The 60948-nt window shown below is 36.2% G+C and overlaps 4 protein-coding genes across 4 annotated transcripts; all 4 read right to left on the reverse strand.

Annotated features, from left to right (window-relative positions):
- Positions 1 to 22104: 22104 nt before the first annotated feature.
- LOC111366443 (precursor of CEP16-like) lies at positions 22105 to 22922 on the reverse strand. The gene has a single exon (XM_022987199.1). It carries the CDS (start codon positions 22782 to 22784, stop codon positions 22380 to 22382), a length of 405 nt encoding a protein of 134 aa, XP_022842967.1. The 5' UTR covers positions 22785 to 22922; the 3' UTR covers positions 22105 to 22379.
- Positions 22923 to 27518: 4596 nt separating this feature from the next.
- On the reverse strand, positions 27519 to 30235 carry LOC111367217 (probable receptor-like protein kinase At5g24010). Its single transcript, XM_022987974.1, has one exon. It carries the CDS (start codon positions 30189 to 30191, stop codon positions 27657 to 27659), a length of 2535 nt encoding a protein of 844 aa, XP_022843742.1. The 5' UTR covers positions 30192 to 30235; the 3' UTR covers positions 27519 to 27656.
- On the reverse strand, positions 27519 to 52096 carry LOC111367218 (probable receptor-like protein kinase At5g24010). Its single transcript, XM_022987975.1, has 2 exons — positions 49462 to 52096; positions 27519 to 27631 (listed from the first exon to the last, which is right to left on the reverse strand). Exon 1 carries the CDS (start codon positions 52019 to 52021, stop codon positions 49487 to 49489), a length of 2535 nt encoding a protein of 844 aa, XP_022843743.1. The 5' UTR covers positions 52022 to 52096; the 3' UTR covers positions 27519 to 27631; positions 49462 to 49486.
- Positions 52097 to 57989: 5893 nt separating this feature from the next.
- LOC111366444 lies at positions 57990 to 58621 on the reverse strand. Its single transcript, XM_022987201.1, has one exon. It carries the CDS (start codon positions 58570 to 58572, stop codon positions 58168 to 58170), a length of 405 nt encoding a protein of 134 aa, XP_022842969.1. The 5' UTR covers positions 58573 to 58621; the 3' UTR covers positions 57990 to 58167.
- Between the last annotated feature and the right edge of the window lie 2327 nt (positions 58622 to 60948).

Raw genomic sequence — 60948 nt, forward strand, 5'->3', positions numbered from 1 at the left:
GAAAGGCCATTTACAAATCAGGATTTGATTGCTTTATCCAGACAGAGACATGAGTCTAGTGGGAGTTCACATGTTGGGCCGAGTACACGATTAACTAATTGTTCGCATGTAGTTCCTGATGATGAAGATTTACATGTCGATCAATTGTTTGACACGAAAAGAGATTTGCAAGAAGCTGTGCACCGAATTGCAATGAAACATAATTTTGAGTTTAAGGTAAAAAAATCAAACAAGTCTACATGCACAATTATTTGCGTGGACAACAATTGCAGTTGGCGTTTGAGAGCGACAAAAATGGACACAAATGAGTTCTTTGTAGTTCGCAAGTATGCGCGGGAACATACTTGTGAAGTGGGTATTCGTCAAAATGATCACAAGCAAGCTCGATCATGGTTTATTGGTCGCCAGCTAATGCACAAATTTCAGGACCCACGGACGATTTACAGACCTATAGATATCATCAATAACATCCGTCAGGAGTATGGGGGTAGTTATGAGTTACCAGAAGGTCTGGAAGGCAAAAAAATGTGCATTGGAAGATTTAATGAGTTCGACAGAGGAGAATTATGTCAAATTGGCCAGGTATTGCCACAACATGGTGAGAACTAATTCTGACTCAGCGTTTTTTATTGAAACCGATGGGCAGAATCGCTTCAAGTATTTTTTTATGGCTCTTGGACAATGCATTAGAGGTTTTCGAAATGCGATGCGACCTCTAATTCTAGTTGATGGTACAGCCCTAAAAGCTAGATATGAAGGGAAGTTGATTATTGCTACATGTCAACATACCAACATCCAAATTTACCCTCTTGCATTTGGCATTGTCGATGGAGAGACTGATCTAGCAATGCGTTGGTTCTTCACGAAGCTGAGAGAAGTAATTGGGGACATCGAGAACCTTGCATTTGTGACTGACCGGGGGTAGTCAATAATAAATGGTATAGCCAAAGTTTTTCTGGAAGCACATCATGGTTATTGCATGTACCACATTCAGAGCAACCTGAAGACTATGTACTGAGACAGTGGCATCGTTGCATTATTTAGGAGAGCTGCAGAAGCTTACGTCTTTGAAGAGTTTACGAAGTTCATGGGCGAAATAGCACATAAATCAGAAGGTGCATGGGAATATCTATCAAATATGGAGGTTGAACATTGGGCACGGTCACATTTTCCAGATCATCGATTCAATATGATGACGTCGAATAATACGGAGTCACTTAATGCATTATTCAAGAAGGATCGAGAGTTACCAATTCTCACAATGATTGAACATATTCGTAGCAAGTTGCAACAGTGGTTTTATGACCGGCGTGAGGAATCCCAGAATTGCTCGAGTGTGCTAGCTCCGGCACAGGAATATCGACTATTCAAAACTCTGGAAGTGGCAAAAGCTCTATTTGTGGAACCACTAGATCAATTTCGCTTCTCCGTAAGATGCGGGCGTAATGTTGGATACATTGTAGACTTGAATGACAATACCTAGACGTGTAGACAATTTCAGTTGGAGAGTTTTCCATGTGCGCATGCTATCGCAATGGCTATGTATAGAGGATTTTCACCACACAGCTTATGCAGTCATTATTATATGGCTGATTTTTGGAGAGCAGCGTATGCCGAAACTATATTTCCTCTACCAAATGAAGTCGAGTGGGAAGTTCCTGATTATATTGTAGCACTTAATAATTTGTTGCCACCTGAAGTTCGACTGCGTACTCCTAGTCGTAGATAAATGTTTAGAATACCATCTACAGGTGAGTTTCCACAACCGCGTAAGTGCGGGAGGTGCAGCGCTACAGGGCATACACGTCGATTTTGTACAAGTCAGATCCCACTAAACAATGACTTGACGAATGTGTAGTATCTATATAAATCATATGTATTCTCTATTTGTAATATGTTTTTTATTTTCTCAATTTAAATCGGATGTAATTTTAATCACATTGTTTAATTACTCTTTCTAACAGCATATTTGAATAAAAAAATAGGTTAAGTATAATAAATGTATAATTGGTTAAGTTTTTCTTTAATTAATTATATTAATTGGTTAAGTAAAAACTTAATTATCTCATATTTAATTACTTATTTCGATTATTTATTTGAATAAAAATAATAGCACTTACTTCGAGTTTTCGTTTAAGTATTTCTTTCATTAATTATCTTCATTTGGCACGTATATTTAATTATTTATATTCCTTTAAAAATTATATTTCGTTAATTATCTTAGTGTGTATATTGTTTATTTAATATTTGATTGCTATATTTCGATTACTTATGTAAATGAAAATAATAATATTTTGTTTTTTTTCTTTTATTAAAGCGAGACAACGATATATATTAACTGACAATATGGAGAGATTACAGACACAACAATAATGTAAATTAAAATAATAATATTTTGTTAATTAAATATTTAAAAAATTTATTACATTACAACACGAATTATACTGAAATAAACAACACTTACATTTCAATAAAATAATATACAATGCACTAAGGATCACGGTTATATTCATACAAGTCGCAAGTTAATTTATGCCTCCACACATCAATCCAAGACTAATTTATTGTCTCAACATTGCGGCCAATGCTCAAAAACTCTATGTACTTTATTGCAAATAAACCACAGTCATCCCTGCAACCGAAGAAGAATATATTAATTCGATAACATATAACTGAAAATTAAATGTTAAAATTAAAAAGTTTTAAATCCTTACGATTTTTCTTATTTTGCCGTAGTCATGTTCCGCACAATGACTAATCTGTCATTTATTCGAATCATCGCCTGATTAGCCATCATAGGTACGATCATAGTCATTGGCTCCAGTATTTGCTCCAGTTGACTTTGTGTCAGACAGCTATAATCAGAGTCGTACACATACATAGTGGAATTAACAAATACGATTTTCATTGAAAAACAGTGTGAGTTCGCGATCACTGGAATGTACATATGTGTACAATCCGTCCACGGCTTTCCGCACCTCGGCTGTAGCCCAATCACCCACTCTAGCATGTACTCGGACAGAACATATTCATTCCCCTTACTTAGGAGCTCGTGATGCTCAATATCTACGATACGAACAAACTCAGAGCTCAGGATAACTCGACTAGGACTGTCATAAGATCTTGGGTATCTTTGAGCCCGATCGCGTAACAATTCCATAGCCAAGTCGATATGTTGAAACAAAAAAAAAAATACCAACAAAAAAGATAGAGTCGTTTAAGTAAATGAACCAAGAACTTCTATAAATATAATAAATGAAAACTCAAAAAACTTACATCATCGGCGAGCCAAACTGAGGTCATCAGTACATCTTTGAACCACTTTTTAGTATTGGGCACAGTCATACAGCCGATGGTATAACTATCTCTGAAAAATGAAAAAAAGTTATGAAAAATACAAAAAAATAGTAGCAAAATCATAAAATATTTATTTGGACTTAAGGGATTTGAACCAATCATGGAACGCTTTAGGTCTGACCGAGTCGACGTCGCGAAAAAGATCGGGGAACGTCCCATCGACAAAGTCCCTTCTCTTCGCCTCGCCCATGTATGGGGAAACAATCTACTGTGACGACAATCTCGATCTCTTATCGACCATCAGCTCTGGCGATTCATTAGCACGCTTCTGACCCTTCGGCACCTCCGTTGCCCCCTCCGACACGAATACTACATCGTCATTCGTCATCTCTGGCGTCCTCTCGTCCTCCGCAACCCCCTCTACTACCACCTCTAGTGTCCCCTCCGCTACCTCCTCGGTCACCCCCTCCGGCCTTTCCGTCTCTCCCTCCGGCACCCCTGTCCCTCCCTCACCCCCTCTATCATCCAGCCTCCTCTAGCACCTCCACCCCGACCATCCCGGCCTCCTTCGCTCCGCCCCGGCCTCCTCCGGTACCTCCGACCCGACCTCCACCCCCTCCCTCCCGGGCTCCGGCACCGAATCAAAAAACTCATTGAATCCTACGGCCGTTGCCCACCAATCTCGAGGAATACCAGTCTCCCCGACACTTCCTCTGACAGAACCTTGGAAGCCTGCTACATCGCCCCAAAGTGCCGCAACCTCAGTATGAAGCTCTCCTAAATCCCGTCGCAGCACCCCTATTTCCTCTCGCAGTGCTACTACCTCTGTCGTAAATTCACGTCGCATCGTTCCCAGCTCCTCTCTAATAATATCAGTCATGTGTGCAAAGAAATCATCTGAATGACGGGTCTGACTAGGTAAAGGCAATCCACGTGGAAAGTGGGTGGGTGCGGGAGACGGAAATCTCCTTGGAGAATGTGATAATGGCGGTAGAGGTGATCTCATCGGTGGAGGCGACGGAGATCTCATTGGTGGAGGTGAAGGAGATCTCCTACGTGGAAGTGCTCGTCGTTCTACTGGATGATACTCCTACACAGAGAAGACAATTAATATTAATAATCCACACGTGAATATTATAAATCAGAATAAATAATGATCTTAAATAAACGTACCCTATTTCTATCCGAAACGAACTCAAACACTGGATCGTTTTCAATAGGTCGAACATGCAATTCACGTACATATATTTGATCCTCCTCTTCCATCGAAACAACTAACTCGGCATGAACTTCGAGCTGACATATCATATTTCAACATGTTAATGAGCATGTATCGAGCCGAGTTAATGTACGTACAATATAAATTGCAAATATATAATACTCACCCGAGGATCGTCGAGGATAGCTGTCATATTTTTAGCCGATGGCTTCTCATGTGCTCGCCAATGAAGCATTCGTGGGTAGCTAGTCTCCCTTCTGATCGCCCATTTGCTACCCAAAGTAGGGATAGTTTCATATGCCCACAACTGCAACAATTACCAAAAAAAATAAAATATTATTTATACATTTAATAAAAAAGTTTAACACACATTACATTAAACTGAATATTTACATACAAAGCCATGCAAAAGCCATATACATCATATTTGCGATCGTCCTTCTCCGATTTTGGCATAGTATGTACCCTCCTGAATACTTGGAGAGTATCGGAGTAAAATCTTCGACCTCATGGAAAGCTGTTGAAAGTATCGATATCATCAACAACATCCAATGAAAAAAGGTCAATCGATGTCCTACGATGTCGACACCTCAATATACTCTCCAGTATATACACCAATCCTAACTTTAGCTTGTCTAACATGTGATCGCATCTCCTAAATGCGTCATCTAACTGTGGTGGTGTAACCGGCCCTTTACGTCCAAAATATAAATCCAATAACCTTTTATTTGGTATAATACGGGCTCTCGCTTCTTCTTTTCCAATACATCTCAAGCCAAGGATCGAGAATCTCGATACCTTCCCGTCCCGCATAGCAAAAAAAAACTGATCGCCATCGACTGGTTTAAGTAGCTGGAGTAATAACGAATCAATAATCTGTCCAGAGAACTGCACGTCCTTCAACGGATAGAAGGACCATAAAAACGATCGATGGAGTATGTCGATTTGCTCCTCATCCAATCCCTCAATCACGGTCGCATAATTGGAAAAGTTACAATACGTCGTAACTTTTCCCAAATGAGCCTCAGATCATTGTCTATATGATATTCCATCCTACAAAAATAATACATGTTAAAACCATATACAAAAGATTATAAATAAAATATTGTATCTTCAAAATTAACCAATCAGATTTCATATTAATAAAGCAAGAAATAGATTCATCCAATCACATATTAAAACAGTTAAAAAAAAATTCTCATATATTCGATTATTTAATATTTCATTAAAAATTATATTTCGTTAATTATCTGAATGTATATATTATTCATTTCATATTTAATGATTCTATTTCGATTATTTATTTGAATAAAAATAATAATATTTAATTCGATTTTTCATTTAACCATTTCTTTAATTAATTATCTTAATTGGTTAAGTAAGAAAATTATTACTCAATTTAATTTATTCTTTAAATATTTCGTTAATTACGTATATTATTTATTTCATATTTAATTATTCTATTTCGATTATTTATTTGAATAAAAATAATAATATTTTATTCGATTTTTTATTTTACTATTTCTTTAATTAATTATCTTAATTGGTTAAGTAAGAAAATTATTATTCAATTTCATTTATTCTTTAAATATTTCGTTAATTATGTATATTATTGATTTCATGTTTAATTACTCTATTTCGATTATTTACTTGAATAAAAATAATACTATTTAATTCGATTTTTCATTTCACTTTTTTTAATTAATTATCTTAATTCAATAAGTAAAAAAAATATTATTCTATTTAATTTATTCTTTAAATATTTCGTTAATTATGTATATTACTCATTTTATATTTAATTATTCTATTTCGATTATTTATTTGAATAAAAATAATAATATTTAATTTGATTTTTCATTTAACCATTTCTTTAATTAATTATCTTAATTGATTAAGTAAGAAAATTATTACTCAATTTAATTTATTCTTTAAATATTTCGTTAATTACGTATGTTATTCATTTCATATTTAATTATTCTATTTCGATTATTTATTTGAATAAAAATAATAATATTTAATTCGATTTTTCATTTCACTATTTCTTTAATTAATTATCTTAATTGGTTAAGTAAGAAAATTATTACTCAATTTAATTTATTCTTTAAATATTTCGTTAATTACGTATGTTATTCATTTCATATTTAATTATTCTATTTCGATTATTTATTTGAATAAAAATAATAATATTTAATTCGATTTTTCATTTCACTATTTCTTTAATTAATTATCTTAATTCGATAAGTAAGAAAATTATTATTCAATTTAATTTATTATTTAAATATTTCGTTAATTATGCATATTATTTATCTCATATTTAATGATTCTATTTCGATTATTTATTTCAATAAAATAATAATATTTTAATTTGATTTGTCATTTAACCATTTCTTTAATTAATTATCTTAATTGGTTAAGTAAGAAAATTATTATTCAATTTAATTTATTTTTTAAATACTTCGTTAATTATGTATATTATTCATTTCATATTTAATTATTCTATTTCGATTATTTATTTGAATAAAAATAATAATATTTTATTCAATTTTTCATTTTACTATTTCTTTAATTAATTATCTTAATTGGTTAAGTAAGAAAATTATTATTCAATTTCATTTATTCTTTAAATATATGGTTAATTATGTATATTATTGATTTCATGTTTAATTACTCTATTTCGATTATTTATTTGAATTAAAATATATTAATATTTTCATTTAAGTATTTCTTTAATTAATTATATTATTTTTTTCCATAATTAATTATTTTAATTTTCTTAAAATGTATCTTATTTGTTTCATATATTTAATTACTAAACTTATTTAATTACTAAACATATATTTATTATTTATTTCGTATATTTAATTACTAAACATATATTTAAGTCAAAACAAAAAAATTAAAATTCTATTTAATCTATTTTTAAATATTTCGTTCATTATCTTAACATATTATTTATTTCATATTTAATTACATTTTTTAACATAAAAATTAAAATAAATTCATGAAAAAAAAATATGAACCATTGTCGGGTCTGGACCGACCAAATGGTTCGGACCCGGACCTGGTGGTCCGTTACGGACCATTTCGTGGTCCGTTAACGGACCGGGTGGCCTGGAGCTCGCCGGAAAACTCCATTTTCGGCGAGCTCCGTCTCATTTTTTCAATTTTTCCAACATTTCAACCTCAAATTCGATCTTTTCTTCCATTTTAACCATCAAAAATTGAATTTAACTCATATTCAAATCCTAAACATTCAAACTTTCACATTTTAAAAGAAATTATTTATAGAGAAAATGTCTAACCTTCCAGAAAATGGCGTTTTCCGGCTGATCGTGGTGTGTCCAGAGAGGTCGAAGTGGGTCAGGTCCGGGTCGTCGTAGGTGGCGGATCCGGACTCCTTTTTTTCTTTTTCTTTTTTTTTTTTCTCTTTTTTCTCTCTATTTCTCTTCTCTTGGTTTGCAAATGAGGGGGGTATTTTCGACCATAACAATTTTGCTTACATTTCTTTTTTTTTTTATTGCAAAAATTTTGGTCAAAGGCCTTTGTGGAAAAGTGGGTGGGTGGGGCAGCCATTAGCCACCATTTCCTCGTTAAATTTATATGGGGGCTCCGTACCCGAACCCGACCGTCCGGGTTAATTTGGAACACAAAAAGCAACGTCGAATTAATTAGCCCCGTTTGGCCCACATTCTTTCTAAATTTTAATGGTTGGAATAATATTTTTTTTGAAAAATGTGTTATTGAAGAAGAGTAAATTTTTTTTGATTTACGTGTAATATTTTTTTATGAAAAATTGTATGGTTAAAAATAAAAGAGAGAAAAAATGAAAGGGAGAATGGGGGGCCAAACGGGATTAATCCCACCATTAAGAGGAACTTCAACGTCAACAACTCTTGTAAGAGATATTTTCGCTTTAAGAAAATGGTAAAATGAATTATTGATGAAAGGAAATTCCTCTACACAAATGTGACATCTTTTGAAATTTTGATATTTCTCTCCAACTACGTCACCCCTACTGTTGACACACTAAAAGTGTAGCCCAAATCAAATAGCCCAAAGAATGAAGTCCAATTGGGCAATTCAGGATAAAGGCCCAGACATGATTATTAATGAATGCAGTGGAAGCCCACGAACACAGTAACATCATCGCCCAAGCTTGCAAGACGCTCAAAATCTGAGCGAATGGAATGCCTTACAGTCGTCTAGAGTGATGACCCTGTTCTCGCCCATACCTTTGAATCGCCTAGGATCTTAGCAAACATAAAATGTTACGGTTATCTAGAAATGCAGTTATTGAAGTAGTTATTGAGTAACCTTATCACATTCCACGATTCAAGGAACCCAGTTGAAGGCAGTTGAACGATGAAGAGTAGTGGCAGCAGTTAGAGACGGCAGTTCCACGACAAGTTAGCCACCACAAAGAGAGTGGGTAGTTATAAAGCAAATCCAGTAGTTTCCAAGCGGTTTGTCACGAAAAAATCATCAATGGAATATAAAAGGGAGAGAAGACATAGAGGGAAAGGACCTCGAATTAAACACTCTCAAATAAAGAATATGTAATTTCAATTTCTCAGTTTAAACTTAAACATTTTTTTTCTTTCAGTACTCATGTACTTGCGCCCCTTGGAGGCATTCTGTTTAGTTCCAAGTGTAAATCATCTCCAATAAAGCACCCCTTTTTGGGACTTTGTCTCAAGAGGTTTGTTCCTTACACAATCGTCTGATCCTTTTTTAATTGTTAGCAACTACCCGCGCGAAATAATTTGGCACGCCTGGTGGGACCTTGGTGTTTGGTATTGAAAATACAAAAGGTGAAATAATATGCCTCACAAATCTGATAAAGAAGCAGCAAGTCAGGGAGGAGTCCAGTCTGTGATCGAGCGATATGAGAAACAGCATAGCTCTCCACGAACAGAGGGACAGAGTCAGAGCAGTCATAGTCGTTACGAACCAATGACAGAGTTGAGTCCTCGAACTATGCGTGCATTGCTTGGAGAACTCACACAGGATGTCGTTGAACAGGTAAATCTACGGAATGTTCATAATATGGAAAGATTTACCCAGAATGAGAATGCACATTATGACAACATGGCCAAACAACTGAATACATTAAATGAAATAATGAATAAGTTAGTAAGCCAAATTTGTCAGCCAGTTGTGCCTATTGTAAATCACTTTCAAATTAGGATAGTCGTGGGACATAATTCCCCAGTCCTAAGTCCAAATCAGGGAATAGAACCACCTTTCGGCCCATCTATTTCAAACCAAGGGGATGGTGTAAGGCTAAATCAGAATAGTGGCAATGGTACATCTAACTTGGGGGTAACCTAAATATAAGAGATAATGTCTTAAATAATGGACAGAATACCCCACGTATCAATGATGGAATAAATATTCAGGCTAATGGCAACAATGGCCCAAATTATGGTAACTTTGTTGTCAACCAAGGACCAAACATCAGGCCTCAGGCAAATCAACTGACCAACCAACCTGTGGGAATTACATATGACCTCAACGTCATGTTGAGAAATCAAATTATGGAAATAGTACAAGATCAAATGGCCTTTAAGGTACGTCCTATCATTAGGCCGATTTACACAAAGCCATATCCTGATTGGGTAGATCAAGCATATCCATGACCTAGAGGGTATAAAGTGCCAGAATTCTCATTATTTACCGGTTTAGGAGAGGTGTCTACTCTAGAACACATAGGGCGATTCACACTGCAAAATGGTGAAGTAACGGACTACCATAAAATGAGATTGTTCCCTAGTTCATTAACAGGAGTAGCTTTCTCTTGGTTCATCAATTTGCCAGCAAGCTCTGTTCAAACATGGCACCAATTGGAGCAATTGTTCCATGCTCAATTTTATAAGACTGAGTCTGAAATTACTTTGATCGATTTGGCCAGTCTGCATCAAATGCCAAACGAATGGGCAGAAGGTTTCCTTCAAAGGTTCAAGATAGCAAGAAGTAAATGTTTTATACCTTTGTCCGAAAAGGAGTTTGTCAAAATCGCTCAGAATTGTCTAAACTTTGATTTGAAAAAAAAATTTCAAGACAAGGAATTTCCTGATCTTTTTCAATTGAGCGCAAACGTGATTAGGTATGAACGATTAATAAGAGAAGAAGAGCAAATAAAAAATTCTAGCAAGGGGGCTTATTATATAAAGACCCAAATTTTGATGTTCATACCATTAATGACGAATATTACGATCAAGTCGAAATGTGTTTGGCCGAATTAATTAAAGGAAATACGTATAATTGTCCTATAATGACTAAGCCTAGACCGTCGAGCAAGGATGAGACTATAAAAGATAAAAACAAAAAGGCTAGAACGTTCTCGTTCGATGTAACCAAAGTTGACCTTATATTTGATAAACTATATAATGATAAACAGATAAAGTTGAGTGATAAACATAAATTGCCAAACCCTGAACAAGTTAAGGGTAAAAAATATTGTAAGTGGCATAATGCATGGTTACATTTGACTAACAACTGTTTGGTTTTTCGCCATGTGTTACATGATGTCATTAAATCAGGACGAATTACGTTCGAGGACAAAAAGAAAATGGCAATGGATGAAAACCCTTTTCCACAGCCACTTGGGGTGAACATGGTGACGAGTAATTTCAAAAATAAATTGTCAAAATTCAAGTTGGTTATAGATGACGGGAAAGAGGACCCTGGGCCACATCCCAGTGTCTTTGAACGTATCAAAGGGAAGGAGTCTAAAAAGGATGAAGACGTCCTGTGTGCAAGATGCAAAAGAGAAATGAGTGCAAATACAGAGAAACCAGGGATATAGCAGCATCACCATCGCCTTAGTTTTTTCCCAAACACTCAGCCTAGTAGAGGGCGAGGTACATCATTCTATAGGGGATCGCCTTTTGAGAGGCAGTTCAGGCCAGTAAATAATGGGAGAACATTCAGGCCACAACCTCGTCAACCAAATGTATGGCATTCATTCCAGTATCACGCAGGAAGGGCGATACCCTTCAATGAGATTACTAGAACCCAACAAAGGCGTTTTCAACGAAACTATGGACGAATGATGAAGCAACAACAGGGAATGTCATGTCCTAAAGCACGTAAACTACTCGAGGTAGCAAATCAAAATGTTCTCAAAAACAGTGAAAAGACTGGTACAGGTGAATCAATGGAAGAATTGCCAGAAACTTTTTCTAGGAGATCGAAGTTTGAGCGAGACAAAAGAGATGGAGAAGATCCAGATCAGCTCCTTACTATTCAGTTCGGTACGTTACCTCCTGTCATGGCTAATAATTACTTACTAGCCAATGAGTTCAAGAACAAAGAGAAAAAAGAAGAAGAAAGGGAGGATAACGAAGAAGAAGCATGTGTGCTGGAATGTGAAGAAGGTCAAACTTCTAGAGGGGCCTACGATGATGAAGGGGATGATGGTATGAGGGACATCGAAGAGGAAATTAATCTAGAAGCTGAAAGAAGAAAGAGAGGGGTATCGCACAATACTCTATTGAAACAACTACATCGAGAAGGGGTTCATGAAGTGGACTTGTTGGGGGAATCGTCTGGGCGTTCTTTCGATTATTACGTGCTATACGGGATGCCCAAAAGGAAAAAGAGAGTTCCTCACTCTGAAAAGTATGGATCACCTCCAAGAATAATGCCTCCTCCCACAGGTTGGGTAACCGAAGAAGAAGCATTAGACAACAGTAAAAAGGAAATTCAAGAAACAGAAGCTCAGTGCGACATACTGCACGTTGACTTATCACAAAAAGGATAACTCGACAGAGGATAAACAGGAAGTGGAAATAGATGCTGCCGAAAAGGTTATCTTTAAGAGACCAGCCATGAAGTTAACTAAACACTTGAGGACATTGTACGTTAAAACTTTAGTTAATGACATACCTGTGACAAAAGTACTTGTTGATAATGGAGCAGCCATAAATACAATTCCATCTAGGATGATGAGGAAATTTGCAAAGACAGAAAGCGATATGATTCCAACGGAAGTCATCCTTACAAGTTTTAATGGAGGAGCAACCTCAGCTAAAGGGGTTATGCCATTGGACATAACTATAGGGACAACTATTAGGACCACAATCTTCTTTGTAATAGATGGTCCTACTAGTTACAATGTGTTATTAGGAAGAGATTGGATACATGGAAGTCGCTATATACTATCATCGCTCCATCAATGCCTGATTTTTTGGAATGATAAGGGTGAAGCAGAAGTGGTGCAGGCCGATCATAGGCCTTTTGTCGCATAAGCAAACTCAGTGGAAATGTTCATGTACGAAGGAAATTATGGACCTGTCAGAGTAGTCCAAGATGGAGAAGAAACTCAAATTGTTGCACACAGTGAAGAGCCGTTTTCGGTAGATGCACTCACTGAAATGTTCAGTTAAATGAGGCCAAACATAGTGGCCCTAGAAGAGCCAGTAATTGGCAAAAGAGTAATCAAGTAGTTTTAAATGAGTTGTAAGCAACAAAGGCAAATGGCCAATGTTCAGACCTTCAAAGCCAAATTAATGGCTTTCAATAAAAAATATAAGGACAAGACGAAAAAGAAGCAGCCTTGGAAGCATTGAGAGAAAAATTGGCAGTGTTCAAGTTGGAACAAAATATTGGCCGAGAAATCAACAAGGTGGATTGTTTAGAAGAAGAAGTGCCTATAAGGGAATTGGACGATGAAGTAATGAGGATCACCAACCCTGGATATGCTAAAGCACAAAACCCTCTGATTAAAGTGAATATTGGCAATGAAGGGGAAGATCGCCCAACCTTCGTCAGCTAGATGCTCGATCAAGAGGTTAGTGATAAATTAATCGCTTTATTAAAGGAATATAATGATTGTTTTGCTTGGGAATATGAACATATACCTGGTTTAGATAGGGATTTAGTAGAACATAGATTGCCAGCCAAGCTAAATTTTAAGCCTCATAAGCAACTTCCTAGGCGTTTTGCTCCTAACGTACTTCCTGAGATTAAGAAATAAATAGATCGGTTATTAAAAGCAGGCTTTATTAGAACAGCCAAATATGTGAATTGGTTGTCCAATATCGTGCCAGTGCTAAAAAAGAATGGTAAATTAAGGATGTGCATAGACTTTAGGAATTTAAACATAGCCACACCCAAAGATGAATATCCAATACCTACGGTAGATTCTTTAATAGACTCGACTGCCGGACACGTAATATATTCTTTCATGGATGGGTATTCAGGATACAATCAAATTTATATAGTTGAGGAAGATATACACAAAACTGCCTTTAGGTACCCTGGATCTCTAGGATGTTTTGAATGGGTAGTTATGCCCTTCAACCTAAAAAATGCAGGAGCAACTTATCAAAGGGCAATGAACTTGATTTTTCATGATATGATAGACAAATTTGTTGAGGTGTATGTAGATGATATAGTGGTCAAAAGGGGGATTGAACTTGATAAAAACAAAGCGAAGGCTATTTTAGAAGCCAAATCACCTAGCAATAAAAAGGAATTGCAAAGGTTTCTAGGCCAAGTAATTTTTTTAAGACGCTTTATTTCTAACTGTGCAGGGCGAACTAAAGCTTTTTCGCCACTTTTAAAGTTGAAAAATCAGGACGAATTCATCTGGAAAGAAGAGCATCAAAAGGCTTTTGAAAGTTTAAAGACATATTTATCAAGTCCACTAGTATTGGTGTCATCAATCTAAGGACGGCCAATGAAAGTATATATATCGGTTGAACAAGAATCAATAGCTGGAATGATCGCGCAAGAAGACCAATTTGGTGAAGAAAGGGCAATTTACTACTTGAGTAGACGGTTGACAAAATGTGAATGTAATTACTCTGCCATTGAAAAATTATGTCTTGCATTGTATTTCACGTGTACGAAATTAAGGGCTTATTTACGGCCCGTAATCGTTTATTTGATTTCTAGAGTAAATTTGGTTAAGTATATGTTCTCTCGCCCTATTTTACACCAAAGGGTAGGCCTTTGGACGTTAGCATTATCAGAATTTGAAATACAATACATATCCCAAAAGGCAATCAAAAATCAGGCTTTGACTAACTTTCTGGCCGATCATCCATGCCTTGACATGCCTGAAGAAATTGAATTAGAAATCAATTCATTCGAATTAAACCCTTGGGTTTTGTATTTCGATGGGTCAAAAACCTTTAAAGGTGCAAGAGTAGGAGTAGCATTGATAAATCCTTTAGGGATTTGTTACAAGTTCGCATTCACTTTGGATCGGATGTGCACCAACAATCAAACCGAATATGAAGCCTTAATCGTGGGTCTAGAATTAATGATAGATATGGAAGTAAAGAATGTGATCATTAGAGGCGATTCTCAATTGGTAATTCACCAATTGATTGATGATTTTAAGTGCCAAAGTGATTCCATTATAAGTCAATATGAAATCGCCCAAAAGTCGTTGGAAGAATTCGAGCAAGTAGAGTTTCAATGTGTTAATAGAATATATAATGACGTAGCAAATGAGTTGGCCTAGATGGCCTCAGGGTATTCAAAGGTTTTAAATTGGAAAACTACTTATGAATATGGGGTAATATTGCCCGTAGTCCAAAGAAGGGCGAGAAGGATTGAAATTCATTGCATACAAGATGGAGATGCAATAGATTAGAGGATATAGATTAAAAGGTTCCTTAAAAAACCAAATAAAGGAAATAATAGAAAAATGAAGTTGCGTTTGCTAAACTATACACTGATAGATGAGGAGTTGTTTAAGAAACGCTCTAATGGTATATTGCTAAAATGTGTAAGTTTGCAAGAAGCCAGAACTATCATGGCTGAGGTGCACGAAGGGATATGTGGAGCTCATCAAGTTGGTCAAAGGATGAGATGGTTAATTATTAGGAATGGATATTTTTGGCCCAAGATGGAAGAATCATGTGTTCAATATGCAAAGAATTGTTTAGCATGTCAAAAGTATGGTCCAATACAAAAGGCGCCAGCACGAGAAATGACACCTATTATCAAATCTTGTCCGTTTAAGAGTTGAGCGATAGACCTAATAGGGAAGATTTATCCCCCATCGTCCAAGCAACATACCTTTGTTATAGTTGCAACTGATTTTTTCACTAAATGGGTAGAAGCGATACCTTTAAAAGAAATCACCCAAAAGAGTGTCATAGAATTTATCCGTGATCATATTATTTATAGATTTGGGATTCCACAGACTTTGATGGTAGATCACAGAACTTCTTTAAATGGAGATCAAGTGAACAAATTCTTGAGCGAGTTTGGAGTTAAAGTAGTGAACTCCACACCGTATTACGCTCAATCCAACGGACAAGCAGAATCTTCTAATAAGATTCTAAAAAATATCATAAGAAAAATGATAGATGAAAATACCAGAAATTGGCATGAATGTCTAAACAAGGCTTTATGGGCTTATAGGACGTCGCCTCGGTCAAGTACCAAAATTACTCCTTTCCAACTTACTTATGGACATGAGGCCATTTTGCTTATGAAAATTAACGTGCAATCGATTAGAGTGTGTTTGCAACATAAGTTAAGTGATGATGAATATACCGAATCACTAGTTCAAAACTTATTGGAGTTGGACGAATTAAAGTTGGACATCCTAGATGGATTGCAAGTTCAAAAACAAATGATGACTAAGTTTTATAATAAAAAAGTTATAGCCAAGTCATTTAGCCTGGGCGAATTGGTTTGGAAAACAATACTCCCATTGGATAGCAAGGATCCAGAATATGGCAAGTGGTCGCCCAATTGCGAAGGGCCATATAAAGTAAATAGTGTGTTGCCTAATGGAGCCTATCATTTGAAAGATTTAGATGGCACCAAGCACATGAGGTTCATTAATGGCAAATATTTAAAAAAAAAATATGTTCCTTTCTTATGGAAAAGTGAACAGATAAAAACATAATCAAATCGTATTGAACGATCATATATAAAAAGGGTCAGAACGAAATACGTTCAAATAAATTCCTTTATTATCAATCATCCATTACAAATTGCGAGATACAAAATACTAAATGCTCTATAAGTTACAATTGAGAGCAAACTAATCTCTCGATCGATCGCCAAGTAAGAGGATGAACTGGCCTTGATTGCCATCTTGATCGCACTACTGCAAAGGCTGGCAGAGAGGCCAAGAAGCATTCTCAGCAAGCAAAATGGAAGAAAAGCACCCTCACATCGCCTGCCTAATTGCATTGCTGCAATAACGGGCAAGGAGACTAAGAAGCACTCTTAGCAAGCAAGGTGGCTTGACAGGAATCCTCAAAAGTTGCCTTCCATCATTGAACTCCTTGTATAGAATGTGGAGATGATGGGAAGAACTTTGCTAGCAAAAAAATATTTCCTATATCTCCCATACCAAAGGTGACATCAAAACAGGTAGCAAAATGGGCGGATCAAATGATCTATTTCTATGGAAGACGAAAATTTTGGATTGATCGTTGAAATGCCAAACGATGGCATCAAATTAGTTTTTGAAAAAAAGAATGGAAATGAAAATGAAAAGTGCGAAATATACGTGCATTTATAGGGGCGTGAAGGTGAAGAGACAAAATATGAACGACCACATTCATGCCTATTAATTGGAGTAAATGGCCCAAAGTCTTGGAAAAAGAGACAGAAATACCAAGAAAGAATGTACATGAATCTTAGCATAAAGCAGTTAAATTCTTGGGGGTTGACGATTAAGGACAACGTCAATTAGCACGCAAGTAGTCAAAATGGTCATTCATTAATGACAATGGCTGCTGTTACATTCAAATTTAGCAATGGCAGTTAGTATGAAGTTACAAAAGGAAAATTTAAGGCATTAGATGTCTTAATTACAATTCACCCCAAGCCGATCGAATTCTTTCCCTAAGTCTCCCCCAATCCTTGCTCTGCTGAGAAGAAGCGACATTTAATTCAGCTACAAAATCGTCATCAACCTCCAGCTTTTTGTACTGCTCGACCAAAGACTTGGTTCACTCAATTCCTTGGGAAGCATTACGCTTTTTAGCAGCCATTCTCGCTCTACAATCGTCCATTTTTGCTTGAAGCTCCTTCATCTCTGCAGCCAAACTTGTCATCAGAAAGTCTTCGATCATAACTTCGGAAGATATTTCTTTCAATTTGTCTTCGGCTTTGTTAATCTCTAGAAGTAAAGGCTCTCTTTCAGATGCAGCGCGAAGATATTGAGTACTCCTGGCCTTCAGTTCAGCATTTTTGGCCAACAAAGAGAGGATGTCAGAGTGGGCAACCTTCAACGTCGCTTTAAAATCAGTAGAAATATTGAGCGACGGAAGTGTCAGTGCTTGCACCAACTTCGTACTCAATAGCTCGAGCTTATCCTTATATTTAGCAGCACTAGCCTGACCGATGTCCATGTCCGTAAAAGACACATACTCAAATATCGACTGCTTAAGGAACTTCATATCTTCCTTTGAAAAAGCAGGATGACAGGTTGAAATAGGGCGAGACGTCTTGACTTTGCCCCAGGAAGTGAACAAGTTCTAGATGGAACGCACAATATCATCAGCACCCTGCAAAGAAAAATGCCAACATTGAGGGCTTTCACTACAATAAACGAAGCGAAAATGAAAGTGAAGCGAAAGATTACCTCATCAGCAATCTTGGAAAGTGGCATATCACCAGTTGGCTCCACCACCTGTGGAGACTTTCCCTTATCTGGGCGAGAGGATTCTGCCACAATGGGCAGACCCATGGAAGCCTCTGCAGAATTCAAGAAGCAACAAATCAGAAACCAATAGCATAAGCAACGGTAAAACATCAAAAAATGTATTACCTTCTGGTTCGATGTTTGGGGGGTCGGCGCCCTGGGAAGAAGGTGACTCTTCCATTGATTGTGATGAGAGCTCCGGGACTGAGGATTTCTCTTTATGCATAGTCCCTTCATCAGCTGATTTGGACGAAGCAGTTTCAGCAGAGGATGATGGAGCAGGAGCTACCAACACCAAAGCCTTCAAAGGAGAGGCTGAAATTTTCTGAGAAATTCAAGTAAACCATTAGCGCATAAAAAGGTTTCAAGTAAACCATTAGCACATAGAAAGGTATGTTTATGAATAAACAGAATTCAATTACCTTTCTCCTAGCGATGAGGGGAGCATCATCATCATCATCATCATCATCATCCAAAGTGGGAGATGCTGAAACTAGCCGTTTGCGACTCAAGGCACTCTTAGCTGCAGTAGCTTTGGCAGGTAGAGAAGTAGATGGACGAATAGATTGTTTAGCACGAGCGGGGGAAGAAGGATTCCTAATGGACACAGGGGTGACCAAAATATGAGAAGTGGAATCCAGTGAATGGAAAGCATGATTGGCATCAATTGCAAACAATCTGCGCGTCATTGATGGCTAGAGTTGTTCAAAAAGGGGGTGGATGGCACGGCTAGAATTGAAGGGGGCTAATGAAAATTTACTCGTCAAAAGAATGTTACGAGCATCTATAGCTTGTGCGTCTGTCTTATTAATGGTGTGAAAGTGGTCTGTCAAATTTTTTGAATAGCAAGGAGGAACAGACCAAGTTTGACCAAAACCAAGTTGGCGAGGGAGCATATGTTTCAACCCCAGCTTTGGCATTGGTTCCGGTTAAAATATCATGGAACAACTCCCTCCCAGTCAAAAACTGAACCCAAACGAGCAGAGAGGCACTCGCGCTGTCCAGGGTGGATGGATGTTGCACATAATCTGGAGTCAAATGAGCAGGAAAAGGGAAGAAGGAAGGAATTGAATTTTAGGTATAAAAAAATGAAAAAATGTCCCTACTGGACATATTTACAGGGCTCGATGGGTCAATGGCTAGCCCATAACAGTTAGCAGAATGAAGAGAAACGGATGGAACACCAAGTGATGGGAAATATGCTCTCAACCACAGTTGAGTGAACTAAAGAGTCCCATTGCAAGTGGAAGATGCTCCATTCTTCAATTGAAATTGAAGAGAAACCATGCCTCTATAAAGGGCAACCAAAAAGAAGGAACACAAATTCAAAGGTCTACCACGCGCCAATTCATGCGCTATGGGTAAGTAACTCATGGAAAACTTCATACTTGGCACGTAGAGAATATATTTACATAGCCAAATCTGAAGAAAGGCCACACGCTTAGCATGAGAAAGTTTGGTGCCTGAGTGATTATAAAAGCCTTGTAGGCTTAAGTAGGACTTAGTGAGTTTCTTGTCAAATTTCGGGGCGACACCGGAAATCAAAATACCAGGGAAAATGGTATCGTTCAAAGGTGGAAGATTTACTAGGGCCCCAACATCCCTTAAAGTAATAGACATGGGACCAAGAGGGAAAACAAAAGTATTATATTCAAAAGACCAAAAACTCAAAGTAATAGGAAAAAGCACTGGGTCAAAAATTGGGGGTTGAAGAGCGATTTCTAATAAATCAGATATTCTAGCACGATCAAAAATTGTCTTGGTAGGACCATGGCCCACAAGGCGAGCATGTCATCTACGGAAAACAACGTCAGATTTAGGCCAAGTGCGAATACCTTTTTCGCGAATCGGCCTCAACGGTAAAGAATTTAGGAACGGAGGGCCTTGAGTGTAAGGGAAAAGCTGGCCCACCGCCACTTGTTCGACGACTTTGGCGTTATTAAATGATGGGCCCAGATAGAACTCATTGAGTTTGGCACTGGCTGATGCAAGAAAGTTCGGATTTACATATGGCCGAGTAAGGATTTTCTGGAAATCTTCGAAGCTAAAAGAGTCATCAGATTGGGTTTGTGGAGCTGCCATTGGAAACAAAGTACAGTCTTGACAAGGTTTACCTGGGAAACGTAGCAGAGAAGCAAGAAGATGAACAGTAAAATAGCGAGGAAGAAGCACGAAATGTAGACGTGGTCGAGTGGTGCAATGAAATGGCGTGTCTTTTTGGTTTATAAGGGTTTGTAACGTTGCACTTTTTTCAGATTGTAGAAGGAAATAATAATTGAAATTCTTGTGCATTTCAAATGTTGCCGGAAAACACAAAATGAATATGGCAAAAATTAATAATTAGTATTAATTTTGTCATATTGGGAGATAATTGTTGACACACTAAAAGTGCAGCCCAAAGAATGAAGTCCAATTGAGTAGTTCAGGATAAAGGCCCAAACAGGATTATTAATGAATGCAGTGGAAGCCCACAAACACAGTAACATCATCGCCCAAACTTGCAAGACGCCCAAGATCTGAGCGAATGGAGTGCCTTACAGTCGCCCAAAGCGATGACCCTGTTCTCGCCCATACCTTCGAATCGCCCATGATCTTAGCAAACATAAAATGTTACGGTTATCCAGAAATGCAGTTATTGAGTAATTTTATCACATTCCACGATTCAAGGAACCCAGTTGAAGGCAGTTGAACGACGAAGAGTAGTGGCAGCAGTTAGAGACGGCAGTTCCACTACAAGTTAGCCACCATAAAGAGAGTGGGTAGTTATAAAGCAAATCCAGTAGTTTCCAAACGGTTTGTCACGAAAAAATCATCAAGGGAATATAAAAGGGAGAGAAGACATAGAGGGAAAGGACCTCGAATCAAACACTCTCAAACAGAGAATATGTAATTTCAATTTTTTAGTTTAAACTTAAACATTTTTTTCTTTCAGTACTCGTGTGTTTGCGCCCCTTGGAGGCATTCTGTTTAGTTCCAAGTGTAAATCATCACCAATAAAGCACCCCTTTTTGAGATTTTGTTTCAAAAGGTTTGTTCCTTATACAATCGTCTGATCATTTTTTAATTGTTAGCAACTACCCACGCGAAACACCTACCATCTCCTAACAAAATATGTATTCATCATTTCCTTTTTTTTCTTTTTTATTTTTTGAACGGTTGACATTCTAGTAAATAAGATTGGCATAAGGTTGTAAATTTGTCTATTCCTCATGCACTTGCATATTTATTTTGTCCGATTCTATTTTTTACAGATACAATTGAAATTAATTTTCAAGACACTTGATTATTCAAGATCATGCTCTCGCCATGTAGGAACTATCTACATAGATAGATGGTAGGGCATATATTTGCTCAACAAGAAGTTTCATGACAATTATCTTCCTTTGAGATAGTTGTATAATTATTTCGATATGCACTTAATTGTCACACAAATCAATACTAAAGACTTTTCTAATACTATAATAAAAAATGACCATTTTTGTAATATTTGTAAAAAGTGACAATTCTATTATAAGGACATAGCTCTATGGCAGTTTCCCACTCCTTAGCTACTACTTTTTAAATTTTTTTGGGTAATTGAAATTTCAATGTACATGGCCTCTCCAGCATCAAGGTCTTAGTAGTCTAGTTGGAAAAATATGATTCTCAATTTCAGCGTCATTTTTTTCGAATATAACAAGATTCAAATTAGTAGATAAATGATAAATTTACACCCGCAATAATTTCCAATTTCTAAAAAACATTGAATAAAAGTAAAGTCTTGAGTTTTAAGCGAAAAACTTCTTCTTTTCGAACAAGAAAAACTATTTTATTTTGATTAAAAAACAATTTCTACTTTAGGGTGTGAATCCACACATTGCTGCCAGAAAGCAGCCAGCGCCACAGCAGCATCTGGCTGCTTTGTCCTATTTTTTTTTTTTTTTTTTTTTTTTTGGACAAATTTCTGGCTAGGGTCCTATTTTTTTTTTTTTTTTGTCATTATTGGACAGATTTCTGGCTAGGATGGTCTGTATGAATTCTGGCAACCAATTTCAGTATATGCAACAGTACATGCAACAGACTTGAATTAAAAACTATCATTACATGGAAAAGTGTAACAAATAATAGAGTGCGAATATCTCACTGGCCACTGCATACAACCTAAAAAAGAATTAAAACACTTCGTGTCTCTCTACTACAAATAAAGAATTAAAACAATGTTAAGAATATATATATATAGGATTGCTAGGCAAGCTAGTGTCCAGCTCCAGGGCTTGGGCCAAGTTCCTCAACTCCTCCAAGTGTGTGAGAATTAGTAAATTTGTTTCCTTCACCAGAATACTTGGTTCCTCCAACTGTTTGAGAATTAGTGAATTTGTGTCCCACACCAGGGCTCGGACCAGATTTCTTATTTCCTCCAAGCGTTTGAACCTTGGACAACTTACGGCTGTCACCAAGGCTTGGACCAGATATTTTAATCCCTCCAAGTGTTTTCGCATTGGTAAACTTGTGTCCTTCACCAGGACTCGGACCGGCCTTCACAGCATTCAAGGACAAAGTATAAATCGAGGCACCATTAAGAGGACGGGCCTCGATTGCAAACATGACCGAAGAAAACAGCATGAGGACAACGATGGAGAAATTAATAAATGATTTCATTTCTCTAATAAGAAATATACCCACACAAGAACAGTAGAGAGGAAAAGTGAAAGTTGGGGACGTATGGAGGATTTGGAAACTGATTTATACTGTAAATTTCTTGACTAACAAGGGAGGAAAAGACTGCTATTTTGCAATACCATTCAAAGAGAACGTGAGAATTGAAATATTTAGAATGGGAATGGAATGCATTTCTTAAGGAACTTGCATGTCAGGTTCATAAGCAAAGAAATTAAGAGATTACCAGTCTAAATTGGATTGCATTTCTTTCTAATTCAGATCTCATAAGGTCTGCATGCGTAATGGAAATTCTTATTTTTCGTCTAGTTCAAGTCTATTATTAGGACCACGAGAATGCACATATATGTTTGAATTCAAATTAGGTATTGAAATTGAAAAATCTATATATATTTCCTGCGCTGGTCAATTGTCACGAGTGTAATAATTCCGGGCATCCAAGAAATTAATTTTTTTTTATTTCACCATTCCAACTGTCATTTTTGAATTCCTCACTCACAGGTGTAATTCACTTTTCTCTCAAACGGTAAAAAAATCAATCATCATAATCACTACCGAATAAACCCTTTTAGTACAAGAATTAGCGAGCGAATTTTTTAGAAGAATTTATAAACAGTTTCATCTATAAAAATTTCTTCTAAGTAATTGAGTGTAATAGTATTCTGTCTTTTAAATTAGTTTGCTTCATTTTCTAGTTGACTGCCAACAGGTCCAAGTCCCCGAGGTGAATGCCATGAGTTGTAAAGCAGCCTAAACTCTCCAAAAAATTCAAGAGGAAAATTACACGGTCAAGAATAAATTTTAACATAAAGAAAAAAACATATCTTTAACTAATAATTTATTATGGTCAAATTATTTGAAAATCTATTTGTATATTATGGTAGACTAGACCCCTCCAGAAGTCATACTCAATAGCAACTAGGTTGAATTATTTACAAATGTTTGTGACATGTGCTCTATTTGCATTATTGGATGTTGTATAGTATTTGATCTTAAATTAGTAGTAAGCATGTGTATTGCACGTCTTATATATCGGACCAATGATATGCATAATGTTGTTTAAGTACTAATAATATTTTTGAAAGTAAATGTAATTGATATTGCTAAAGAAAAATTTAAATTGTTAAAAAATATATATATATGAATAATAACTTTTACGAAATTATGTATATAATGTGAGAGGTTGAATAAATTGAAATGTAATATTTTCATTATAATAATATTTCGAAACTCCTCTTGAATTCCACACAAAAGATAAAAAATGAAAATCAATTATCAAATGAAATTAACAAGAAAAAAGAAAAAAAAAAAAGAAAAAAAAAGAACATACTTGAGGATGAAGGACTAAAATTATCAAATGTCGAATTGAATTAACAATAACCAAGCATGTTTACAAATTACTAAACTCTACCAATTCTATAAATAACTAGCATATTTATATTCATAAAAATTAAATTTTTATCATTTGTGCTTTATTTTGAATGACAACTTTAAATACACTATAAAATTCTTACTTTAAAATAACAAAGTTCTTATCTGATCCGTTTGAACATAAATATGTCAAATTAAAAAGTAAAATATGTATACATGCAAATATTAAAATGCAAAAATCCATGTATAATTTATATTCATTAAATATATCCGAAATCACAAAATATAAAAATTTATTCCTCATTTAATTTGTCGAAAGTAATGATACATTTAATCTCTTGCTTTGGTTTATCTAAATTGAAGTAACATATTTGATTCGTTTCAATTCAATCGGATTTTATTCTGTATCATTGACGACATGCATCTTTTTTCTGATAATTTTGTGAAAGTCGAAATGAGATGATAATAAAAGGCTATAAAAAGATTAATTTGTATGAACTTAAAATCAAAAGCTAGTTTTCTAAACATACTTTGCATATTTGTAATTTAAACAAAGTTATTGAGTCCAATTTAAGATCTTTTAGTATTTAATAATGTTAATATTTTTAGTAATATCTATATATAATATAACTCTAATAAGTATGTGTAAAGAAGATGTCGATTCTTGATTCGGTGGTTAAACTCATAGTTAAGTGAGTTGTAATTGGTTGGAGCCTCAGAATTGTAACAGAATTACTGTTATTAGTTGTAACAGAATCATCTATTCATTGCTTGTAAATCTCTTTGGTCCTGTGTCTATAAATAGGACTAGGAGTTGATAGTAGGTGTGAGGGGGTTCATATTCTGTTCAAGACAAAGTAAGATAGTGAGAGAGAGTTCTCTGTACAAAATTTTGGAAAAGTTCCCGTGAGTTTTTCTGAAGAAGCTCGGTTGAGTGGTGAGTGCTGATGATTTGTATAAAGCCACCACTGTGTAATATCTTCTTATTTGGTAGATGGATTGGGGATTAATTCCCTGCCTTGGTTGAAGAATTTTGATCCACAACAAGAAACTCGTGTGTTCATAATCTTGTTTCTTTCCTTGGTTTATATTTTATCGTTTTCTTTTCGAGTATGCAAGTCTATTTGTCATTGTTGAAGAGAGGAAAAATCTTAACAGTATGAATGATACTCATAGTTTTTAGTATATCGTATAACACTATTTTAACATAACACCATTAAAATTTAAAATATACACTTTTTAGTATGATAATATCACTGATGTTCTATTATTATAATTGATAGGACATAAAACTTTGACTATTTGAATATGCAATTAAATGATTTACACAATCAAATTTTAACTGTAATTTTGTGTCAAAACCAAATATTCAAAGAAAAAAAGAAGTTGGAAGGCTGTGCATTCAAGAGCATACTTAATGATTAATAATCATACTTAGTGAATTAATTAGATGTTTCCATGAATTAAATGTAACAATACTTAGTGAATGTAAATTACAGGAATGACTATAATCAATAAAATTAATTATTCAAAAAATTATAAAATATTATATGGAAATGTGTATTGAATCAAACTTGTAAGAGGTTAAAAATTTTGAGAATATGATCACTCGAAATTTGGGAGAATCTAATTTTAGATTTTGATGATTTTTTCTCCTATCCAATATTTAAGTGAAAAAAAAAAAAGGCAAATTCCAATAAACACCAAACTGCTTTCCACCAAACAGCTCATACATAAATTTCTTGCAAGCGAAAATAGGGCATTAGAATTTTCAATACTTCAAAACTAACATTTGCACACTGTACAGTTGTTACAATAGGGAGAAAAACATGTCCATTAATCAATGAATATTATAAAGACAAAATATATAAAATTCAAGTTGAGTAAACGAAGATTTTTATTTTATTTTATTTTTTATTGAATTGGGTAACTGGTTGCAAGTAAAATTCGGTTAAAAAATAGAGTATTTTTTAAAAATAAAATCAAAACTAACTATCCAATATAATAAGCCTTCACATAATTCACATTACTGAAAAGTTCATCAAAAAAATAATAATAATGAATAATAAAAAATAAATCTATGATTGATTGTTGTGCCCCATAAAAACAAGATTGACCATCATTTAATTTCGATCGAAAGAGACAACATTTGGATTTTCCATCATCATAAAAATAATATAATTTTGATTAATAAATTGATAATTAGTTACTAACAAATTACTCATCTACAATTAATAAATGAAAGTAAGATAGAAAAAAAAAATTACAGACACATACTCAATATGAGTGATGGATTACGGATGGTAAATTCATAATTGAGACTTGAAAAATATGAGAGTTTTCAAATAGTTTTTCTCATTTATTTCCTTCATTTGGTATAAAACTCTTATTGTAAAATATCAATTCAAAGCAAATTATTTATATTATAGACAATGAAATGTTCTATAATTATGTATTTGATTAATAAAAGATTTAGAAATAGTAATTATGGATTGAATTTATTATTTTCAATAGAATTTTTTTTAGAAATGCAGTTCCACTAATATGTATTAGTGTATTATTAGTTTGAAAAAAAATTTAATTGTGCAAGTAGCTTTAATTTTTTTTTATAAATTCTATATATTAATATTAATAAAATATGCCATATATATATTAATGTTTTTATTAATTATGTACTCATAATTAGTAATAATTGTGTTTAGTGAAAATTAATTGAATTAATTTTTGAAAGCAATAATAATTATTAATTATCTTATTTAGAAGAAATAAATTGATTATTAAGTGCATTGTTCATCATAAATATAAAAAATAATAAATGATATCAGTTTTACTAATAATTGAATTTAGTTAAAATAAGGTATTATTGACCATAAACAACAACAAAATTTAAGGATAAACTGAAAAATTAAAGATATAAGGATAAATGAGGATATATTAGACTTATAGCTAAATGTGTAAAGATAAAATTGGTAACCAAAAGTTTCTATTCAATTTTCACTTTAAATATATTTTAGAGTGTAATAAAGGTAGAAATACTACTCACCCGTGAACTCTCTCTCTTCTTCATTTTTTTTTTTTTTAAAGTTGATTATTATTATTATTTTTGTCTTCATGCTTCAATTTGATTATTGACTTCAAATTCACTGTAATTGGATCATTTAGCTCGTATTTATTTGTTTTACTTCGCCCCGCCTACTCGCTGGTTGGTGGGATTATGCTGAACTAGTTCACGTCCCACTCGTCGCCTACCATTTTTCTCTTTTCTGAGAAAAAAATTATAATGACAATTAACTGTTTTTCCGATGGTCAAAATAAAAATTAAACAGCTTAGTCAGAACATTTCAATTAAACACGCTCAAATAAACATCCCTTTATTTTATTGTTGAAGATGCAAAAAGAGACGACAGTACCAGAATGTAAGAAAGCAGCACTTACCCTTCTAAGCTAAAGAAGCAAAGATGAAAACAAGTTTCTAATCAGCTATCATCTGGCTTCATCGACTTTCAATTGGGAGAACACTTCATTAGGATTTGCTTGGCTAGCATCTGAGAAACTATACGACAGGAGGGAAAGTTCATCTTCTCTGCAAGGAATGCTTTGAGAAGGTAGTCGTTCAACAACAGGCATAGGCAACTCCCAAGTAACTTCTGTGGTGCTGTCTTCATATGGTTCTCGAGGCACTGCAGTGTGTTGAAGCCGTAAAGCGTATTCTAAGTCCCACAAGACGTCGACCATATTAGGCCTATCGACTCCACATTCTTGCAAACACCTTTCTACTGTATCCCCAAATTTCCTTAGCGAGTTGGGATTAATTTTTCCCACAAGCAAAGGATCCACAATTTTCTCTAGCTGTCCCTGCTTTTGCCAGGATATTCCCCAATCAGCCAAGTTGATTTGCTCCCGTGGAAGCAAGTTGTTTATGACAGGTCTTGCACAAAGTACTTCAAGAAGTACCACACCAAAAGAGTACACGTCGGATTTTTGTGTGATTTCTAAGCATCTGCAGTACTCGGGATCAAGATATCCAAAGCTGCCTTTGACATCAGTAATTACATGAGTTTGATCCAGAGGACCTGATCGCGAAAGGCCAAAATCAGCAACTTTAGCCACATAGTTTTCATCAAGCAAGATGTTTGTCGATTTGATATCCCTATGGATGATTGCCCCATTAGAACCAGTGTGAAGGTAGTGAATACCTTTTGCTGCACCAATGCAAATTTCAAGCCTTTGACTCCAAGATAATTGAGAAGGCGAAGTGGATTTCTCCGAGTCGCCCCTCAAAATGTACAGATGATCTCTTAAAGTACCTTTTTCCATAAACTCATAAACAAGTATCATTTCAGACCTTTCTTCACAATATCCAATCAACGAAACGAGATGCCGGTGGCGAATTTTGGATAAAATCATTATTTCAGTATGAAACTCGGGAAGGCCCTGTCCACTTCCTGGCTCACTTCTTTTTATAGCCACTTTTTTACCATCCCGAAGTATTCCCTTGTAAACTTTCCCAAAACCCCCCTCACCAATCATCAATTTGGAGTCGAAATTTTTTGTGGCGTAGACAATGTCAGACAAAGACACCTTCAAACCGAGGTTTAAATCAGCAAGAGGGACTCCATTAACAGTTCTATCAGTTGTCTTACTATGCGAATTCCCCCCATGGAGATATCCCAATGGCAAATCAAAACTCTCAGCAGGCTTCGTTTTTCTCCGTTTCAAAACAATATATAACATCCCTATAAAGATGAAAATTAACACTGTACCTCCCATACATGAACCAATGATTATAAACGAACTTTTTTTTGTATCTTCCTCTGGAGCCGAACCCAAGTCCTTGACAAACTCCATGATTTCAACTCCATTTAGAAAGGATTTTTCATTACTTGGATCACTTGGAGGCCCAATACTTATTTTCATTAAACCAGAATCATCCGAATCAACTACAATATCAACGAGGAAAGGAGTGGCAATATTGTTACCAGTACGATTAAATGGACTTATTTCGATACTGAAATTACCATAGATATAGAGATTGAATTTGAGGCCTTCGTTTGAGGTTTGGCTAAAAATGTCACAGAAATGCACCCGAACAAAGTGTGTAGCTCTTTTCTTCACACCGAAATTCCACGAAATGTTGAAATTATTGTTTGGCCTACTTTCATTTGTGTTCATTATTTTGGCAGTCTTGTAAACAGGATCAGGGGCATCAAACCGGGTGGCCTCTCCACGCAGGTAGTTTATAGGGCTATCTGTAGAAAAATTGTTAATTGCCGAATCCTTGTTGAACAAATAAGCATCATCAGGTATCCACCTCCTCAACAAGGTGTCATTATCCGGCGTAATATTTGATCCACCAAAGTTAATTCTATGGATTAGACGTAAGGGGCTAGACAACAGACTCTTGTAGTCTGTCGTGTTTCCTTCTGGAGTTATATATGATTCAGAATCACGAAAGAACTCAAATGGGCTAAGAAAAAATTCAATTGCATTGACAAAAGCAAAAGAATTCTGGGGTAAGAAATGAATTCTGAACTTTCCAGAGGTATTAATTTTGAGGAAGAACTCTTTGATGATCGGTAAACTACTGCCGTTTTTGACACTGAAATTCGATAAAAGAGAAAACCCAGAAGCCGACACATTGAAATGAGCATCGAAGAGATTTTCCTGCGAAGAAAAGGGAAAGAAATGGAAACGTACCATATAGGTGCCATTTTGGACTTCGTCTAGCTCGTACCAAGATGGTTTCTTGAAAATCCTGGCACTTTCATAGAGATCGCCAAGTGAAGTAGGGTCTCTAATTGTGCTGATTTTGTGGGAAGACACGGTGAAAGTGCTGGGATTTTCATCGCCGATGAATAAAGTCTTATCGGCGAACTTGAAGCTAGAAGCTGAACCACAGTTGATGAAGTACTTTTCAGGTAAAACATAATCCGAGGCCAGAGAGAAAATAAAAGAAAAGAGAAAGAGGAACAGCAGAAAAAGAGCAATAGAAATCTTGTTGAACAGAAAAATTTCCATAGATAAAATATTTTTGGTGGAGAATGTGTTTACTGATAGGATATGATATGCAGGGATGAATAAACGACAATAAAGACAGTACATGTAAGAAAACGGGTGTGGGACCAAGTTGACTTGACGTTGACTTCTTGTTGTTTGTTTCAGGCCTAGTCATTTTCTTCAAAATGTATTTTCCTTTCTTTTCTTTTTAACAACACATTCTTTATTAAAATAATATTACACGTAAATAAAATTTTTTTCCAAAATGAGAATAAATGAGGAATTTTTTATTTTTTATTTTTTAACATCCAGTAGTACTTTTTGCTCGTTCACGTTGGAATGTTTTAGCTCAGAGAATCAGAATAATACTTTAATTTACTTCCACCTTTGTCTTTGGTGCATTGGTTTAATGACAATATCCACTTATTTTCATCAAGAATACAAATGCATCCATATTTTATGACTATATCTAAATCTGTGAGTGTAAGTCGACTCTACCGAAGTTATGCTTCTTAAACATAATGAGTAATTTGAGATAGACTATGTTATTTGAAATTATTTGACTCTTATGTAAATCAAGTTAATATGTTCCGTTTTACTTTAGAATGTGATTAAGTTAGCGATTCACGGCGTTATGTGAAAAATAGGAATCCTTCTCAAAATTTAGCTTCCCGTATTCAAATGTTATTCAAGATACGGTTTAATCTTTACTCCTAAGCATTGTTTAAAATACTTTTTGCGGCTTTCATAGCAAATTCTACCTCATGCGAGGCTTTTATAAAATGCCTCAAAGCTAAAACCTTGAGGCACATTCGTGAGGCTTACACCTCGAGGGGAATAGAATATGTGCTTGTTTGTCTTGTATTTTCTTGATATTTTGTTATTGATCTTAGCATTTTTGGACATTTCTTTATAATCTAAAATATTTTATGATTTTATTTTTTTTAAATTTTCTTTTCTGTCTCTTAGGGGATGGAGAATACACCATGATGGGTTGTGAAGGATATGACAAAGAACGAGAAGCAGCTAAGAGTGATGAAGTGGAAGACTTTGCTAATTTCCTAAAAATCCTATTTTACCTTTGTTTCATGATTACTAACTCGAGAACTTATTATTTGAGATGATATATAATTTATTATAATCATATTTTTGCATTTTTACAGCACTTTGAATATTTTATTAATTTTTCTAGAGACCTGCGTATCGCCTCACAAAGAAAAAAGATGCCTCGATCAGCACATGACGGAGCATTTTCAAATTATGCCTTTTCTATTCACTTCAAGGGATGGGATCCCACTGTGCACATTGGAGAGAATTTAATGTTGAAAATGCATTTATCATCATCCTCCATTTTAGTTTTTGGGTTCTAAAAAAGATTAAGAAGTTTTATTTTAGATGATTAAATCACAAATTTCAACTAGAGTTCAATACATACTAGAAAGGTTCCATTTAACATTATAATACTTGTGATGAGGCTTACCTTTTTTAACTAGATGTACTGTTGTTCCCAACATATTAAATTAAATGTTAAATGACAATGACTATATTAAAAATATTTATGCTCAACAAATATCTGAAATATGCAACAACGAAAAGAGCGTCGTGAAATCATAAATGTGTATAAAACGCTTATCGTGCCATTAAACTTGATAATTATTGTTAATTTGATGGATTTCTACATAACTGTATTGTAAATATGATATTTACTGAAGACAAAACTCAGACTTGGATGTATTTGTAGCGAAAATGGAAGGTTTTTGAGTTTTAATTGGAGTTGATTCTAATCAATATAAGGCTAATTAAAATGTATGTGATTGATTAGAAGTATTGAGAGAGCAGTCAAATGAAATGCACAACTATTGAGTGAAATTTAATATTTTAAAAAATTGGAGACTAAGTTTTACAATTTCAAAACCTTCAGAAGACTAATTTCGAATTATTAGAGAAGTTTTGGAGACCAACAAGTTAGTGATCAATGAAATATTTATGGCATCATGATAAGGGTAAGGCAGCATAGTCGGTCATGTGGCGAGGCAATGAGGCTTGTGCTTCAGGCCCAAAATCGGAGGGGACCTCATTTTTTGTCCAAGATTTTTTTTAATATTAAATGAAGTAAAAGGAAATATGTTTTTCATTCCTTTTTCTATCCTGCGACTGCTCCCTATCTATTTTATCTATCTAAACAATCCTCACTAACCATTTTTCCATCCAAAGCCCACCAAAAGTACAATCCTGTTGGTTATATTTATCTCTCATTCTTGAAATTTCAGCATGTCAAAATGCAGATATTGATGGCGTCAATATTGGTGAGAGGCCATGGCTTTGAATTTTCTTTCCCCAACTGAAATCATGTTTCCCTTTTTTCTTGGACACTTCTAAATCTTCTTACAACCTTAATCTCCTCAAAAACCAAGGTAAATCCCACCCCCACAAATCTCTTTCTTTATGACAATTTCGGTCTCGATTAGTTCACAAGATTAAATGGCCAATTCTCCTCCGGACACTTGGGTTGGGCAAAGCAGGATGTTTAAGCTGCTTCGGGCGCTAGCTTAAGGAGAGGGCTTTCTTTAAGTTAAGGCATTCGGGAAGTAGGAGAGTGAGCAAAGTTCTCTAGGAAGTCAGCCATTGGTGTCTTTATTTGAATTGTTAATTATACTCATGTTAGAGTTTATTATTTTGTGTTGTGGATGTGATTTTAAAGAAGTGTAGTCGCGTGAACTGCGTTGATATATAATGGGGGATTGATATAAAGGTAGTGGGTAATTTCACTTTTTATTTTGGTTAATGACAATATAAATATAGGGATTAGTATAATTATAAGCTTATTCCCCGTGAAAGCAGAAATAGTAGGAACACTTTTTTACTTTGGCTAAAATAAGCGAAAAGCTACTTTTTACTTCAAGTTTTGAGGTGTTTTATACCAAAGTGAAGTAACAAAAGTAATTGAAGTATTACAATATTTGAAGATATTGAATGTTTGTTTCCCAAATACTTATTGTTTCGCGCGGGTTAGTCGCTAACAATTAAAAGGGATCAGACGATTGTGTAAGGGACAAACCTCTTGAGACAAAGTCCCAAAAAGGGGTGTTCTTTTATTGGCGATGACTTTACAATTGGAAATGAAAAACAACGTGCCTCCAAGGGGCGCAAGCACACGAGTTATTGAAAGAAAAGTGTTTATGTCTAAAAACTAAGGAAATGAAAATTACATATTCTCTGTTTGAGAGTTTTGGATTCGGTCTTTTGCTTCTATGTCCTTTCTCCCTTTTATACTTCATAGACGATCTCTTTGTGATTAACTACTCTAAAAACTGCTTGATCGTCCTATAACTACCCACTTTCTTCGTAGTGGCCATTTTGTCATGAAAACTACCTTTTAACTGCTGCCATTACCTTTCATCGTTCAACAGCTTTCGATTGAATTCCTTGAATCGTGGAACGTGAAAGGGCTGCTTCAACAACTGCTTTGATAACTGCATTTCTTGATAACCACGACGCGTTATGTTTGTTGATACCTTGGGCGACTTGAAGGTTTGGGCAAGAATAAAATAACAGCTTTGGGCGACCTTATGACACTCTATTCGTTCAGATTCTGGGCGACTTGCAAACTTGGGCGATGGCGTTACCGCATTCTTGGGCCCCCTTATTTGGGCTTCACCTTGATTTGTTCAATTGTACTTCGTTCTTTGGGCTATCTGATTTGGGGATCCTCCAATTGGGCTTTACTCCTTGGGCTGTTCGATTTGGGCTGAATTTTTATGTGTCAACAATTACCCCCCAATATGGTAGAATTAATAATAATTATTGAATTTTGCCATATTTGCTTTGTGTTTCCAGCAACGTTTGAAATTCCCAAGAATTTCAATCATTGTTTCCTTCTATAACTTGAAAAGGTGCGTCGTTTTGCAAACCCTTATAAACCCCAAACACGCCATTTCACTGCTACCAAACCACGCCTCATATTTTTTGCATCTCTTTCACGATTCACTGTTCATCTTTTGCTTCCTTGCTACGTAACCCTGAAAAGCTTCGTTCCTTCTCCAATGGCTGCTTCACAATCTCAAGCTAGCGATTCCTTTAGTTTTGATGATTTTCAGAGACTTCTGAGTCGCCCATACATAACCCCAAGTTTTCTCGCACCCGCCGATGTTGGACGTAATGAGTTCTACTTGGGTCCTTTTTTCAACAATGCAGAGGCAGTTGAACAGGCGGCGGTAGGTTAGTTGTTTCCTTGCACTCAGGGTCCTCCATTCCTGAACTCTCTACCGTTGGGGCCACTTCGCGAAAGAGGTATTCGCACTTGGCCTAAATCTGATGTAGCTTTTCGTAGGTGGCATGCTCCTCTTGTGGGTCATGGTCCTACTAAGGCACTTTTTGATAGCGCTAGGATTTCTGATTTATTAGAAGTCTCTATTCGCTCCCCTACTTTTGATTCAGCACTCTTTTCGATTGCTTTGAGTTTTTGGTCCCCTGAGTATAACACCTTTATTTTCCCTCTTGGCCCCATGTCTATTACGTTAAGGGATGTTGGGGCCCTGGTGAATCTACCACCTTTGGGCGATACCATTTTCCCAGTTATCTTAGTTTCTGGTGACGCCCCAAAGTTTGGTAAAAACTATACCGACTCTTATTCAAGCCTGCAGACCCTCCACAATCATTCGAGTGCTGAGCCTACCCATACTGAGCGAGTGACCTTCCTTTTAGTTTGGCTTTGTAAATATATTTTGTGCGTGCCAAGTATAAAGCCCTCTCTGAGTTATTTACCTATAGCGCACGAATTAGCGCGTGGCAGGCCTTTGAATTTATGTTCTTTGTTTCTAGCTGCCCTTTATAGAGGCATGGCCTCTATCCAAGCTCAATTGAAGAATGGCGCATCTCCTACTGGCAGTGGACCTCTTTGGTTTACTCAACTGTGGTTGAGATCCTATTTTCCATCGCTTGGTGCTCCATCCATTTCTCGTCCTTCTGCTAGCTGTTACGGGCTAGCTATGGAGCCCCTTACTCCTGTAAATATGTCCAGAAGGGACATTTTTTCATTCTTTTATTCTTTAGATTCAATCTCTTCCTTTTTTTCTTTTCCTCATTTTTTGACTCCAAACTATGTACATCCCCCTTCCACCATAGATAGCGCGAGCACCTCCCTGCTCATTTGGATTCAATTTTTAACCGGAAGGGAGCTATTTCATGATATTCTAACTGGGACTAATGCTAAGGCAGGGGTAGAGATTTATGCTCCCCAATTTTTTGCTCGCCAGCTTGGTTTTGGCCAAACTTGCCCTGTTCCTCTTTGCTATTCAAAGAATTTAGTTGACCGTTTTCATACCATTACTAAAGCGGAGGCAGAGGCTATAGATGCTCGTAATCTCCTTTTAACCAGTCATTTTTCATTGGCCCCTTTCAATTCTAGCCACGCCATTCACCCTCTTTGTCTATTCGGAGCCCCTCTCTTTCTCGTCGCACTAAACAATCTGCTCGTCCATCTTCTTCCCTCCCCGCCAAGCCTACTACAGCCAAGAGTGCTCCAAGCCGTAAACAGCCAGCCTCAGCATCTCCCATTCTGGAGGATGATGTCGATGATGATGACCCTCTTATTGTCAGGAGGAAGGTAATTAAATTGGTTTACTTACAAGTATACTTTTCCACACTTGAAACTTTTCTGTGTGCTGATGATCTTTTGGATTTCTCAGAAAAGTTCAGCCTCTCCTTTAAAGGCTTCGACATCGACAACTCCTGCTCCATCATCTCCTACTGAGGCTACTTCATCCAAACCGGTTGATGAGGGGGCTACGCTTAAAGAGACATCTTCAGTCCCAGAATCCTCATCACAACCCATGGATGAGCTACCTTCTTCCCAGGGCATCAACCCCCCAAACATCGAAGCAGAAGGTAATTCAGTTTTTTGATGTCTTACCTTTGCTCGTGCTATTGGTTTCTGATTTGTTGCTCTTGAACTTTGCAGATACTCCTATGAGTCCGCCCGTTGTGGCAACATCTTCTCCCTCGGACAAGGGGAAGTCCTCACGAATGGATGAGTCGTTGGTGGCAAGCTTAGTTGAGGGCCCGCCATCTTCTACGATTGTCGACGAGGTAGTCTTTGCTTCATTTCTATTTCCACCTTGTTTGTTGTAGTGAGGATTTTTAATATTGGCAATCTTCTTTGCAGGATGCTGACAGGATTGTGCGTTCTATCCAGGACTTGTTCGCTTCTTGGGGGCAAGTCCAGATGCCTCGCCCTGCTCCATCTGATTGTCCTGCTGCTTCTTCAGAAGAAGATTTGAAGTTCCTGAAGGAGTCGATATTTGAGTACGTATCCTTCATGGATATGGATATTGGAAGGGCTAGTGCTGCCAGACACAAGGATGAACTTGAGCACTTGAGTGCGAAGTTGGAGCAAGCACTGACGCTTCCGTCGCTCAATCTTTCTGCCAACTTTAAAGCGACGTTGAAGGTCATCCACTCCTAGGTCCTTTCTATGCTGGCCAAGAATGCTGAACTAAAGGCCAAGCGTACTCAATATCTTCGAGCCGTAGCTGAGAAAGAGTCTTTGCGTATGGAGATTAACAAGGTTAAGGACAAGTTGAAAGAAATCTCTTCCGAAGTCATGATTGAAGACTCTTTGATGGTTAACTTTGCTGCTCAAATGAGGGAACTTCAAGCCAAAATGGACGACTGCAGGGCGAGGATGGCTGCTAAAAAGCGCAACGCCTCTCAGGGAATTGAGCGAACTAAGTCCTTGGTCGAGCAGTACAAGAAGTTGGAAGTTGATGATGATGACGTCGCGGCTGAATTGAACATCACTTCTTCTCGACAGCACGAGGATTGGGAAAAACTTAGGGAACGAATTCGTTCCATATGTGGTAGACTGTAATTAAGACACGTGATGTCTTTTTTTTCTTTTGTAATTCGATTTTTCCCTTTGTAACTTTGTTCATCATTAATGAACATTAACTTCTTGTGCATTTATTTGACGTTTATTTTTTAGTCATCAATTCTTTAAGCACTTAACTGCTTTGCACTAAGAATCTTATCCATTTTCTTTTGATATTTCCACCACTTTTCCCAAGACTTTGGGCTATTTAATTCCGTTTATTAGACAGAAATGTGGCTGTTCATAGTCTGTCTCTTCATCTTCACCCCCCTATAAATGCTTCCTATTTTTCATCTTCTATCTTCATCTCTTCATTTTCTTCTTCGAAACCAATTTGCTGCCATTTCTTGGCATTCTGACGATCAATCTGATCCAAAAATGGACTGTTTAGTCCGCCCACCTTACTATTTACCTTGATGTCACCTTTGGTATGGGAGGTATAGGAAATATTTTCTGGCCAGCAGCGAAGTTCTTTCCTGCAAAATTAATCCCATCGTCTCTTTGTTCTTCACAAGGAATCAATGATGGAAGGCAATTTTTGGGCTGCTTGTGGGCCACTTTGCTTGCTGAGAGTGCTTCTCAGCTTACCTGCTGAGAGTGCTTCTCAGCCTCTTTGCTCGCCATTACAGCGTTGCATTTAGGAAGGTGGTGAGGCCAGTACACCCTCTTACTCGGCAATCCCACCATTGCAGCGATGCATTTAGGAAGACGATGTGAAGCTTACTCAGCGATCAACCGGGAGATCATCTTACTTTAGTTGTATTTTGTAGCACGTCCATTATTTGTATCTTTTGTATTCTTGTAATGAACGTTTGATAATAAAGAACTTTATTCGAACGTATTTCGCTCTGTCCTTATTATGTTTTGATCGTCCAAAATGTTTGGTTATGTTTTTATCTGTTCACATTCCCATAAAGAAGGAACATATTTTTTCAAATATTTGCCGTTAATGAATCTTACGTGCTTGGTGCCGTCTAAATCTTCCAAGTGGTACGCCCCATTGGGTAACACACTGTTTATTTTGTATGGTCCTTCCCAATTGGGCGACCACTTCCCATACTTTGGATCTTTGCTATCCAAAGGGAGTATCGTTTTCCAAACTAGTTCACCCAGGCTGAACGACTTGGCTATAACTTTTTTATTATAAAACTTAGCCATTCTTTGCTTTTGAAATTGCAACCTATCTAAGACGTCCAACTTCAATTCGTCTAAACTCAACAAATTTTGAACTAGTGATTCGGCATACTCATCGTCATTCAACTTATGTTGCAAGCACACTCGAATAGATTGCACGTTGATTTCCATAGGCAAGACGGCTTCCTGTCCATAAATAAGTTGGAAAGGAGTAACTTTGGTACTTGACCGAGGTGATGTTCTATAAGCCCATAAGGCATTGCTCAAACATTCGTGCCAATTTCTGGCATTTTCATCTATCATCTTTCTGATGATATTTTTTAGAATCTTATTAGAAGATTCCGCTTGTCCGTTGGATTGAGTGTAGTATGGTGTGGAGTTTACTAATTTAATTCCAAACTCGCTCAAAAAGTTGTTTACTTGATCCCCATTCAAAGATGTTCCGTGATCTACCATTAAAGTTTGTAGAATCCCAAACCTATAAATAATGTGATCACGGATAAACTCTATAACATTCTTCTGGGTGATTTCTTTCAAAGGTACTGCCTCTACCCATTTGGTGAAATAGTCAGTTGCAACTATAATAAAAGTATGTTGCTTGGACGATGGGGGGTAGACCTTCCCTATCAGATCTATCGCCCAACTTTCGAACGGCCAAGGTTTAATAATAGGTGCCATCTCTCGTGCTGGCGCCCTTTGTATTAGACCATGCTTTTGGCATGCTAAACAACTTTTTGCATACTGAACGAATAGTTCTCCCATCTTTGGCCAAAAGTATCCACTCCTAATAATTAACCATCTCATCCTTTGGCCAGCTTGATGAGCTCCACATATCCCTTCGTACACTTCAGCCATGATCGTCTTGGCTTCTTGCAAACTTACACACTTTAGTAATACACCATCAGGGCGTTTTTTAAACAACTCTTCATCTATTAGTGTGTAATTCAGCAAACATAGCTTTTTTTTCCTACTAATCCCTCCATTAGGTTCTTTAAGGAACCCTTTAATCTCTGTTCTCCAATCTACTGCATCTCCATCTTGTATACAGTGAAGTTCAATTTTCCTCGCCCTTCTTTGAGTTACGGGCAATATGGTTCCATACTCATAAGTAGATTTCCAATTCAAGACCTTTGAGAACCCTGAAGCCATTTAGGCTAACTCATTTGCCACGTCGTTATATATCCTATTAACACATTGAAGTTCTACTTGATCAAATTCCTCTAATAATTCTTGGGCGATCTCATATTGACTTATAATGGAATCACTTTGGCATTTGAAATCACCGATCAATTGATGTACCACCCATATCTATCATTAGTTCTAGGCCTACAATTAAGGCTTCATATTCGACTTGATTGTTGGTGCACATTCTGTCTAAGGTGAATGCAAACTTGTAGCAAATCCCTAAATGATTAATCAATGCTACTCCTACTCCTGCACCTTTAGAGGTTTTTGACCCATCGAAATACAACACTCAAGGTTTTAATTCGAACGAATTGATTTCTAATTCGATTTCTTCAGGCATGTCAAGGCATGGATGATCGGCTAGAAAGTTAGCTAAAGCCTGATTTTTGACTGCCTTTTGAGGTATATATTGTATTTCGAACTCTGATAAAGCTAGTGTCCAAAGGCCTACCTTTTGGTGTAAAATAGAGCACGAGAACATATACTTAACTAAATTTACTTTAGAAATTAAATAAACGGTTACGGGCCGTAAATAAGTCCTTAATTTTGTGCATGTGAAATACAGTGCAAGACACAATTTTTCAACGGTAGAGTAATTACATTCACATTTCGTTAACCGTCTACTTAAGTAGTAAATTGCGCTTTCTTCACCAAATTGGTCTTCCTGTGCGACCATTCCAGCTATTGATTCTTTTTCAGCCGATACATACACTTTCATTGGCCGTCCTTGGATTGGTGACACCAACACTAGTGGACTTGATAGATATATCTTCAGGCTTTCAAAAGCCTTTTGATGTTCTTCTTTCTAGATAAATTCGTCCTGATTTTTCAGCTTTAATAGCGGGGAAAAGACTTTAATTCGTCCTGCACAGTTAGAAATAAAGCGTCTTAAAAAATTTAATTGGCCTATAAACCTTTGCAACTCCTTTTTGTTGCTAGGTGGTTTGGCTTCTAAGAGAGCCCTTGCTTTATTTTTATCAAGTTCGGTCCCTCTCTTGTGTACTAAGAAACCAAGAAAGTTCCCTACATTAACACCAAATGCACATTTCAAGGGATTCAACTTTAGCTTATATTGCCTCATTCGTTCAAACAAACATCTTAACTGTTCGAAATGATCCTCTTCTTTAATAGACTTGACTACTATGTCGTCTACATACACCTCAACAAATTTGCCTATCATATCATGAAAGATTAAATTCATTGCCCTTTGATAAGTTGCCCCTGCATTTTTTAGGCCGAAAGACATAACTACCCATTCAAAACATCATAGAGACACAGGGCATCTAAAGACAGTTTTGTGTATGTCTTCTTCAGCTATATAAATTTGATTGTATCCTGAATACCCATCCATGAAAGAATACATGACATGTCCGGCAGTTGAATCTACTAAAGAATCCACCGTGGGCATTGGATATTCATCTTTGGGTGTAGCTATATTTAATTTCCTAAAGTCTATACACACCCTTAGTTTACCATTCTTTTTTAGTACTGGCACAATATTCGACAACCATTCAACATATTTGGCTGTTCTTATAAAACCTGCTTTCAATAATCGCACTATCTCTTTCTTAATCTCAGAGAGTACATTAGGAGCAAAACGCCTAGGGGGTTGCCTATGAGGTTTAAAATTAGGCTTAGTTGGTAACCTATGTTCCACCAAGTCTCTATCTAAACCAGGCATTTGTTCATATTTCCAAGCAAAACAATCTTTGTACTCTTTTAACAAAGCGATTAATTTGTTACTAACCTCTTGGTCGAGCATCTGGTTGATGAACGTTGGGTGATCTTCTCCTTCATCGCCAATATTTACTTGGATCAGAGGGTCTTGTGCTTGAGCGTATCCAGGTTTGGCAATCCGCATCACTTCGTCGCCAGTTCTTTTGTAAGTACTTCCTCTTCCAAAAAGTCCACCTTGTTGACTTCTCGGCCATTGCTTTGTTCTAACTCGAATACTGCCAACTTGTCCTTCAGCGCTTTTAGGGCAGTCTCTTCCTTCGCTTTGTCATTGCATTCCTTATTGAAAGCCATCAGTCTGGCTTTGAAGGCCTGAATGTCGGCCATTTACTTTTGTAACTTAAAGTCCATTCAAGACTCCTTAATTATTCTTTTGCCAATTACTGACTCTTCCAGGGCCACTATATTTGGCCTCATCTGTTTGAACATCTCAGTGAGTGCGTCCACTGAGAATGGTTCTTCGCTTTGCGCGACAACCTGAGTTTCTTCCCCGTCTTGTACTACTCTGACATGTCCATAGTTTCCTTCGTACATGAACTTTTCCACCGAGTTTGCTTCCGTGACAAAGGCCTATGATCGGCCTGTACCACCTCTGCTTCGCCTTTGTCATTCCAAAAAATCAGGCATTGATGGAGCGACGAGGGTATACAGCGACTTCCTTGTATCCAATCTCTTCCTAGGAGCACGTTGTAACTAGTAGGACCATCTATTACAAAGAAGACAGTGGTCCTAGTCGTCGTACCTATAGTTATGTCTAATGGCATAACTCCCTTAGCTGAAGTTGCTCCTCCATTGAAGCTAGTGAGAATGACTTCTGTAGGAATCATGTCACCCTCTATTTTTGCGAACTTTCTCATCATCCTAAATGGAATAGTGTTTATAGCTGCTCCATTATCGACAAACACTTTTGCCACTGGGACGCCGTTAACTAGAGCTTTAACGTATAACGGCCTCAAGTGTTTAGTCAATTTCATGGCTGGCCGTTTAAAAATAACCTTTTCGGCAACCTCTATTTCTACCTCTTGCTTGTTTTCTGTCGAATTATCCCTGTGTGATAAGTCGACGTGCAGTATGTCACGCTGATCCTCTGTCCCCTGAACTTCCTTCTTACTTTTTTCTAATGCTTCCTCATCAGTTATCCAACCTGTGGGAGGGGGCATTATTCTTGGAGGTGACCCATACTTTTCAGAACGAGGCACTCTCTTCTTCCTTTTGGGTGTCCCGTACAATACGTAGAAATCGAAAGGACGCCCAGATGGCTCCCCCAACAAGTCTACTTCGCAAACTCCCTCTTGATGTAGTTGCTTAAACAGAGTATTACGCGATACTCCTCTCTTTTTCCTTTCTGCTTCTAGATCGATTTCTTCTTCAATGTCCGTCATCCCATCGTCTTCCTCGTTGTTGTAGGCCTCTCCAGAAGTCTGGCCTTCTTCACATACCAACACGCAGGCTTCTCCTTCGTTGTCCTCCCTCTCTTCTTCCTTTTCCTTATTCTTGAATTCATTGGCCAGTAGGTAATTATTGGCCACGACAGGAGGCAACGTACCGAATTGGATAGCAAGGGGCTGATCTGGATCTTCTTCATCCCTCTTGTCCCTCTCAAACCTTGATCTCCCAGAAGAGGTTTCTGGCAGTTCCTTCATTGATTCATCTGTACCGGTTTCTTTATTACCTTTGAGGACGTTTTGATTGGCTACCTTAAGTAGTATAGGCGCTTTAGGATGTGGCATTCCTTGTTGCTGCCTCATCATCCGTCCGTAGTTTCGTTGGAAACGCCTTTGTTGGGTTCTAGTCATCTCATCGAAGGGTATTGCCCTTCCTGCATTGTACTGGAATGAATGCCATACATTTGGCCGGCGAGGTTGCGGCCTAAATGTTCTTCCAGTATCTGCTGGTTTGAACTGCCTTTCAAAAGGCGGTCCTCTATAGAATGATGTACCTCGCCCTCTACCAGGCTGAATGTTTGGGAAGAAGGTAGGGCGATGAGGATGCTGCCATATCCCTGGTTTCTCCGTGTTTTCATTTACTTCCCTTTTACACCTTGCACACAGGACGTTTTCGTCCTTTTTTGGTTCTTTTCCTTTGATTCGTTCAAAGACGCTGGGATGTGGTTTAGGATCTTCTTTTCCGTCATCTACGACCAATTTGAATTTTGGTAACTTGTTCTTGAATCCAGATGTTACCATGTTTACTCCAAGTGGTTGTGGGAAAGGATTCTCGTCCACTGCCATCTTTTTCTTATCATCGAACGTAATTCGTCCTGATTCAATAGCATCCTGCAATACATGACGGAAAACCAAGCAATTGTTAGTCAGATGTGACCATGTATTATGCCATTTACAATATTTTTTACCCTTAATTTGTTCAGGGTTTGGCAATTTGTGCTTATCGCTCAATCTTATTTGCTTATCCCTATATAATTTATCGAATATGAGGTCAGCTTTGGTCACATCGAACGAGAACGTTCTAGCCTTTATGTTTCCATCCTTCATGGGCTCATCTTTGCCCGATGGTCTAGGCTTGGCCATTATGGGACAAGTATATATATCCACTTTGACCAATTCGGCCAAACACATTTCGGCCTGATCGTATGACTCGTCGTCGATGGTATGAACGTCAAAATTTGGGTCTTTGTAATAAGTCCCTTTACTAGAATTTTTCATTTGTTCTTCTTCTCTTATCAGTCGCTCATACCTAATCACATTTGCACTCAACTGGAAAAGGTCAGGGAATTCCTTGTCCTGGAACTTCTTTTTTAAATCAAAGCTCAAGCAGCCTTGAGCGATCTTGACAAATTCTTTTTCAGGCAGAGGTACAAAACACTTGCTTCTTGCTGTCTTGAACCTTTGGAAAAAACTTTCTGCACATTCATTTGGCATTAGACGTAAATTCGCCAAATCGGTCAAAGTGACTTCAGACTCAGTTTTATAAAACTGAGCGTGAAACAAATGTTTCAATTGTTGCCATGTTTGAACAGAGGTCGCTGGCAGGTTGATGAACCAGGAGAAAGCTACTCCTGTTAATGAACTAGGGAAAAGTCTCATTTTATGGTAATCGGTTACATCACCACTTTGCAATGTGAATCGCCCTATGTGTTCTAGAGTAGACACCTCTCCTAAACCGATAAATAGTGAGAATTCTGGCACTTTGTACCCTCTAGGCCATGGATATGCTTGATCTACCCAATCAGGATATGGCTTTGTGTACGTCGGCCTAATGACGGGACGCACCCCAAAAGCCATCTGATCCTGTACGATTTCCATAATCTGGTTCCTCAACATGACGTTGGGATCATATGGAATTCCTACAGGTTGGTTAACCGGTTGGTTTGCATGAGGCCTGATGTTTGGTCCTTGATTGGCAACAAAATTACCATGATTAGGACCATTACCATTAGCCTGAACATCTACTCCCTCGTTACCACGTGGACCATTCTGTCCATTGTTTAGGACATTATCCCTCGCGTTTGGATTAGCCCCCAAGTTAGGCATACCACTACCATTGCTTTGATTTGGTACTGTAGTACCCCCTTGGTTTGAAGTAGAGGGACCAGAAAGTGGTTCTACCCCTTGACTCGGATTTAGGACCGATGGATTATGTCCTACAATTGTCCTAATTTGAAAGTGATTTGTAAGAGGTATAGCCGGTTGACATATTTGGCCTACTAACTTGTTCATTGTTTCATTCAACGTCTTTAGTTGTTTGGCCATGTTGTCATAGTGTACATTCCCATTTTGTGTAAGTCTTTCCATATTATGAATACTTCGAAGATTTACCTGTTCAACGACGTCTTGCGTGAGTTCTCCAAGTAATGCACGCATGGTTCGAGGACTCAACTCCGTCATTGGTTCGTAACGACTGTTACTGCTCTGATTTTGTCCTTCTGTTCGTGGAGAGGCATGCTGCTCCTCATATCGCTCGATTACAGATTGGATTCCTCCCTGACTTGCTGCTTCCTTATCGGATCTCTGAGGCATATCGTTTACCCTTTTGTACTTTCAACACCTAACACCACTGTCCCACTGGGCGTGCCAAATTGTTTCGCGCGGGTTAGTCGCTAACAATTAAAAGGGATCAGACGATTGTGTAAGGGACAAACCTCTTGAGACAAAGTCCCAAAAAGGGGTGTTCTTTTATTGGCGATGACTTTACAATTGGAAATCAAAAACAACATGCCTCCAAGGGGCGCAAGCACACGAGTTATTGAAAGAAAAGTGTTTAAATCTAAAAACTAAGGAAATGAAAATTACATATTCTCTGTTTGAGAGTTTTGGATTCGGTCTTTTGCTTTTATGTCCTTTCTCCATTTTATACTTCATAGACGATCTCTTTGTGATTAACTACTCTAAAAACTGCTTGATCGTCCTATAACTACCCACTTTCTTCGTAGTGGCCATTTTGTCATGAAAACTACCTTTTAACTGCTGCCATTACCTTTCATCGTTCAACCGCTTTCGATTGAATTCTTTGAATCGTGGAACGTGAAAGGGCTGCTTCAACAACTGCTTTGATAACTACATTTCTTGATAACCACGACACGTTATGTTTGTTGATACCTTGGGCGACTTGAAGGTTTGGGCGAGAATAGAATAACAGCTCTGGGCGACCGTATGACACTCTATTCGTTCAGATTCTGGGCGACTTGCAAACTTGGGCGATGGCGTTACCGCATTCTTGGGCCCCCTTATTTGGGCCTTCACTTTGATTTGTTCGATTGTACTTCGTTCTTTGGGCTATCTGATTTGGGGATCCTCCAATTGGGCTTTACTCCTTGAGCTGTTCGATTTGGGCTGAATTTTTATGTGTCAACACTTATATTGCTTACAAAATTTTGTAACCATACCATTTGCAGGAAAAAGTTTCTCGAAATTGAAGTTGAACAAGACTTACCTCCAATCAACAATATCACAAGAAAGATTGAATGACGTGAATATGTTATCAATAGAGAAAGAAATGGTTGAACGGCTAAATTATTCAGATTTAATTAATGTTTTTGCCTCTAAAAGAGCAAGATGAATAATATTTAATTAATTGTTTGAAACATTGTTGATTTTATTATATGATAATATAAATCTTTTGTATAAACATATTTATTTGTTGTTTTAATGTTAGGTTTTAGGTTAGTAATAGGTTGCATAAAATACTGTTGAATTTTGCATTTACATTGACTTTGGAGGGCATAATTTATGGATTTCGCCTCGAGTCTCGACAATCATAGAATCGGCCCTAAAGGCAGCCATCGTATCATATCCATTTTCTCGTAAAGGATGCTCACAGATAGATTGTAGGGCATATATTTTCTCAACAAAAGGTTTCATGACAGTTGTCTTCCAGTTAGATAGTTGTGTAATTACTAATTATTTCTATATGTACTTAAACTTCACATGAATCAAAGTTAAGAGCATTTTCAATACTTCATCAAAAGTGACCATTTATGTAATGTCTGTAAAAAGTGACAATTTCTTTATACCTTTTCTTTCAAAAAAAATAAAATTGAGTTTGTGAAATTCTAATGTACTTGGCACCAGCATCAAGGTCTTGGTGGTCTAATTGGAAGAAAAACGATTCTCATTTCACATCCTTAAGCATCATTCTTTCGATTACAACAACATTTGAATTAATGAACTAACGATATATTCACAGGATTAATGTTGATTTCCAACTGCTTCAATACATCAAACAAAAATCAAGTTTTAATTTCCAAACGAAAAACTTCTTTTTGATCGAGCAAAACTTTATTTTGATTGAAAAAAACAATTTCAACCTTTAAGGTGTGAATCCACACAAAATTGAAAATTATCATTACATGAAAAAGAATAATATAAATAATAGTGAGAATATCTCTCTGACCGCTGCACAACTAAAAATAAAAAAATAAAAAAAAATCATTTCGTGTCTCACTACTACTAATAAAGAATTTAAAACATGGAAATAAAGAATAAACATATTAGAGTTCCATCGAATTGCTAAGCAAACTAGTGTCCAGCTCCAGGGCTTGTGCCAGATTCCTTAACTCCTCCAAGCGTGTAAGCATTAGTAAATTTGTTTCCTTCACCAGATTTCTTATTTCCTCCAAGCGTTTGAGCATTGGACAATTTGCGTTCGTCACCAAGGCTTGGACCAGACATTTTAATCCCTCCAAGTGTTTTCGCATTGGTAAACTTCTGACCTTCACCAGGACTTGGACCAGACATTTTAATCCCTCCAAGTGTTTTCGCATTGGTAAACTTGTGTCCTTCACCAGGACTTGGACCGGCCTTCACAGCATTCAAGGACAAATTATAAATCGATGCACAATTGAGAGGACGGGCCTCGACAGCAAACATGACTGAATAAAACAACATAAGGAAGACGACGAAGAAACTGATGTATAATTTCATATCTCTAGTTAGAAACAGACCCACAGAGTAGAGAGGAAAAGAGAAATTGAATATGTGTTGGCTGTGGATGAATAGAGGATTTGGAGACTAATTTATACTGTAAGATTTCTTGACTAACAAGGAAGGAAAAGACTGCTGATTTGCAATACCATTCAAAGAGAACGTGAGAATTGAAATATTTAGAATTGGAATGGAACGTATTTCTAAACGAACCTGCAAGTGAGGTTCATAAGCAAAGAAAATAAAAGATTGCGAGTCTAAATTGGATAGCATTTGTTTCTAATTCAGTTCTCCTACGGTCTGCATGCGTAATGGAAAAATGGAGTTCAATTCTATTTTTAGGACGGCGAATATGCACATATGTTTGAATTCAAATTAGTTACTGAGATTAAAAAATATATTTTTTCCTCATACTATTCAATTGTCAACAAGTGTGATAAAACCGGGCATCCAAGACAACATCGGCCGTCCAATCTAGTCTATCAATTTGCAATTTACACGTGTAAGGTTCCCAACCTCGTACAGGACTTAGCCACCAGTTGTTGGACCATGCTGTGTATGCATGAAAACGTTGACACCCCTCACATGTTGTTACACGTGGGTCTCTCTTCATGTAAAGGGTATAAAGCATTGTGTACACTGGAGGTGTACATATAGCATAACCCCCAATTGTTTTTTAGGGGAATTTATAAACAATTAATTTATAAATAAGTATAAAAAAGTTATGAATAAGTGATTAATATTTGTGGGTGTATTGAAATATGTGATTGATCAATTTTTAAATGATATATAAATTTGTTTCAAGGAGGCTGAGGTTTAAAAGTCATAGTCGTCTTTTATTTTCTATATTTTTAATTTGTTGAGGAATAGATTGTATTTAATTATAACTCTCACTCTTTTCATTCGCTTTGATTTATGCATATAACATACCGGTCAAGTATCTCTGAAGATCACTATTATATGTAATTTCCACTGTCTTGTATGCAAATTTTGATTGATTATTAAGCAAATTAAAAATTTCTACTAAAGAAATTGAGTCAAATAGTCAACTTGTGGATTAGTAGAATTAGTGGATTACCCATTTATCATGGTATGAGCTATGCAGTGGAAGACAATGGATAGGACTCCTCTAGAAATCATACACAATATCAATTATTGCAGTCAGTATAAAATAACGATTTGATCTCAGGGGCTTGGATCATTACATTAAAATGTATCGGTCAAGTATGTCACAAGATTACTAATATATGTAATTTCGACTTCACCTATGAAAATTTCGATTGACTTTAAAGAAAATTAAAAATTTCTATTAAAGTAATTGAGTCTAATAGTCAACTTACGGATTAGTAGAATCTATATAAGTACCCATTTACCACGGTTCGTCATAGAAGTCAATAGATAGGATTCCTCTAGAAATCATACACAATAACAATTATCGTAGTCATTGTGATATAAAGATTTGAGAACAGAGATTCAGATCGCTACATATAACATATCGATTGGGTATCTCTGAAGATTTATTAAGATATGTAATTTTGATTATCACGTATAAAAATTTTGATTGATTTTAAAGTAAAATATAAATTTCTACTGGTAATTCAGTCTAATAGTATTGCCTGTCTTTTAAATTAGATTGCTCCATTTTCTAGTTGACTGCCAAACGGTCCAAGTCCCCAAGGTTGATTGTAAAGCCGTCTAAACTCATCAAAATATCCATGACGAAAAATACACGGTCAAGAATAATTTGTAATCTATAATCCATAATATATATTAAAGTATCACATCAAGGGAGAATCATTTTTTTTGACGATTTTAACCCTCATACAATTCAATTAATTCAATAATACATTACTTTTCATTTTTAGATATGTAATAAATGCTACATAATTATTGTCCTTTATGAAATTTGTGCTCTTTTATTGTTGAAGATGCAAAAAGAGACGCCAGTACCAGAAAGTAAGAGAGCAGCACTTACCCTTCTAAGCTAAAGATGAAAACAAGTTTCTAATCAGCTATCATCTGGCTTCATCGACTTTCAATTGGGAGAACACTTCATTAGGATTTGCTTGGCTAGCATCTGAGAAACTATACGACAGGAGGGAAAGTTCATCTTCTATACAAGGAATGCTTTGAGAAGGTAGTCGTTCAACAACAGGCATAGGCAACTCCCAAGTAACTTCTGTGGTGCTGTCTTCATATGGTTCTCGAGGCACTGCAGTGTGTTGAAGCCGTAAAGCGTATTCTAAGTCCCACAAGACGTCGACCATATTAGGCCTATCGACTCCACATTCTTGCAAACACCTTTCTACTGTATCCCCAAATTTCCTTAGCGAGTTGGGATTTATTTTTCCCACAAGCAAAGGATCCACAATTTTCTCTAGCTGTCCCTGCTTTTGCCAGGATATTCCCCAATCAGCCAAGTTGATTTGCTCCCGTGGAAGCAAGTTGTTTATGACAGGTCTTGCACAAAGTACTTCAAGAAGTACCACACCAAAAGAGTACACGTCGGATTTTTGTGTGATTTCTAAGCATCTGCAGTACTCGGGATCAAGATATCCAAAGCTGCCTTTGACATCAGTAATTACATGAGTTTGATCCAGAGGACCTGATCGCGAAAGGCCAAAATCAGCAACTTTAGCCACATAGTTTTCATCAAGCAAGATGTTTGTCGATTTGATATCCCTATGGATGATTGCCCCATTAGAACCAGTGTGAAGGTAGTGAATACCTTTTGCTGCACCAATGCAAATTTCAAGCCTTTGACTCCAAGATAATTGAGAAGGCGAAGTGGATTTCTCCGAGTCGCCCCTCAAAATGTACAGATGATCTCTTAAAGTACCTTTTTCCATAAACTCATAAACAAGTATCATTTCAGACCTTTCTTCACAATATCCAATCAACGAAACGAGATGCCGGTGGCGAATTTTGGATAAAATCATTATTTCAGTATGAAACTCGGGAAGGCCCTGTCCACTTCCTGGCTCACTTCTTTTTATAGCCACTTTTTTACCATCCCGAAGTATTCCCTTGTAAACTTTCCCAAAACCCCCCTCACCAATCATCAATTTGGAGTCGAAATTTTTTGTGGCGTAGACAATGTCAGACAAAGACACCTTCAAACCGAGGTTTAAATCAGCAAGAGGGACTCCATTAACAGTTCTATCAGTTGTCTTACTATGCGAATTCCCCCCATGGAGATATCCCAATGGCAAATCAAAACTCTCAGCAGGCTTCGTTTTTCTCCGTTTCAAAACAATATATAACATCCCTATAAAGATGAAAATTAACACTGTACCTCCTATACATGAACCAATGATTATAAACGAACTTTTTTTTGTATCTTCCTCTGGAGCCGAACCCAAGTCCTTGACAAACTCCATGATTTCAACTCCATTTAGAAAGGATCCTTCATTACTTGGATCACTTGGAGGCCCAATACTTATTTTCATTAAACCAGAATCATCCGAATCAACTACAATATCAACGAGAAAAGGAGTGGCAGTGGCAGTGTCCGTAGTATTAAAAAATGGACTTATTCCGATACTGAAATTACCATAGATAGAGAGATTGAATTGGAGGCCTTCGTTTGAGGTTTGGCTAAAAATGTCACAGAAATGCACCCGAACAAAGTGTGTAGCTCTTTTCTTCACACCGAAATTCCACGAAATGTTGAAATTATTGTTTGGCCTACTTTCATTTGTGTTCATTATTTTGGCAGTCTTGTAAACAGGATCAGGGGCATCAAACCGGGTGGCCTCTCCACGCAGGTAGTTTAGAGGGCTATCTGTAGAAAAATTGTTAATTGCCGAATCCTTGTTGAACAAATAAGCATCATCAGGTATCCACCTCCTCAACAAGGTGTCATTATCCGGCGTAATATTTGATCCCCCAAAGTTAATTCTATGGATTAAACGTAAGGGGCTAGACAACAGACTCTTGTAGTCAGTCGTGTTTCCTTCTGGAGTTTTATATGATTCAGAATCGCGAAAGAAGTCAAATGGGGTAAGAAAAAATTCAATTGCATTGACATAAGCAAAAGAATTCTGGGGTAAGAAATGAATTCTGAACTTTCCAGAGGTATTAATCTTGAGGAAGAACTCTTCGATGACCGGTAAACTACTGCCGTTTTTGACACTGAAATTCGATAAAAGAGAAAACCCAGAAGCCGAAACATTGAAATGAGCGTCGAAGAGATTTTCCTGCGAAGAAAAGGGAAAGAAATGGAAACGTACCATATAGGTGCCATCTTGGACTTCGTCTAGCTCGTACCAAGATGGTTTCTTGAAAATCCTGGCACTTTCATAGAGATCGCCAGGTGAAGTAGGGTCTCTAATTGTGCTGATTTTGTGGGAAGACAAGGTGAAAGTGCTAGGATATTCATCGCCGATGAAAGTCTTATCGGCGATCTTGAAGCTAGAAGCTGAACCACAGTTGATGAAGTACCTTTCAGGTAAAGCATAATCCGAGGCCAGAGAGAAAATAAAAGAAAAGAGAAAGAGGAACAGCAGAAAAAGAGCAATAGAAATCTTGTTGAACAGAAAATTTTCCATAGATAATATTTTTGGTGGTGAATGTGTTTACTGATAGGACATGATATAGTGCAGGGATGAATAAACGATAATAAAGACAGTACATGTAAGAACAGGGGCGTGGGCCGAAGTTGACTGACTTGTGGTTGTTTGTTTCTTTAATTTTGATTCCAAAATGAGAATAATTGAGGGATTTATTATTTATTTATTATTTATTTTTTTTAAACCACCAGTGGTACTTTTTGCTCGTTCACGTTGGAATGTCTTAATTTGCCCCACCTTTGTCTTTGGTGCATTGGTTTAATGACAATATCCACTTATTTTCATCAAGAATACGAATGCATCCATATTTTATGACTATATCTTAATCTGTCAGTGTAAGTCGACTCTACGAAGTTACGTCTTCTTAAACAAAATGAGTAATTTGAGATAGACTATTTAATTTGAAAGTATTTGACTGCTATGAAAATCAAGTTAATATGTTCTGTTTTACTTTAGAATGTGAGTATGTGATTAAATTTGTGATTCACGGAATTATGAGAAAAATAGGAATCATTCTCAAAATTTAGTTTCCCACATTCAAATGGTTAATCAAGATACAGTTAAATCTTTACTTCTATTGCATTGTTTAAAATACTTTTTGTGGCTTTCATGGCAAATTCTACCTCATGCAAGGCTTTTATAAAATGCCTCAAAACTAAAACCTTGAGGCACATTTGTGAGACTTCCACCTTGAGAGGAATAGAACATGTGCTTGTTTGTCTTGCATTTTCTTGATATTTTTGTTATTGATCTTAGGTCATTTCTAGTGCTACGCATTTTGCACCATTTTGCATCAAATTTTGGATCAAACTAAAATTCATTTCCAATCATTACACCAATTGAACAGTGTTTAACTATTTTCTTTCCTTTTTTATTCTTTATAATTTATTTATTTGAAATATTATTTATTTAATTATTTTATAAATACATAAATTACTAAATAAATAATTACGTTAAATTATGAAAAAGATTAAATTCATTAATAAATATAAAAAAAATAGTACAATTAATAAAATACTACAATAACGAAAATATTAAATCAGGCCATCAGAAAATAGTACAATGCATTTCGAATTTGGATGTTCCGATATTACGAAGTTGTAAAATTTTTGCAATTCATAGATGTATCGTTTTGTTTTTCTTATATAAAATTAGATTATCGAATGTATGTCGTTGTTTAATATTTTTGTGTTAACTTTAATAAATAATCGTGTTTGTTAATTTTTTAAATTAATTTATTAATTATTATTTCTTACATTTAAATTTTATTTTAAATAAAAATAATAAAAATAATAATTTATTGTATTAAAAATTATATGGCACAAATGACACAACCACCTTCATCAATTATTTGGAAAAAAATAAGAAAATGTCAAAATAGACTTTCACCACTGTGCACCAAAATGGTGCAAAATATAGTGTTGCATTGGAGCAATTTTTCACCAAAAAATTGTGCAATTTGGTGATTTGGGGTTCACATTGGAGATGCCCTCTGGATTTTTGGCCATTTCTTTATAATCTAAAATATTTTATGATTTTATTTATTAATTTTCTTTCTGTCTCTTGGAAGAGAAGGGATGGAGAATACACGATGATAGGTTGTGAAGGATATGACAAAGAATGAGAAGCAGCTAAGAGTGACGAAAAGGAAGACTTTGCTAATTTCCTTAAAGATCCTATTTTACTTTTGTTTCATGATTACTAACTCGAGAACTTATTATTTTAGATGATATATAATTTATTATAATCATATTTTTGTATTTTTACAGCACTTTAAATATTTTATTAATTTGTCTAGAGGCTTGCGCATCGCCTCACAAAGAAAAAAAAATGCCTAAGTACCTAACTAGGCATTTTCAAATTATGCTTTTTCTATTCACTTCAAGGGATGGGATCCCAATTTGCACATCGGAGAGAATTTAATGTTGAAAATGCCTTTCATGCATTTATCATCATCCTCCGTTTTAGTTTTTGGGTTCTAAAAAAGATTAAGAAGTTTTATTTTAGATGATTAAATCACAAATTTCAACTAGAGTTAAATACATGCTAGAAAGGTTCCATTTAACATTATAATACTTGTGATGAGGCTTACCTTTTTAATTAGATGTACTGTTTTTACCAATATATGAAATAAAATGGTTAAATGACACTGACTATATTAAAAATATTTATGCTCAACAAATATCCGAAATATGCAACAGTGAAAGGAACGTTGTGAAATGATAAATGTGTATAAAACGCTTATTGTGCCATTAAACTTGATAATTATTGTTAATTTGATAAGGGTAAGGCAGCATAGTCGGTCTTGTGACAAGATCAATGAGGCTTGTGCCTCAGGCCAAAAATTAGAGGGGGCCTCACTTTTTGCCCAAGATTTTTTTAAATATTTAATGAAGTAAAAGAAAATATGTTTTTCATTCCTTTTTCTCTCCTGCGACTGCTCCCTCTCTATTTTATCAATCTAAACGGTCCTCACTAACCAATTTTCCATCCAAAGCCCACCAAAAGTACAATCCTGTTGGTTATATTCATCTCTCATTCTTGAAATTTCAGCATGTCAAAATGCAGATATCGACGTCGTCAATATTAGTGAGAGGCCATGGCTTTGAATTTTCTTTCCCCAACTGAAATCATGTTTCTTTTTTTCTTGGACACTTCTAAATCTTCTTACAACCTTAATCTCCTCAAAAACCAAGGTAAATCCCACCCCCACTAATCTCTTTCTTTATGAATATTGTTGTCTTTATTTGAATTGTTAATTATACTCATGTTAGAGTTTATTACTTTGTGCTGTGGACGTGATTTTAAAGAAGTGTAGTTGTGTGAACTGTGTTGATGTATAACGGGGGATTGATATGAAGGTAGTGGGTAATTTTTATTTTTATTTTGGTTAATGACAATATAAATATAGGGATTAGTATAATTATAAGCTCATTCCTGTGAAAGCAAAAATAGTAGGAACACTTTTTGACTTTGGCTAAAACAAGCGAAAAGCTACTTTTTATTTCAAGGTTTGAGGTGTTATTTATCAAAGTGAAGTAATAAAAACAATTGAAGTACGACAATATTTGAAGCTATTGAATGTTTGTTTTCCAAGTACTTATATTGCTTACAAAATTTTGTAACCATACCATTTGCAGGAAAAAAGTTTCTCGAAATTGAAGTTGAACAAGACTTACCTCGGATCAACAATTTCACAAGAAAGATTAAATGGAGTGACTATGTTATCAATAGAGAAAGAAATGGTTGAACAGCAAAATTATTCAGATTTGATTATTGTTTTTGCCTCTAAAAAAGCAAGACGAATAATATTTAACTAATTGTTTGAAACATTGTTGATTTTATTATTTGATAATATAAATCTTTTGTATAATATATTTATTTGTTGTTCTAATATTAAGTTTTAATTTAGTAATAGGTTGTATAAAATACTGTTGAATTTTACATTTACGTTGACTTTGGGAGACCTAATTCATGGACTTCGCCTCGAGCCTCGACAATCACATAATCGACCCTAAAGGCAGCCACCGTATCATAACCATTTTCTCGTAAAGGATGCTCACAGATAGATCATAGGGCATATATTTTCTCAACAAAAAGTTTTATGACAGTTGTCTTCTAGTGAGATAGTTGTGTAATTACTAATTATTTCTATATGTGCTTAAACGTCGCATGAATCAAAGTTAAGAGCATTTTCAATACTTCATCAAAAGTGACCATTTATGTAATGTCTGTAAAAAGTGACAATTTCTTTATACCTTTTCTTTCAAAAAAAAAAAAAATTGAGTTTGTGAAATTCTAATGTACTTGGCACCAGCATCAAGGTCTTGGTGGTCTAATTGGAAGAAAAATGATTCTCATTTCACATCCTTTAGCATCATTCTTTCGATTACAACAAATTTGAATTAATGAACTAACGATATTGATGCTACCAAAAATCGTACCTGTAGATTTCCCGAGCTTGATGACTGATGATGAGCACGAACTTGATCTTCCGATACCTGAAACAAAGGCAACGAGGTGTGTTCTCGTCGCCCTCCGATGCTTAAGTCAGAAAGGGAAATATATGCGTGAGGCTATGTGCTGAAAAACAATGTAAAACGTACCTGAATAATGGTTCAAGGTCCTGTATTTATAGGGGTAGGTAGTGTGTTCATATCAGGATTCCGCATTGCACCTGTAGTAGGATAGCTTGATTTTGCAATTTTATATCAATGAGTCCTACGCGAGATAGGAGTTTGAATTGTGGTATAATTGTGATACCAATAGAGTTCTTCTAGGCATAGGAGACATAAATTAAGGATATTTAGTCAGAATAAATCTCTCGTCGGACAAGGCGCTGTCGTAGGTCATAATCCCAAGGACATAGTCCCGAGGACATGTCAAATGATTGTGTAATAAATCTTCGGGCTATTAATAGCCCGGGCATACATGATACCCGAGCACATATGTCCCGAGCATTTTGATACTCATACCGACGAAATTGAGTCCTCGGTCTATATTCGTCGGGAACAAAACTCGGTTATATCAGGAAGTATTAATAAACCATGTAATTATAATTAGATAAACGAGAGGTAAATAAGTAGGTAGCACTTATGAGTTCTACAAAATATATGGATAAAAAGTAATTTGACTATTTATAAAACAATAGCCAAACATGGATAACATTAAAAATAACTTGTCATTTACATTTTAAAGTCAAATATTAATTTTTATATATTTCATAAGACACATTTATTACCCATTTATCCACAATTCATTCCTCATTACAAGAAATCTATCATTTTCCTACAAAATTTCCATTGACAAATTGAGACTTGTAGGCGGAGTTCATTTTTCCCCACAAATATGATTTTTTCGTAGGGTTATGATTTACTTCAAAATTTTTAATAATTGGAAGATTTGTGCCATCACCCGATCTGGTGCGACCTGTAAATTCATGACGTCCGTGTATATGTTCAGATGATTGATTGGATCGGTGGTCCCATCATACTCTTTGATCCTAGGATACTTAAATCTGTCCGGCAAGGGGAATGTTAATATCTCGGGAGTAAATGGAGTATTGGGACTGAATCTTGTCGTCCCTTTATTGCCCTGAAGTAGGCCCGTCGTAATTCCTTCTTGAATAATCCTAGCGAGTTCTCCGAACTCCATGGTCACTGATCTCGAGGCCGAGGTCACATGTGGTATACCCGAGGCTCCTGCTCCGCCATTGTCAGGGATGTGTCTTTGAGCTTGAGCTCGAGCATCAGCCATAAAACCCCCCTGGAATGCTGGTGTGGGTGACGGATGCAAATTTCTTTGACTTAGCAGCTGAGTCAGTGTAGCGACCTATTGTCTGAGTTCCTCAAAGGCTCCAGCAGTGACGACTGCCGGCTGGGGCTCTGGCACTTCTGATGATTCTTCTTGAGGAACAGAGATATCCTCAGGAGGGGGTTGGTTTGGAGCGGATGAGCTCGCGGGTGGAAGACCTGAACGTGTGTTTACCATGGCTTTTGGTAGCGTTTCCCAACCAATAGAGTTCTTCTGGGCATAGGAGACATAAATTAAGGATATTTAGTCAGAATAAATCTCTCGTCGGACAAGGCGCTGTCGTAGGTCATAATCCCGAGGACATAGTCCCGAGGACATGTCGAATGATTGTGTAATAAATCTTCGGGCTATTAGCCCGGGCATACATGATACCCGAGCACATATGTCCCGAGCATTTTGATACTCATACCGACGAAATTGAGTCCTCGGTCTATATTCGTCGGGAACAAAACTCGGTTATATCAGATATGTTCATAGGATTAATGTTGATTTCCGACTGCTTCAATACATCAAACAAAAGTCAAGTTTTAATTTCCAAACGAAAAACTTCTTTTTGATCGAGCAAAACTTTATTTTGATTGAAAAAAACAATTCCAACCTTTAAGGTGTGAATCCACACAAAATTGAAAATTATCATTACATGGAAAAGAATAATAAATAATAGTGAGAATATCTCTCTGCCCGCTGCAAAACTAAAAAATAATAATAATAAAAAAATAAAATCATTTCGTGTCTCACCACTACTAATAAAGAATTTAAACCATGGAAATAAAGAATAAATATATTAGAGTTCCATCCAATTGCTACGCAAACTAGTGTCCAGCTCCAGGGCTTGGGCCAGATTCCTTAACTCCTCCAAGCGTGTAAGCGTTAGTAAATTTGTTTCCTTCACCAGATTTCTTATTTCCTCCAAGCGTTTGAGCATTGGACAATTTGCGTTCGTCACCAAGGCTTGGACCAGACATTTTAATCCCTCCAAGTGTTTTCGCATTGGTAAACTTCTGTCCTTCACCAGGGCTTGGACCAGACATTTTAATCCCTCCAAGTGTTTTCGCATTGGTAAACTTGTGTCCTTCACCAGGACTTGGACCGGCCTTCACAGCATTCAAGGACAAATTATAAATCGAGGCACAATTGAGAGGACGGGCCTCGACAGCAAACATGACTGAATAAAACAACATAAGGAAGACGAGGAAGAAACTGATATATAATTTCATCTCTAGTTAGAAACAGATCCACAAAGTAGAGAGGAAAAGAGAAATTGAATATGTGTTGGCTGTGGATGAATAGAGGATTTGGAGACTAATTTATACTGTAAGATTTCTTGACTAACAAGGAAGGAAAAGACTGCTGATTTGCAATACTATTCAAAGAGAACGTGAGAATTGAAATATTTAGAATTGGAATGGAACGTATTTCTAGACGAACCTGCAAGTGAGGTTCATAAGCAAAGAAAATAAAAGATTGCGAGTCTAAATTGGATAGCATTTGTTTCTAATTCAGTTCTCCTACGGTCTGCATGCGTAATGGAAAAATGTAGTTCAATTCTATTTTTAGGACGGCGAATATGCTCATATGCTTGAATTCAAATTAGTTACTGAGATTGAAAAATATATATTTTTCTCATACTAGTCAATTGTCAACAAGTGTGATAAAACTGGGAATCCAAGACAACATCGGCCGTCCAATCTAGTCTACCAATTTGCAATTTACACGTGTAGCGTTCTCAACTTCGTACAGGACTTAGCCACCAGTTGTCGGACTATGCTGTCCCTCACATATTGTTATGCGTGGGTCCTCTTCATGTAAGAGATGTAAAGCATTGTGTACACCGAATTTGTACACGTAGCATAACCTCCATTTGTTTTCGAGGGAAATTTATAAACAATTAATTTATAAATAAGTACAAAGAGATTATGAACAGGTGATCAATATTTATCAGTTTATTGAAATATGCAATTGATCAATTTTATAATGATATATAAATTTGTTTCAAGAGGCTGAGTATACACGTAGCATAACCTCAATTTGTTTTCGAGGGAAATTTATAAATAAGTACAAAGAGGTTATGAACAAGTGATCAATATTTATGGATTTATTGAAATATGTGATTGATCAATTTTTAAATGATATATAAATTTGTTTCAAGGAGGCTGAGGTTTAAAAGTCATAGTCGCCTTTTATTTTCTATATTTTTAATTAGGTGAGGAATAGATTGTATTTAATTACAACTTTCACTCTTTTCATTCACTTTGATTTATGCATATAACATATCGGTCAAGTATCTCTGAAGATCACTATTATATGTAATTTCCACCGTCTTGTATGCTAATTAAAAATTTCTACTAAAGTAATTGAGTCAAATAGTCAACTTGTGGACTACTAAAATCAGTCGATTACCCATTTATCACGATATGCGCTATATAGTGGAAGTCAATGGATAGGACTCCTCTAGAAATCATACACAATAGCAATTATCATAGTCAATATAAAATACAGATTTGATCGCAGGGGCTTAGATCATCACATAAAATATATCGGTCAAGTGTCTCACAAGATTACTAATATATATAATTTTGGCCTCACATATAAGAAAATTAAAAATTTCTACTAAAGTTATTGAGTCTAATAGTCAACTTATGGATTAGTAGAATCTATAGAAGTGCCAATTTACCATGGTGAGTCGTAGAAGTCAGTAGATAAGATCCCTCTAAAAATCATATACAATAACAGTTATCGTAATCACTATGATATAACGACTTGAGAACAGAGATTTAGATCGCTAAATATAACATATCAATCAGGTATCTCTGAAGATTTACTAATATATGTAATTTTGATTATCACGGATAAAAATTTTGGTTGATTTTAAAGTAACATATAAATTTCTACTGAGTAATTGAGTCTAATAGTATTGCTGTCTTTTAAATTAGTTTGCTCCATTTTCTAGTTGACTGCCAAGCGTTCCAAGTCCCCAAGGTTGATTGTAAAGCCGTCTAAACTACTCAAAATATCCATGACGAAAAATACGAGGTCAAGAATAATTTGTAATATAAGGAAACATCTCTTTGCCCAATAGCAAGTTAACTTTTTTGTAAAATTTTAAGTTGGTTATTATTATTATTTAATTTGATTATTGACTTCAAATTCATTGTGACATTGTGATTGGATCATTTAGTTCGTATTTATTCGTTTTACCTAGCCCCACCCACCGGTCGATTGGTGGTTAAGCTGAATTAGCTCACGAGCCATTCATTGGCCACCAATTTTTACTTTTTCAAGAAAAATTATAATGACAATTATTTGTTATTACCCTAACGCGACGAAGTCAAAAATAAATAAACAAACAAACAAACAAACAGTACAGTCAGAATATTAGTACAATTTTGTTACAAGTGTCTGATAAAATGAATTTGAAGCTCTAAACACACTCAAATACACATCCTTTTATTTTATTGTTGAATGTGCAAAAAGAGACAATAGTACCAGAAAATAAGAAATCCCAACTCAGCTAAAGAAGCAAAGATGAATACAAGTTTTTAATCATCTGGCTTCATCAATTTTCAACTGGGAGAATACTTCATTAGAATTTG

Source organism: Olea europaea, chromosome 18 (assembly GCF_002742605.1).
Source record: "Olea europaea var. sylvestris chromosome 18, O_europaea_v1, whole genome shotgun sequence".
In the NCBI taxonomy this organism is placed as follows: domain Eukaryota; kingdom Viridiplantae; phylum Streptophyta; class Magnoliopsida; order Lamiales; family Oleaceae; genus Olea; species Olea europaea.

Excerpts from the sequence above, each read along its gene's own strand:
- LOC111366443 (XM_022987199.1), bottom strand. The coding sequence starts at position 22,784 with ATGAAATCATTTATTAATTTCTCCATCGTTGTCCTCATGCTGTTTTCT.
- LOC111367217 (XM_022987974.1), bottom strand. The coding sequence starts at position 30,191 with ATGGAAATTTTTCTGTTCAACAAGATTTCTATTGCTCTTTTTCTGCTG.
- LOC111366444 (XM_022987201.1), bottom strand. The coding sequence starts at position 58,572 with ATGAAATTATATATCAGTTTCTTCCTCGTCTTCCTTATGTTGTTTTAT.
- LOC111367218 (XM_022987975.1), bottom strand. The coding sequence starts at position 52,021 with ATGGAAAATTTTCTGTTCAACAAGATTTCTATTGCTCTTTTTCTGCTG.